At 28.3% G+C, this 72,089-nt stretch overlaps 2 protein-coding genes across 4 annotated transcripts; one reads left to right on the top strand and one right to left on the bottom strand.

Moving 5' to 3' along the window:
- Positions 1 to 5,460: 5,460 nt before the first annotated feature.
- LOC135925306 (retinoblastoma-binding protein 5 homolog) lies at positions 5,461 to 40,984 on the top strand. Of its 3 annotated transcripts, none has more exons than XM_065460557.1 (15): positions 5,461 to 5,535; positions 5,580 to 5,602; positions 5,744 to 5,916; positions 16,219 to 16,359; positions 23,318 to 23,489; positions 24,778 to 24,995; positions 26,820 to 27,215; positions 27,289 to 27,427; positions 27,631 to 27,821; positions 28,510 to 28,590; positions 32,078 to 32,215; positions 33,825 to 33,948; positions 34,619 to 34,751; positions 35,610 to 35,853; positions 40,649 to 40,954. In XM_065460557.1, the coding sequence occupies exons 1-15, from the start codon at positions 5,517 to 5,519 to the stop codon at positions 40,800 to 40,802; spliced, it is 2,346 nt and encodes a 781-aa protein (XP_065316629.1). In that variant the 5' UTR covers positions 5,461 to 5,516; the 3' UTR covers positions 40,803 to 40,954. The 3 variants fall into 3 exon arrangements, with proteins under 3 accessions (XP_065316629.1, XP_065316631.1, XP_065316630.1); XM_065460559.1 differs by having other exon boundaries at positions 35,610 to 35,722; positions 40,649 to 40,803; XM_065460558.1 differs by lacking the exon at positions 35,610 to 35,853 and having other exon boundaries at positions 40,649 to 40,984.
- Positions 40,985 to 54,813: 13,829 nt separating this feature from the next.
- On the bottom strand, positions 54,814 to 55,504 carry LOC135925061 (ubiquitin-like protein 4A). Its single transcript, XM_065460217.1, has 4 exons — positions 55,420 to 55,504; positions 55,272 to 55,377; positions 55,003 to 55,226; positions 54,814 to 54,959 (listed from the first exon to the last, which is right to left on the bottom strand). The coding sequence occupies exons 1-4, from the start codon at positions 55,465 to 55,467 to the stop codon at positions 54,840 to 54,842; spliced, it is 498 nt and encodes a 165-aa protein (XP_065316289.1). The 5' UTR covers positions 55,468 to 55,504; the 3' UTR covers positions 54,814 to 54,839.
- Between the last annotated feature and the right edge of the window lie 16,585 nt (positions 55,505 to 72,089).

Genomic DNA, 72,089 nt, shown 5'->3' on the forward strand with positions numbered 1-72,089 from the left:
TCAGGCCCGGCCCGGATTGGTCCGGGTATATCTAAAAAAATCAAAATGCCCATGCGCGTGTACCCGGCTCTAGTCATGGGGGGCTTAGGGCCGGGCATGCAGGTCTCTGAGTCCATGTTACTATTGGAACGATATGTTTGTCGGTGAAAGTCGTTACATATGAATGTCAAAAAAATCTCTAGAAATTCCTGGTTAGATATTATCCTTTGGTTTTCTAAGTTGAAATATAATAATGTACGAGATTCACATAAGGCCAAATCCATTTTTTTTTGACAAAATATTGCATAAATTTAATATAATTTATTAATACATTCCAATGAAAAAAAATCGGCAGTCATATTGAATCTTATAATGTATAGGCTTCATATGAAATATCTGTTTCAGATAATTCTGATATATTACTCCAAGGGGGAATACAAAATAGGCTTTTCTAGATCCAAAAAATAATGTAACAGCTTAAAGGCTTCATCTTGTCATGCCGGCTTTTTGCGTTCCTTTAATCCTGTAGCACAAAGAAGTCTCAGAAATAATTATTTTCAGAAAATTGTGCCTATTTGGATATCTGAACATTTCATACACTCTAGAAATTTCTATCATAGTTATTTTTTGGTTGATTAAAATTTTCTTATATCCATCAGTGTTTAAGGTTTTAAAAAAGTGTAAAAAAAGAATTAAACTTTAAATTTTCGTGAGTTAAAATATTATAATATATAAGAAGTGAATTCTTAAATTAATTTTAACTTTTTTGCTAATATTTAGAATAGAATATAACTATTTGAAAATTAAAAACTATGAAATTCACAATTCATTAAACTACCTTTTATATTTTTTTAAAAAAATTCTTGCTACGGGGGCGTGAATGGTAATTTTTTCCCCTCTCTTACCCACGTTGATTATGTGCCAGAGCCCTTTAATATTTTCTAAAATTTGCTATGGGGGTTGCATGTATCTCTATAACGCTTCAACCAAGAGTTTCAAAGAAATTAGTGGCCAAAAAGGCGATATAAATGACAAAAAAAATTATAGTAAAAAGGGTTGAAAAGACTGCTGACAAATCAAAAACGTTTAATTAAATACAATCAGAACTAAAACCTATACTGGGCAAAATTTGCGTGGTAGTCAAACAAAGAAACCAATCAAAATGATAAAAATTAGTGACAACAGTAATATAAACTTATATAAAAAGAAGGTAATCAATAATAACTAATTTTTTTAAAGATGCGTAAATAAGGACTCTGCAAGGATAATAATGTCTGCTTATGACTTTTTTTAAATAAGGGAGGAAATTTGGATAAAAAATCTTAGTTAAAATCAAATTCAATAGCTCGGAGAGTTAAATAAAATGTGAATTACAAGTTACCCGTGCACCATTCTATACCAATGAGAATTTTATGATGGAGTATAAATCCGAAGTCTTTGTTCGGCAGATATTGATACCCATGTGGGCATTGAGTGGATATAAGGATCTAAATTATCCCCACATAAAAAGTGTCCTACGATAATAATCAACTAAACCCTGCTGAACTAAACCCAGTGTGACAAAAAATCTGGCTTTGATTTACTGTGGATTGATCTCTAAAAACAGGAATACGCAATATTTTAACCCATAAATATAGATGTGCATATCAGATTATAGTTCCATTGCCTATCCCATAAATACCCAGGACATTCTCATAAAGGATCTTTAAATTTAAATTGGCTGACATCTCACACATACTACCATTGCTATTTTATGGTCTTTTTGAAACTAAATCGAATCATCTCAGGTTGGCACAGATCGACTAAAGATACTAAACTAGAAACAAGTGCTAGTAAGCGGAGATCGTATTTGCGCAGATTCACATATCAATAAACTAAATCTGCTAAAGGATAATTTCAAGGTCTAAAAATTCGTTGATCTTAGAAAAATAATATCATCAGTTACATATAGTATAACATAGAAAGCTCTTTACCATAATTATAATAATTATTCTTCAGGATATTTGTAGATATCCAGAATAGTTTTAGGATTGGTGCTATCTCCTTTAATTTTTTAACATTTCATACATGGTCTCATGAAGGATAAATAATGTAGGATGGTTTATGAATGGCCCGATACATATACTCGTTATATCACTATATCTGATATTTTTTTTATAAATTTTTAAAACTATTTAATACATCTTATATTATTTGAATTCATAGAATTAAATATTCACATAAAGAAATCACTAATATCCTTTTTTTTCGGAATACTTTAAAAATATACAAATGAACAACACTATTGGAATTAATAAATAAAAAGTAACTAAACAATTAGAACATATTAGGAGATCAAAAATTGGTAATCCAAGGATTAAATTTTTATCTTTTGAAGACTCGGTGTGAATATTAGGTTGGTGGGCTTTTAAAAACTCCTAATTTTAATCTTAAAAAAATTATAAAATAGAATTATATTTAAAATGTGGGTGGTTAATAAGCAGTTTATAATATGGAATTGGCGATATTAGTAATGCTGTAAACATTTAAAAAAAATAAATTTGTTTATTTGTCAATCACTAACAAAAATCGAATACTTCAAGTTAACTAATTACAAAAAAAGGAAATCATAAATAATTAAGAATCTTACAACAAATATATCCCACCATCAATTCGCAAGACATCACAGGAGGTTCATTACCCACCGCATAAGAGCTGACAAAAGACTGTTCATTGCTAACTTATCGAATTCTATCCAATTCAATTTTGATAATAATAATATTTATAAGGCCTTCCAATCTCTAAAACTACTAACCACCTTTAAAACCAATCCTTTACCAAGACTACAATTAAACAACAAGATTATAACTGACCCTAAGGAACAATTAGACTTATGGATAGACCACTACATGAACCTCTACAAAACGAGATGGCCTAGACCTAGATGTGACTACCCCTTCCAATCACCCAATCAGAATTTGAACAAGTCTGATATAGTCGGTGCCATCAAATGTCTAAAAATGCATAAAGCAGCTGGAGCGGATGGAATTTTTGCAGAACTCTGGAAGATAGAGGTAGACCTAAGTGCCAGCTTACTACTTCCCCTCTTTAGGGAGATTTGGAATACGGGCAAGTTTCCTGATGAATAGATGACATCAATTATACTAAACTTCCCTAAAAATAAGTCCCCAAACTGCCTTAAAGATTACAGAGGTATTGCACTAATTCCAGTCACACTAAAAATGTTCACATACATCATATCAGTCAGGATTAAACCAATCATTAACAGATTCCTTTCTAATGCTATTACATCATACAGGAAGGGCAGAAATACTACGGAGTTGACCATGGCACTTAAGGTCATTCTGGAAAAGGCCAGAATGCATAAATCCCCCATTTTTGCCCTGATGATTGATTTAAGTCAAGCCTTTGACTCCATAATTCAGAATAAGATATGGCCCTTGCTGGAAAACATTGGAATAGATAAACATCTGATAGCGCTAATTAAGATAATTTACAACAATCATAGAGTAGTTCCTCAGCATTTAAATATGAAGTCGCAACCTTTTAAAGCAAATAGAGGCCTCAAACAAGGATGCATCCTTTCACCGATTATTTTTAATGTAATAATGAATGATATCCTAAATAAATCTTTTAAACAGGAATATGCACTCAACACATATTACAGTGAGCAACAACACCTCAATGATATGCACAACTCTTTAAACTTTCTATGTTATGCTGACGACGTATGCATTCTAGCCAACTCAGAATACAAATTAAGAAATATTTTATCATTATTTGTCAACAACTGTGATGGATATGGTCTAAGAGTAAACTACACAAAAACCAAACTAATCACCTCAAATACTGACGCTCACTTAAACCCCTTTAACTTTGAGGGTAATACGATAGAATTAGTGTCTGATTTTAAATACCTAGGAACCAGGATAACGTCATTAGGCCTCACCTTTTTAGACACGAATTCGAGAACGAAGAATGCGAGACTCCGCTATCATCAACTGTCGAAGTTATGGTCATCCAACCAAATATCAACTAATTTAAAAATAAGACTCTTCAAATCCCTAATTGTACCCATTTTTACCTACGGCCTGGAGACTTGGCAAGACTCAAAAAGTAACATCAGCACAATTCAAACTTTTATAAACAAATGCCTTAGAAGAATCACCAAAACGTATTACCCATACAACACATCAAATACAACGCTCTGGAATAGATGCGACATCCTACCAATCAATCGTCTCATACCCATGAGGAGACTAGAATTACTAGGCCATAGCTTAAGACACTCGCAGGAAAATATGATATTCTCGTCCTTGAAATGGTGCCCTGACGGTAGGAGGAAAACCCCTAAATACTATTGGTTGGCGAAATGTTTGAAAGATATGGACCTGATTAACCTCTCGTTTGCAATTTCATGGCACTTAGCAAAAACAAGAAACACCTAAAGGAACATTTACAATACATGCTAAAATATCGCCTAAATTAATATCGCAACCGTTTTTCACCTTTACGTTCTTACAATAAATGGAACAAGTGTATTTGATAATGATAATAACCTGAACAACAACAACATAACCTAACTTCCTCTAATAACCCACGACCTTCCTTTCTGGACACACGATATCGGCGACGATAACGATAACAATTAGCTGTATAACAGGCAATGGGAAGATAAACTGGCTATAATAATAACGCAATAAATCGGACGAACCCAAATACCATTGGCACAGAACATATAAGATCTACGGGACATACAATATTTTGGCACACCGAACAACAAACAAGGAAGAGACTCTACATGCAAACTTAACATAAACTCTCAATACTTAACAAGATATAAGGGTTATTTTTTTGTTGCCTCACTAAATACCACTTAAGGACGCAGGTACATTTTTTTTTTTATATGACATTATTTTTTATTTTTTCCTTAACACTATTCTGCCGGAAACGGAACTAATACATCACCATTATTGTACTTCTTCCTTCTTCACTTTGCTAACGGGCTACATAGTGGTACCGTCCACTATAATAAAACGGGTAGACATCATGTATGGGATCTATATACTAGTGAAAATACATGATGCACGCTTCAACTCCTGGTGGGTGATGAAATTGCACTTCGTGCAATTTCTGGCGTGGTAATGAATGAATGAATATTCCTAAATGGGTCCTTCAACATTATATTTAAAAAAAATACAATTAATGATTAATATAAATTATGCCTAATTTAAAAATGTCAGTTAGCAGTTGGATTTAAATATTGTATAGAATATAGATGAAAATAAATAAAAACATAATGAATATTATATTTTGGAAAAATTATATTGACTGATAATTGTTTTGTAACATTTTTGCCTGATAAGAAAGAGAATTTTGACTTAAATCTTAATCAAGCCGCTTTAAAAATTTACCTAAATAGCGCTTTATAACAAAAAAGCGCACAGTACCTATTTTTGATTTTTATAATCTCATCATGTAATTTGCAGTTATCCTATTTTCCGCATTTCAAAATCTTTATTTTTCTTTTTTCCCCCATGAATACAACTTTATCAAGTTAATAATATAAAATGTACGAATAAATTATATTTCTATTATAGCCTCTGTTGAAAAATATCCTGAAGTATTAAATTTGACAGACTAATAAATATATTTATGATAAAATTAAGAATTAATTAAATTAATTTGTGTAACAATAATCCTATTAATATTATATACAAAATAATTATTAAAAAAAATTTCATATAAATATCATTCCAAAAAGGCTTATGATGGTTGCTTAGATTGTGTTAGTTATGCAATTACCTGTACTTTTAATAGAAGAGGTACACTTTTAGCAGTTGGATGTAATGATGGTCGAATAATTATTTGGGATTTTATTACAAGGTGCATTGCCAAAATCATACAAGCTCATACTCACCCAGTTTGTTCTTTAAGGTATATAGATATTTATTTAAGTAGGATTTTTTTTATTCAATATATTTAAAATTTTTAATATTAATTATTCAAAATATAATTTTATATCTAATGCTTTTAATTGATATATTTTATTCAATACCAAAAGTGATATATCAGTTAAGCGATAAAATATATTTCTATCAGGCCCATATGTTTTATTAGTCATAAAATTTAACTTTAGTTAATTTTAATTTGATTTACTTAATATTTAGTTATAATAATTGCCTGGAATTATCAAACTGGATTCTGAAGAATTTTGAATTTGTTTTAAATTGTCCAACCTGGCTCATAAATATGTTTGGTCAAGTTGTCTGACTTGGCCCATAATAATTTTTTATCAATGAAAAAGGTTACAGGGCAAATGGCAATAATCAAAAAGCTAAAACATCCTAAATTTATAATTTTACTCATATATTAAAAATTATATAAATAAATAAAAAATATATATATTATATTACTTATTTATATATAATGTTTTTAGAGTTAGGGTGTATTATCAGTATCTGAAAGAATACTTGTATATATAAATCATTTTATTATATAATATTGGTTTTATTTTAGTTAGTAATCAAAACACTTTATTATTCAATTCATAAAAGCTGTGCATTTAAGATATTTATGTACCTAAGTTACAATCTGGGTATTAAATGAATGATAGTCTACATATAATATACAATAATTTTATAAATTATTAAAATGTAAATAATTTTATAAATATATAAATAATTTTATAAATTATTAAAATGTAAATAATTTTATAAATAATAAATAATTTTATTATTATATAATTATAATATTACAACTATTTTTTTATCTTGATATTATTATAGTATTTTATAAATTATATAATTTGTTTTAAATTATAAATGTACACATAAATATAATTTATATATTTGGGTTATTATATTACAACTTTATTTAAAACATTTCTAAATTATATTAAGGGAGTGGTGGAGGGTACCATTTAATGATCATAATTAAGGAGAATACTAATAAGAAGCAGTAGCTCCATGCCGGGTGGGGGGGGCAGCGTCTGCATGTCAGAATTTTCATTGGGTGCATATCCCCTCAAAGAAACTATGTCTAACCCTCGCCCCCAATTTTTGCCACCATTATTAATTACACCTTTTTAATTATAATAAACTTTCTATCAAAATATTGTGGATATAAAAGTGTTATTTTTCAATCATGAATTCAATTAAAAACCTCCACAATTCTTTTTGGCATGAGTATGAGTTTGCTGATAATGTCTAAACTTTTTAAATGTAGCAGAAAGTTTTATTTGGATGATAACATTTGATTGTTTGCAATGTACAGATTTGGTCGATCATCAGTAATATATATTAAAATAGGTCTATAATAAAAGGATAAATTTTTACAGCAATATATTTTTTCCTATTTTATCTAAAAATTAATAAATAATTTCCAAATAAATTTATCCTACCCCCAGGCGCCTACCCCTTACCCTCCTCAAAATATTGGATATGAACTGTTACTACCCCTCCCCATTCACGTAGATGCTTGGGGGGGGGGTAAATGTTTTAATATAGCCTTTAAGGATAGTAAGTAAAAAATAATTTAGGGTTGAGGTAGGAGGGAATTTTTTTCTCTTATGGACATAAAAGGAGCAAATCCTAATTTATTAGAAAAATTAAAACTAATTAAACTACAATTTTTCCTATCAAAATATCAAAAATAAATCGAATATTATAAGTTATGTATTAAATATTTTCATAGCCTGTTATACAATCTCCTCTCAAGATTCCCCTAATTTTTAGCTATGGCTACTCTATATAAATGGCGGTGCTAGCTACTAGTGCACTACTTTGAACAGCATAGCTTATGGTAAATAGCTATAAAAGTGACGAAACTTGTGAAACAATTTTAAAACATTTATCTCTTACTTGATTAATTAAAATTAAATCAGAATCTTCAGGAACATGTTCTTCCTTGCAAGTTGTGTAAATATCAGCTAACGAAACCCAATAGCGTGTATCAATAGTGATAAATTAAATGAATGTTGATAAATAATTACCAACATTTTTAAATAATATTAATAAAGTATGAAAATATTAACAAAGTAAAATAATTTATATATATATAAATTATTTTACTTTGTATATTAATATTATAACATTTTAAAATTTATAAATTATAATATATAAATCTTTTTAGTATTATAAAACTATTATTTTTCAATAATATTACACATATAATTTTTATATATTAATATTATAGTGTTTTATAAATTATTAGCATTCAATATTTATCTATTTCACCTATAATTTTTATATATTAATATTAGTTATCATAAAATTATAAAATATATATTTATATTTAAATTATCTCTATATTCTATGATTATTATATAATTATAAATATATATTTATTTATATTGAAATTTCAGAGTTTAATTCTTTTGAAAATTATAAAAATATAAATCTTGAAAAGGTCATATGATTATTATAATTTGTATATATATCATAAATTATTTTAATTGGTAAATATTTTAATTTATTTTAAATAATATTATAATTTATTTAAATTTGTGTTATATTATATTTTTGTAATTTATTATAATAATTATTTAAATTTATTATAATTATTATTAAAATTTATTATAATTATTATTTAAATTAATACTATAAATATTATTTTAGCTAATATTAAAATATTATTTTTTAAAATCTATAACATTCCTCTCTCTGAGAAATCCATTATTTTTGTTGTTCGCGATCGTCGAATATCTTATCGTGCAAATTCCTTCAAATATCCTGTAGGGATATGGAGTAAAACATATTTTTAAGGTGGGAGATAGGGAATATTTTTTTTCTCTCACTAAGACGCGGATAAGAAGCAAATTATAGTTTATTAAAAACTTAAAACTAAGTAAACTAAAATGTTTCCCTCTCAAAAATATATATAAATTATATTTAAAATTAAATATAAAAATAAATAGAATATCATGAGTTATGTATAAAATCACTTATTTTTTTAATTTAATTCTTATGTATAATAAATTAAGAGTAGAATTTTTACTTAATTTTAAAATACATATATACACCACTTTAACGTGTATTATTTTTAGGTTAATAATATAAACAACTACTTTATTACTGAAATATATAATATGCGCGAAAATTATATTTTTAAATTTATACTTTATATTAACATAATATAAAACAAAAGATTATGTAAATAAAATATATAATATATGTCAAAAGATTTATAAAAATATAAGAAAGCGCGATTTAAGATAGCAATATAATTAAATTAGATATTTTATCTAAAAAAACATATACATCCATATTTCGATCATAAAGGGAAGTAAGATTTGGTATTAAAATATTTAATTGAATATATTTGCGATTTTTTCGATTAACATTCAACCCGCTATTAATCTGAATTAATTTAATCTCAGAAGCGTGTTGATGTCTTTTTAAAATGTTAATTAAAGAATAAATGTTAGGATGGGCACAGTAACGTTTTGTGCTTTCGATGCTATGATGATAGCCCTCTAAATGGTTGATTTGTCCTAGGACCATTGACTTGATATCTAAATTATAAATTTATTTTGTATATATACATTAATAATTTTAAATACCTTGTCCATATGCTATGGGGAAATAAAGCATTAATGGAAAGCCATGTCAGATCCATATATTGCATAAAATTGTAATAGCAGAGGATTTTCAAGCTGACATGGCAAGACACGATGATCGTAACTTCTGGAGATATCTTCCTCCCGGCAAAAGGATAAGGTAGTCATACGTCTGACTACTTTGTGAACAGTAGAATTGCCCCTATATTCTACTGTTAAGCCTAATGCCTGACATTTTCGCCTATGGCTTGCGAAAAATGGAAGAAACAGCCTATAAAAACTTATAATCAATTTACGTAATAAATTAACCTTTAATCACCATAGTAGGAAAAACAAATCCTAGAGCTGCTATTGCAGCCGCCTCAAAATCAGTCTGCCCGTATCTAGGATTAAATATGATATTATTCTCGGCGCAGCACCTTAGAATAATTTGAAATAAATCTATATAGGTGGCTCTTGTTTTGTCGGGAAGGAGGGCATATACAATAGGTATCATTGTCTCCTGAGACAAGACGTGAATTGTATACAACTGGTAATATAGTCGTGGTACAACTTAAAATGTACCATCCATATATATTGTATCATTATCACACGTTTCTATGAGCTTTAACATGCTACATGTCCCAAATACCAATAGTTTATTATTATTATCATCATCATTATTAATTAAAAATATATCACCCCTATTTTGTGGTGATATATTCGGGGAATAAAACTATGCTATCTACGGATTGTGGCAAAGGTGGCCGAATTTTTTGTAATAATCGATCGATGGTACTTTTTAACGAAATAAATGAGGGCATCGCCTCCAGATAGAAATTTATATTTGGGGTTTCCAAAAATCTTTTATTTATGGCTTTCTCATAAATATTGTGCCTTGTTTCTAAAGGATTTTCGGCAACTATATCCTCTAGAACCTCATGAGTTCTTAACTTTTCAAAAATACCAAAAATAATATTTATAGGTGATAATGATCTCCCTTTAGAAGTAGCTCAAGTGTTAATAGATTTACATCAAAATATAAGTGGTAAAAATATGTTTATAAAAAGCTATTTATTTATTAAAATTAAATACAGAATGTCACATAATATAATAACATTAGATATTTAATACAGCTTAGTAATTTTTTAATAATTTTTTTACATAGCCCTGGAATGATTAAAAAATATTAACACATCTTCTTTAAAGATAAATAAGAAATGAATAATTATCTATTTGCTCCATTTATTTTTTTTAAGTATCTGGTTATGTCTGATCTTTTCATAAATATTAGAGTTCCTTATTGATATATGATTTTTATATTTATTAAGATCCCCGGTTTGTAAAATCTCAAAAAGGAAAACCGCTTCTTTTTTTTCAAGATTATTTGTATCGACAGGATTATCAAAAAGATAATAAAATACATTATCGTTGCAGGAAAGTTGGCTGCAAGGCTTCATGCAAATTCGATGTAATATACATTACTGCATGAACATCAAAATGAAATTGGTATTTTTGAAAAGTTAAGAACTCATGAGGTTCTAGAAAATATAGTTGCCGAAAATCCTTTAGAAACAAGGCACAATATTTATGAGAAAGCCATAAATAAAAGATTTTTGGAAACCCCAAATATAAAAAAGTACCATCGATCGATTATTACAAAAAAATCGGCCACCTTTTCCACAATCCGTAGATAGCATAGTTTTATTGTCGGAATATATCACCACAAATAGGGGTGATATATTTTTAATTAATAATGATGATGATAATAATAATAAACTATTGTTATTTGGGACATGTAGCATGTTAAATCTCATAGAAACGTGTGATAATGATACAATATATATGGATGGTACATTTTACGTTGTACCACGACTATATTACCAGTTGTATACAATTCACGTCTTGTCTCAGGAGACAATGATACCTATTGTATATGCCCTCCTTCCCGACAAAACAAGAGCCACCTATATAGATTTATTTCAAATTATTCTAAGGTGCTGCGCCGAGAATAATATCATATTTAATCCTAGATACGGGTAGACTGATTTTGAGGCGGCTGCAATATCAGCTCTAGGATTTGTTTTTCCTACTATGGTGATTAAAGGTTAATTTATTACGTAAATTGATTATAAGTTTTTATAAGCTGTTTCTTCCATTTTTCGCAAGCCATATGGCGAAAATGTCAGGCATTAGGCTTAACAGTAGAGTATAGGGACAATTCTACTGTTCACAAAGTAGTCAGACGTATGACTACCTTACCCTTTTGCCGAGAGTATCTCCCGAGTACGATCATCGTGTCTTGCCATGCCAGTTGAAAATCCTCTGCTATTAAATTTTATGCAATATATGGATCTGACATGGCTTTCCATTAATGCTTTATTTCCCCATAGCATATGGACTAGGTATTTAAAAAATTAATGTATATATACAAAATAAATTTATAATTTAGATATCAAGTCAATGGTCCTAGGACAAATAACCATTTAGAGAGCTATCATCATGGCATCAAAATAAAAACGTTATGTGCCCATCCTAACATTTATTCTTTAATTAACATTTTAAAAAGACATCAACACGCTTCTGAGATTAAATTAATTCAGAATAATAGCGGGTTGAATGTTAATCGAAAAAATCGCAAATATATTCAATTAAATATTTTAATACAAAATCTTACTTCCCTTTATCATCTAAATATGGATGTATATGTTTTTTTAGATAATATATCTAATTTAATTAAATTGCAATCTTTCTTTTGTTTTATATTATGTTAATATAAAGTATAAATTTACAAATATAATTTTCGCGCATATTATATACTTCAGTAATAAAGTAGTTGTTTATATTATTAACCTAAAAATAATACACGTTAAAGTGGTGTATATATGTTTTTAAAATTAAGTAAAAATTCTACTCTTAATTTATTATACATAAGAATTAAATTAAAAAAATAAGTGATTTTATACATAGCTAATGATATTCTATTTATTTTTATATTTAATTTTAAATATAATTTATATATATTTTTGAGAGGGAAACATTTTAGTTTACTTAGTTTTCAGTTTTTAATAAACTATAATTTGCTTCTTATCCGCGTCTTAATGAGAGAAAAAAAATACTCCCTATCTCCCACCTTAAAAATATGTTTTACTCCATATCCCTACAGGATAGTTGAAGGAATTTGCAATAAGATATTCGATGATCGCGAACAACAAAAATAATGGATTTCTTAGAGAGAAGAATGTTATAGATGTTAAAAAATAATATTTTAATATTAGCTAAAATAATATTTATAGCAAATTTAAATAAAAATTATAATAAATTTAAATAATTATTATAATAAATTACAAAATTAAAATATTTACCAATTAAAATAATTTATGATATATATATAAATTATAATAATCGTATGACCTTTTCGAGATTTATATTTTTATAATTTTCAAAAGAATTAAACTCTGAAGTTTAAATATAAATTTTATATATTATATAATTTTATTATAACTAATATTAATATATAAAAATTATATGTGTAATATTATTGAAAAATAATAGTTTTATACTAAAAAGATTTATATATTATAATTTATAATTTATAAAATATTATAATATTAATATATATATAAATTATTTTACTTTGTTAATATTTTAAATAATATTATTTAAAATGGGTAAAAAGATGTAATTATTTATCAACATTCATTTAATTTATCGCTATTGATACGCGCTATTGGGTTTCGTTAGCTGATATTTACACAACTTGCAAAGAAGAACATGTTCCTGAAGATTCTGATTTAATTTTAATTAATCAAGTAAGAGATAAATGTTTTAAAATTGTTTCACGAGTTTCGTCACTTTTATAGCTATTTACCATAAGCTATGCTGTTTAAAGTATCGCACTAGTAGCTAGCGCCGCCATTTATATAGAGTAGCCATAGCTAAAAATTAGGGAAATCTTGAGAGGAGATTGTATAACAGGCTATGAAAATATTTAATACATAACTTATAATATTCGATTTATTTTTGATATGAAAAAAATTGTAGTTTAATTAGTTTTAATTTTTCTAATAAATTAGGATTTGCTCCTTTTATGTCCATAAGAGAAAAAAATTCCCTCCTACCTCAACCCTAAATTATTTTTTACTTACTATCCTTAAAGGCTATATTAAAACATTTACCCCCCCCCCCCCAGCGTCTACGTGAATGGGGAGGGGTGGTAACAGTTCACATCCAATATTTTGAGGAGGGTAAGGGGTAGGCCCCTGGGTAGGATAAATTTATTTGGAAATTATTTATTAATTTTTAGATAAAATAGGAAAAAATATATTACTGATGATCGACCAAATCTGTACATTGCAAACAAACAAATGTTATCTTCCAAATAACTTTCTGCTACATTTAAAAGGTTTAGACATTCTCGGCAAACTCATACACATGCCAAAAAGAATTGTGGAGGCTTTTAATTGAATTCATGATTGAAAAATAACACTTTTATATCCACAATATTTTGATAGAAAGTTTATTATAATTAAAAAGATGTGATTAATAATGGTGGCAAAAATGGGGGGGGGGCGGGGGTTAGACATAGTTTCTTTGAGGGGATATGCATCCAATGAAAATTCTGACATGCAGACGCTGCCCCCCCCCACCCGGCATGTAGCTACTGCTTCTTATTAGTATTCTCCTTAATTATGATCATTAAATGGTACCCTCCACCACTCCCTTAATATAATTTAGAAATGTTTTAAATAAAGTTGTAATATAATAACCCAAATATATAAATTATATTTATGTGTACATTTATAATTTAAAACAAATTATATAATTTATAAAATACTATAATAATATCAAGATAAAAAAATAGTTGTAATATTATAATTATATAATAATAAAATTATTTATATATTTATAAAATTATTTACATTTTAATAATTTATAAAATTATTTGTATATTATATGTTAGCCTTTTTTAGACTATCATTCATTTAATACCTCGCTATTTAGAGGTGGAACCATATCAAAAATATATCGGCCATTTTTGTGAACATTATTGTGAATATTCACATTTTTCGCTATATTGATGCTCGCTATTTAGGTCTCTTACCTTCCAATTCAAGGAAAATGTCTATAAAACAGCTGATTTATTTAAATTTATATTAAGATATTTACCACCACTTGACTTGTCATATTTTACAGGTTACCAATAAAACTGATTAAATTTTATTAAAAACCATTTAATATATCATAGCCTCCTTTACCCTATCTCAAACCTTTAATTAATTAACCCTAACACTTATATCTAACAGGGTCATTCCATGTCAAATGAGCAAGAAAATCAAGATTTTTGTCTTGACCCCTTTCAATTTCGATAAAAAGTTGTAGACTGGTTATATATGTTCACATTAGATCATAAACAAAATTTTAGGGCATTGGCAACCATATTAGCGAAGATAATCGGGGTTAAAGGTCCAAAAAATCTCTTTTTCTGCTTTTTACTGATGTTAAATAATTAATTTTTAAGTTAAAACTAAATATGATCAAATATTGAATCTAATATCAATAGTCAAGTCAATAATTGATCATTATGGCGAAAAGATCAATATTAATTTTTTTTAAAATATGGGTCATCTTATGGTCAGTTGAAAATTTGGAATTAATATTTCGAAATGAATATGATCTTCAATTTTAAATTTATTCGTTTACTATTTTTTTTTATTAATATCTTCAACAATTAGCATGGCTGGATATTTATTTTAAAAATTATTACGATTTTATACTTTTAAAATAATAGATGGTGCTCTATATAAAAGATTTAATATGATAAAATTCATTTTTTTTTTGCTTAAAAATATTCTCGAGTATAATATATCATAAAATTCGGTTATATAACTTTGTAAACCTCATTCCCCCCTGAGATATTCGCAGGATAAATAATTTTAAAATTTTTTTGAATTATTTAAATGTAAATTAAAAATAATTAAAATATCTGACTAGCACACGAATAAAAAAGCAGGATCAAAGGAGTGCAATAAAATTATTAAGGGAAGAATCACACGAATTACCAGGCCTAAGATTCTTTTATGGAATTGTCATCATGGCCTGAATAGGTGTTCAGTTTTCTGAATAATTTTTTTTCAAAAAAAAATCAGTTCCTCAGTGTAGTTTTTAACGGCTCGTCTTGAGCTCATTTTCAAAAATACGGCTAACTCAGTATTTTATCCAGGAAGAAAATATTTAGCAAGCGCAAAAAAAATCAGTTCCTCAGTGTAGTTTAAACGGCTCGTCTTGAGCTCATGTTCAAAAATACAGCTAACTTAGTATTTTATCCAGGAAGAAAATATTTAGCAAGCGCGAAGATTTTGTTCATAAATGACCCCCTAAAAAGTTTGTTGAACATCTATTGGCGAAATCTCGAGGCTTAGGCACTTATTTTAAAAATCGGCACCAGAGTTGTTAAAGGATCTAGATACAAGTATCTAGATATAAAAATGTGGTATCTCTATCTAGATATTATTTTAGACGATGTATCTGTATCTAGATCCATTTAAGAAGTATCTTTTAACAACTCTGATCGGCACAAATCGAAGCCGTAAATACAACACTAACATCTATATTATTTATTAGAACTTTTACTCTCATCAGAATACGTTTATTAAACAGTATACATAGATTTTTTTTTAAAAAAATTGCAATAATTTTAGCTGGAGTCGGAATGGCTACAAACTTTTATCAGCTGGAACCGACAACTTGGTTTGTATTTGGGACATTCTAAGCGGGGAATGCCTCAACAGATTCAGATTTCCTGCCCTTATAGCTAAAGTTCAATTCAACCCTAGGAACGAGTTTAAATCATTATTTTTTTTTATATTTTTTTAAAATTATTATATTTATTTGATTAATATTGTTGATAAAGTTTATTTGTCTGAGGTTCCTTAAAATTTTTAAAGAAAGAAAACCTATTCAAATCCGGTCTAGTTTCTTTGCTACTAGCCCACATTGGCCAACCTCCAATGCTATGGTGAGGGATGTCTCCTGGCAAAATAGGAGTTCTTACCCTACGCCTAAAACGCCATTTGTTGTGGTATACATTACATGGTCAACACGTACCTCCTCTCTAATATCGGACCTAGTAACTTTCATCATTAAATCATCTCGCCTTTAGAGTCTGACGGCTTCCTTCTCTTGCCGCGTTTACTCGATTCCTCTATTGAGTTGAAGCCTATCTATCTCCCTAATTTCTATCTCTTTTGTTTTTGCCGCCCAATCGGAAATAAAACGCCATCAAAAGATACAATTTAAGAAATATAATCACACTATCTCTTCCTATCCTCTCCTTTACCTCTATCATTTTATCACCCTAAAAGGCGATTACAGAAAAAATGAAATTTATTCCCCAAGGAGTAATGATGGAGAACGTGATGGTGGCAGTAATTGTATTTCTAGATGGCTTTATAAATCCTGAGGGTAAACAAAATTGTAAAGATAGAAATTAGGGAGATTGAAGGGCCCAACTAAATCGAGGAATTGATTAAAAAGCTCAGGGGGAAGTAGTGGTCAGACTACTGCGAAATGACTAACGATGTGAGGAACGAGGTCCGATAGTAAGACAAGTTGGAACAGAGATGCACAAACCGTATACACGGCAAATGGCGATTTAATGATGGGCGTGGTGTTGGAATTTACACGCTACAATTTTCGCTCAGAGACTTCTAAGAAGGAAGGTTGAGATGGACCACAATGGCTAATATAAATTTTAGTAAATATATTCTAATATTTCATATAATTTTAATATAAATTAACAATATTGTATTAGTATAAATTTTAGTAAATATATAATTCTAATTTTTTACATAAAATTAATGTGATATAAAGAAAAATATATGTATGGTATTAATATAAATTTTAGTAATGTATAATTGTAATATTTAATATAATTTATTATATATATTTAATATAATTTATATTACATGATATTAAAACAATTTATTTTATATATGATATAATCTATCTATTCCAATGATAAAAATATAGATTAATTTTTTTTCTTCTAATATTTATAATAAAAAAAAATAGCCAAGGATGGTTAGGACTAGGAGCCATTTTCTTTCATCGTTTTCGGAATATTATTTCATTAGACTTATAGCTGGGTAGGGAAATAAAAATAAATTTAAGGGTAAAGGGGTAGATCAAATTATTTGTGGATATTTATGCTTATTTATTATAAGATAATTTTTATTGTTAGAGGTTTCTAGTCATTTATTTTACTAGGAACTCCTTTAATAAAAATTTTTATCATGGATATTTATAACTTTATTATTTCCTATAAATATCGGATTTACTTATATATATTTTAAATTTTTAGTTATTGAGATTTCTAATGATTAAAATGGACTATGTTAATATCTTTTCTTACTAGGAACTACTTTAATAAAAAAAAATTCAGCTTAATGGATTTATACAATATAAATATAGATACATTATGAAAATTTATGTTTATTTTCAAGTGCATTTTTTGACAACAACATAACATTCAACTTTTTATTTACTCTGTAGGCAATATTATAATAAATGTATTTTATAAGGATTAAATTATATCAGGTTAAATAAAAAAAATAATGTTATAATAGTACGCGCAACAACAATATTTACGATTATGATAGGTTTTAGGGTAATTTACAATATGAAAGATAACAACAATAAATATAAGTTATATAAATTGATTTAAAAAAAAGTATATAAAGGAAGGGTTTTAGTGTACCATTCAAGCATTCGAATGTCAAAATAAACATATGATTAGTAATATTATGAACTTTTAAGTTATGATATAGCATGGGTTGAGGAACACAACATTTATTTTGGCATATACAACTTTGGCCAAACGCAACTACAATAAAATAACCTGGATCAATAGTAATGATATTTTTTCTTACTGATACCATACAAAATATATAAAACAAATTAAGTTAGATGATGGACATAAAAGATCACTGATACAGTAATATATATAAAAAAAATAGGCTAAATGTCAATAAATTTTTATGGAATATAGATATCTGGATACTTTTTCCCGAATATTCGATAGGAACTATATGCATTTCCACTAATAGAGGATTATTATCTCTCTTATTTTTAATCATCTATGATATATATTTGTTTTTCTCTTTCTGGAAACTTTTCGTTTCATCATCTAACTGCATCAATATAAGATCCATATCCTGCTCTATATTTATTTATGATATCAAATAAATGAATAAATGTTGGGGGTGTGGATAAAGAACATATTCCTACAAAGGCAAGATGAAAGCCTTCGAAGCGGTTATTTGTCCCCACCCCTCTAACATCGAATGTGTTCCACATTTCATAATTGAACTTGGCTTTACTGTCAATCCATGCATAGAAAAGATTGAGCTTGGGCGACTTAACTCAATCGTTATAGATGGCACATCCCTTTCTAATAAAAAATGGGATGGCCATTATAATTCGAAATTTTTTTGTAAATATTAGGATTTTGCTTGCGCAGTTGGGTCAGGCGATATTCCTGAACGCGTCTTACGATGCGTTGACAGAAATGGAAATAGCAACCCTTTACAATAATTCTCGGAAAAATTTTCCATGAGGGCTAAAAAATACGCCAAATTTTAAAATCTATTGTTGCACATCATGGCCAAAAAAAAAATTAAGCCTAATGATAAACAATCATTTTTTTAAAATAAACAAAGCATTTTGAATATATGTATTTTTATATTTATTTGGGAAAAGAAATATAAGCACAGACAATATTATTTATAATAATATTTATGGTTGTAAAATTGTTTAAATAGTTTAGGGGAGGCATTAAACGTATGTCATCTTGTATGCCCCAAAAGGCTAGATAAAAGAATTACGAAGTGGAAAATACTAAATAATTTATTTACTATCATTTTACAAATTTAAAAAAAATTATTATCATTCATGGTATCTTTTATGTTCATCGAGGAATGACTATATCAACATCTGTGCGAGGTAAAGATGGCCGCGTTGATTGAATAACCCATGCCATAACTGAAGTAATAAGGTTTTCAGGATGTCGCATCGCAAAGGGAATAATTTCCTTTCGCGCATAACCTTTTTATATATTTTATGTAAACTTAAATATTTATTTAATTTTGTTTGATTTTTTTTTAAAATTCATTTAACTGTAAAGTAAAAGTTCATAATACTCTTCATCATTTATCATGACTATGTTGCTTAGTCATAGTAAAATGAGTACCTACCTAATATACACTTCTCTTACAGCTTTGTAAAGGACATTTATAATAAAATTCTCTATTGCGAAGATATAAATATTTATTGGAATAGATTAAATTGTTATTAAATTTAGATGTAATAAATGTATAGGGGGACTTTTTTTTTAAAAAAATAAAATTTTAATTTCTTGATAATTAGCTATGTTTAAAAAAAAATAATGAATTACAAATTATAAATAATATATTATGGTTGCCTAGAATTGCTGTATCAGTATTAGTAATGCCAGGGTCTTGATTAATAACTGCTTAAAAATTTTTTTTTAATCATTACTACGTAGAATTATATTATAATTAAAGGAGTTTCATTTTCATTACTATGTAAAACATGGTTTTCATTTTGATCAAATTTGTTTTTAAGATAATTATATTATACATATATAGATTATATAATATAATTGTACTTGAATTTGTTGCAAGATTATTAGGTAAATAATCATGGTCTTTATTAATAGATATAATTAATAATTTATGAAATTAATCTTTATTTAAATTTCATTACTATATAATATATTATTTTGGTTTCCATCACTACCCTTGTTTTAGGATATGATTGAAAAATAACCAGCAAAAAATTTCATATCAAAATATCAAGACAAAGTTAATGACAAATAGAAATATAAAAAAATTCGTTTTCCTGAAAATATCGAGTTACTGTGACAGATGGAAGAATCTATGTTACAAATTAATGTCAAAGAAAACCTTTTTCATTATCCTAAAACAAGACTAGCCATAGAGACCAAAACAAATATGTTATATTATTAGTAATGAAATTTTAAATAAAACATTTAATTTATAAAATACAAATTACAGCTATTAATCAAGACCATGACTATTAACCTAATAGTCTCGCAGCAAATCAGATTACCATAGTATATTATTTATATATTTCAAATTATCTTTAAAGCAAAGTTGATCAAAATGAGAACTATGTCTTGCATGGTAATGAAAATGAAACTCCTTTAACTATAATATAATTATACGCAGTAATAATTATAAAAAAAAATTTTTTTTAAACAGTTATTAATCAAGACCCTAACATTACTAATACAGATACAACATTTCTAGACAACCTTTACATAATTATTTATTACTTATAATTTATATTCATTATTTTTTTAAACAAAACTAATTATCAAGAAATTCAAATGTTATTTTTAAAAAAAGTCCACCTATACATTTATTACATCTAAATTTATTAACAATTTAATCTTTTCCAATAAATATTTATATCTTCGCAATATAGAATTTTATTATAAATATCCTTTTACAAAGCTGTAAAGGGAATGGGTATTATTAGGCACTCGTTTTACAATCAATAAGCAACATAGTCATGATAAATGATGAAGAGTATTATGAACTTTTACTTTACAGTTAAATGAACTTAAAAAAAAATCAAACAAAATTAAGTAAATATTTAGGTTTACATAAAATATATATTTTAAAAAAAAAGTTGTGCGGAAAAAGAAATTAGATTCCTTTGGCGATGCGACAACCTAAAACGCTACCGACATTCTTTGTAGGTAAAAACAATTACGTCACGCGTTATTCGGTCAACGCGGCTATCTTTACCTCGCCCAGATGGCGATATAAGCATTGCTTCACGAACATTGTAGTCACCATGAATAATTCTTTTACCTCGCCTTTTGTTGGGGCAGATAAAATATATCTAGATGGGCACACGTTTAATGCCTCCCCTAAACTATTTAAACAATTTTATACCATAAATATCATTATTAACTATTCTTCAATGATTGTTCATCATCGCCACCATGTACAACAATAGATTTGAAATTTGGCGTATTTTTAAAGCCCCCTTAGGAAAATATTTCCGAGAATTATTGTAAAGGGTTGCTTTGTTCCCATTCATGTCGATGCATCCTAAGACGCGTTCAGAGATATCGGCTGACCCAACTGCACAGGCGAAATCCTAATATTTATACAAATTTTTTTCAAATTATAATGACCATCCCATTTTTTTTATTAGAAAGGGATGTGATCCATAACGATTGAGTTAAGTCTCCCAAGCTCAATCTTTTCAATACATGGATTAACGGTAATGCCAAGTTCAAATACGAAATGCGGAACACATTCGATGTCAGAGGGGTGAGGACGAATAACCAAGTCGAAGGCTTTCATCCTGCTTTTACAGGAATACGTTCCTTATCCTCACTCCCAATATTAATTTATTTGATATTCATAAAAAAAAGAGCAGGATATGGATCTTACATTGATGCAAGTCAGATGATGGAACGAAAAGTTTTCGGAAAAGAGAAAAACAAATATATATCATGTTAGATGATTTAAAATAAGAGAGATAATAATCCCCTATTAAGTAGAAAATGTATATAGTTCCTATCGAATGTTTGGGAATACGGATATTTATATTCCATAAAAATTGATTGACATTTTAGCCTATTTTCTTTTATATATTACTATCTTGGTGACCTTTTATGTCCATCATCTAACTAAATTTGTTTTATATTTTGTATGGTATCAAAAATATCATTACTGTTGATCTAAGTGCTTTTGGCCGAAGCGATATATGCCAATCTTAAAAATCTGTCCTCGACCAATGCTATATCATCATTTGTGGAGAGCTTTATCTGGTATAAATGTTCATAATAATACTACTAATCATGTGTTTTTTTGACATTCGAATGCTTGAATGGTACACTAAAACCCTTCCTTTGTATATTTTTTTTATCAGTTTATATTTATTGTCTATATTATTTTGTTTATATATTATTTCAATTCAAAATTATCATCTTTCATATTGTGATACCCTAAATCATATTTATTATTAAATCATATTAAATATTATAAATTATATATTTAATGAAATTTATAATAATGCAAATTAATAAATTTTTCTTTATAATTAATTCAATATTAAATACATAAATTATTTTTAAATAATAAAATCTATCTAATCTGTAAAAGTTAGTTTAAAAAAAACATTTTAAAATATCTCGCGTCAAAACTTTATAGAGGCCATTTTAGCTTATATTTGCTTTTTTAAAATAATATTTCAATTATAGTTAATTTTATATAACCATTTTTGAATAAAATATACCTTAATATATTTAATCATAAATTAAATCTACTTTTTTTTAAAACTGTAATTTAGCTTGTTTGAAGATTAGCAACTGCGATATAATATTTATAAGAGCTTTAAAATCTGAGTAACATATTTGAACATACATAGTTTAAGCTTAGGGCGAAATTTAGCGAAAAAGTTAACCGAAAAAATAACCTAGCTATAACTTACAAATAGTAATGGCGGTACTATACGTAAATATATTAATTTGAATGCTTAATTTAGTAACCGCTACATTTTAAAGAAGCGAAAGCTATTGGCTCACCCTCGAAGGGGTAATACGCTTAAAAAGTGCTCGATCCTCCTAAACCCGCGTTCACGGTTAGCGCGAATTCGCGGCGGAATACATGAAATACGACATTTTCTAACTGCGAATGCGGTGTAAAAGCATATACTTTTATTATTCGCCATTTTAAGCTCCCAAGTTTTGGTGTGCCTCATTAAGCATCCCCCGGTTCTGCTGAATTTGAAAAGCAAGAGACACATAACCGTGCCGCTAGACGAAGAGACTCATCAGCAAGATCTCAATATAGTGGCTTCCTTTGACCGTCGCGGAACTCATATCTACACTGGAAACGCTCGCGGAAAAGTTTAAATTATTATTTTTTTCTGGGGGATTTATTGGAATAACATGTTTATCCCCGTTTCTTAATTAGAAATATAGTTAAATTATTGTGTTTTTTTTGTATTTTTTTAAAATAGCCAAAGTTTGTGTCAGTTTTTGATTTTTTAAAATATATCCCGACCCCTTAAGTAGATAGGAATTTGGATGGAGTGAGCTGTAGAAAGATTTATATGAGTACGACTGACTCCACCACCAGCTTAGGATCCCAAAGTGCTGTAATATTGCTTGGACCTATTTTCAAAGCTTTCTCTTACTGTTTCATAATCTTCTTTATTATAAATTGTTTTGTTTTTCAATATATCGAAATATTTTTTAAACACATGTTGTCACGCAATTTCTATTAAATATATCCTTGGTTCAGTGATAAAAGTAATTAAAAATGAGAATGACATCTCTATCTAAATTTATTTTATAATAAGATACATTTTTTTTCCTTAAAATTATATATCGAAATATTTTTTAAACACATGTTGTCATGCAATTTCTATTAAATATATCCTTGGTTCAGTGATTAAAGTAATTAAAAATGAGAATGACATCTATCTAAATTTATTGTATAAGATACATTTTTTTTCCCTTAAATGTATTGGCGATGCATAGATTTCCGTTCCATTTTTTAATAATTTTAAAAATATTTACAAAAATGAGAATATCATATTTGCCATAATATTAACGAATCAATCACTACACTTTAAGTTCGAAATATGATATACTTTATGATATGAAATGAAATGTTAAACAATTTTAGTAGCGGTATAAAAAAATAAGTCAATTAGACTTGAAGAATCTTTGTAAAATCTGATATCAAAATATGAATTGTATATTAGTGAAAATTGAAAACGATTACAAATAGATTTTTTACTCTCGAATGCCAATATAATTTTTAACGATATTTTTTTTTCTGCAGTTTTTATTCCTAACTTTTTCCGTGGTTTTATTCCTTCCCTCAGTTTTTTATCCTTAACTGTGTTCGGCTAAAATTGCCTGAAATTCATGAAATAGGTACTCTAACAGTCTATACTATTGCTGGTAAATTTTTATTATTATTTCGTTTTACTTTAATTGAATTGGGTCTGTGTCCAGAATTTATTCCAAAACTTTAATTTTGTTTTAAAACAACAATATATGTTTTGGATTTGTGTTTTTTTTTGGTAAAGTTTTGAAGGAATTTAAAATTTCCACGAATTAAGATTTGTTAACATTATATATATATACGCATGCGCCCAAATTTTAATAAATATTTTGCTTTTAGGTTCTGATATTCGACTCAAAGGCCGTCAAAGACTCGAATCCTAAGAACGGGAAGAATAGCGCGAACGCTGACCCGATTAGCAAGAGGGATCCTTGCCCAGATGACGACGATTCGGAAGAGAAAACTCTCCGATTGGTCGCGTGTTTCAAAACAAGTTCCGGGGGAATTACCACTTCCGGAAACGCCATTAAGGCCATCGAATTTGCCAAAAGGGGAGAGTGAGGCTTTTTAAAATATTTATTCGATTCGGAGAAATGAGTTTGGACATAGATTTGATGTCACCGATAACGTGACACCCTTATCACGCATGGAATCCTATATTTATATAAAATTTGTTTATCAGATAAACTACAATAAACTTTTCTCTACTTTTACCCATCTAGTTTCTCGGGGTATTTCCTTTTCACCTGCTCAACGAAGGGTTAAAAGATCATTTATTTCTTTATTTAGGTAACTATAACTAATAATAATGTCCTAATCTTATGTAATTATTATCAATTAAAATGAGTTTCTTATCATTTCAAATTTTTTTTTTTTTAAATTATAGGTCTTTACAAAAACAGCAAGCATTTTTTTGATGGCATATTTCCTATGCAATGAAAGGATTGATGATAAAATTTAAGATGCCAATTTTTAATATATAAATATATATACGTTAACGTTTATGTGTTAAATTTTTTTTTAAACTTTAAATCGTATTTTAAGCAGGGTTTTTTTAAAAAAAATTTAAAAATCTATTCCAGCATGTTTAGAATACGTATCTTATGAATTGTAGATAATTTTACCGAATGGAGAAATTAAATATAAATTTTATTAAATTTCTTTTAAGAGTTCGTGGAAAAATTGTCTGATATTCACAAGGGTAAGATATTCCAAACATGACGGCTTTACATTTCAGGTAAAATCGGATTTTTACAATTTTTTTGTAGACGCGCTCAAAAAAAAATGATTTTAAGTTGAATAAATAACACATTTCCGGAAAAAAACACATTCACGAGAACTAACATATATATATCAGAGTTGTTAGAAGATACTTTTTAAATGGATCTATATGCAGATACATCTTCTAAAATAATATTCTAGGTACAGATATTTTAATAAAAAATCTATCTAGATACAGATACGACATTTTTATATCTAGATACTTGTATCTAGATCCTTTAACAACTCTGATATATATATCTAATGGGTTTCATTTTGCAATGATTCTACTTCGAAAATTTCTTTTTTATCCCTTTTAAAAAGGATATTTCCCAAGGCTTTTCGATATATTTTCTTGATTTGGGCATCGCTATTTTTTTTTTGAACAATTTTGAAAAATTTGTTTTTTTTAAAATATATTATTATCGAAGTTTTCAATATGGAATCGGCGGGAAGCGGGGATGCAAAGATCATCTCCATTCGAGCCGGGTTTTAAAAATGGCAGACTCGGTTATTTTTTAGCCGGGAAAAATATCGTCCGAGCATCGAGATTATTCGGCCAATCGAATGTCCAAACCTTTGTGGCATCGTGTTTATGAGCAAGATCTTCGGGGCTTGCGTAATATTTTTTCTGGATAAAATAACTGAGTTTAGCCCTTCTTAAAAAATCGGCTCAAATGATGAGACAATACTGATTGATTATCATCCGATATTTTTTTAATTGGCCGATCCCTATCAATAACATAATAATACCTAGGAATGGCGATGCATGCATTAGTTTTGGTTACCCATATCATTACTAAAAATCTTAACCGAGAGGTAAATTTATTTACTATGTCTGAAGCAAACTTTATTGAAGAATTGCCCGATCATCGAGATAATAAGGAAGCAAGTTATCAATTTAATAGTAGTATTTTAACATAAAAATAATTACTATATGGGTTACCAAAATGGCGGTTCCAGCTGATTTGCATTATTATGAATACATCGTCAGCCGTATTATTATATGCCATTAGATCCCACATATATATACTTACTAAAATGGCGGAAGATCATGCCAATTAGGATTTGAAATAATGTATGATTTAAGAAAATAATATATATATATTATATAATACAAGAAACTTTTTGGTGTGTACCGCCGACCGCGTTATACGCATATACAACGCTGATATAGCTTTGGATTGCGGAACGGCGCGGCAAAAGGGCACGGCTGCTCCTCACCACAATAATCATAAAAACGACAAAACCCAGAACGAACACGAGAATAGGGATAATAAGGATAATAATAACAACAGCAAGGAAGCTAAGGAGAATTCGGGATTCCTGACCAACGCGAATAGCACTGTCGAGCTGGAACCTATCCAGAAGCTCTGCGATTTAGTCAACAGGACCCAGTGGAAGAGCTGCTGTTTTTCGGGCGGGCGGAGTTCGCTGCCAGAGTTGGGCGAAAATTCTTCCGCCGCGCACAATAATGGCGGAAATAATCATAATAATGGTGCCAGCGATAGCAAAAAGTGAGTAGATTTAATTTTTTTCAAAATTAAAATCTTATTCCCCTACCACATAAACAATTTTTTAAAAATAAAGTATGCACAATTCATCCAGCAGCAGGTACGTTTGTGCGGGTTCGGCCAAGCAACATTCCATATACATTTGGGAACTGTCTACTTCTAACCTCGTCAAAATACTGCACGGTACCAAAGGGGAAATCTTGTTGGATTTAGCCGTAATTTTTTTTAATCATATTTTGGATCCCAGAAGAAAAAGAAAAATCACATTGGAACGGGGGTATTTCCGGTTTTGAATAAATTTTTTTGAAAAAATGGCTCCCACTCTGATTCTCGAAATAGATTCTATAACTCGTTTGCAATGACTCGATATATGTATGTATACACGATGACAAATTTTTTTTTCTTCTATAATTAATAGTGGCATCCAAATAGGGGCGTCATCGCGAGCGTGAGCGGCGGTGGGGCGGGTAGCGTTGCCCTCTGGTCGCACCCGAGAATCGAAAACTGGTCCGCGTTTGCGCCCGATTTTAGGGAATTGGACGATAACGTGGAATACCTAGAAAGGGAAAGCGAATTCGACCTCTCCGATCAGGATTCGGTTGATACCAAGTTGGTTAAATATATTTATTTTTATTTTTTTCGTGGAACGAGAATGAAATTATATTAAACGGTATTGAAGGGGTTTAGAATCAGCAAACTCAGGCCTTCAGGATTCTTGAATTTAAGATTTACTCTGAATCAAAAGGAATTTTGGTTTGAGCTTTTACTGGTGGACATCTTAGAAAAAAAAGTAATTAGTAAATGGAAGCTGATATTATTAAGGGTTGGGGGGGGGGTGATTAGATGTAACATGGATTTTTTAAAACCTCGAATTTATATGATCAAATCAAGAGATTTAAAAAGAAACCTAAACCGAACCTCTAAAAAGGTAGGTGAATTGGGTTGAACCTTGCGATATCTGAACTTCTTTTTAAAGATTATTAATAATCGATTATGATCGACAGGTATCCGTAACTTATATATATATCTTTATTCGACTATACGAGCTATCCAATTTAATTATTCTCTGCCAAAATACTCGTTCTTTCTTACAAATTGGTATAATTTGGTTTTAATGGTTCACAGCTCCATTTAAACATAATTCTGATAAACCTATGCGAATAGGTTCAAACCCGATTATATTGTTATTTAAAAACCGAAGCTTAATCTGAACCGTTATTTTTACCCGAACCGAACCGGTATTCGTTACCGTTGGGATTCTCGATTAAATCAAATTATTGTTTTTATCCACTCGAAGGGCGGATAAAGAGCGTTTCAAAAGGAAAAGACAAAAGGTCGAAATTTTCAAAGCTAAATCTATCGTTGGTGGAACAAATGGGTATGTATATGTATATATATATAATTTTTTTTAATGATCAATGGAGATTAACCAAGGGAATAAATTGTGAGTTTGTACTAAAATATCAAGAATTGACACCTTGCCCGTTAAATTGGGGTTCAGTTAACTTTGATCCATATGAAATGGCTAAGGGGTTATATTTAGTGTTTGTTTAAATGGCTAGATTTTACCGATTTTCAAAAACGGCTAACATCAATATTTTATCCAGAATGGTATTAAAAAGTCTGAATATTTTGGTTCATAGATGGCACAGATGTTTAGACATTTGTTTAGCTAAATCTAGAGAACTTGGGCAATATTTTTCTGGCTAAAATTATTTTAGTTAACCGTTTAAACAACACTAGTTATATTCATATTTATTTTAAGGAAACATGATTGACTATTAACATTTAACGCGACTGGGTAAAATGTTATATCTAAGATGGTTACTGACTTACTACTATCAAAAAACAGCTGATTTTCCTCTAAATCTTTATAAAATACTATCATATTTTAAGGTTACGATTACCAAATCGTTTATATTATAATCCTAGGTCTATACTATTGCTTTTATAGGCTAAATGCCTGGTTTAGGTCAAAATCAAGCACAAAATATCAGGGCCTCTACCCTTATTAAAATGTAGATATAATTTAGCCATTTTATCCTTCTCAAATTATTACGATTAACATGGAATATTATTTTTTAATCCTTTCTTGACCATTCATTATATTAACACGCTAACAGATCGCCCGTCAAGAATGATTGGGTGAATTATATAATTTCTCTTTTTTGTTTGATTGATGGGTGCATCAGAAATTTGTCCCTTTTTTTATTTATTTTACTTTATTTTGATAAAATACGATTGATCTAAAAAAATAATAATTTTGATATAAGGTGAGGGGGGTCTGCATCCTTTTTTTGATTTATTATTAAAATGTCCAAAAAACTTCTTAGCCCCCTCCCACCTCCTCACCTTCTTCTCTCCCCTCTATATCTGATATGTCGCCTAGCGACATTTATCACGTGACAGTTTATCACACGGCAGTTGAACACGCCACACTTTCATGGACACATATTTAAAATTTTATTTAGTTAAATTTTGATTAATAACTCATTTGACTTTTCATTTCAAATTTCGATATTTAAAAAAATTTAAATTAACTTTTTTTTTTGTATTTTTGACCCGGGTACACGGCCCTGGTTTTTAATTTTATACAAATAATTCAAATCGCCATTATTAGCTACCAGAGTTGTTAAAGGATCTAGATATAAAAATGTGGTATCTGTATCTAGATAGATTTTTGTTTAAAATATCTGTATCTAGATATTATTTTAGACGATGTATCTGTATCTAGATCCATTTTAAAAGTATCTTTTAACAACTCTGTTAGCTACAAAGAATCAATAATAAATATAATATATTTAAATAATTCCGGGCCGGACCTGAAAATATAAACCCGGACCGGGCCGATAAAAAATCCGGGCTGAGCCGCGTAAATGGTACCTTCTACAGGTTTCTGATTTTTATTGAAAAAATACTAATAATTTAATTTTCATTAAATATAATTTTTTTTAAAAAAAAAACTTAATTATCGTGTTATCTAGGAAAACAGGAATGAGCAATAAGAATTTCAATTTATACTTTTTATTAGTAAATAACTGTAAGTCAATATATCCACGAGGAAAATTATATAAAATATTACATGAAATATGGGCCATAATAGCTTTTAAAAAATGTTAAAGAATCTGTTAGTCCATAATTCGAAACACATATCTGAAATCGTTTTTTTAATATCTTCATTATTTCTTTGAGAGGGTACTGTGTTGTCCCAATCATGATTTGAAGATATAGGACAGGGCCTTATGTTTTCGCATAATCTTTTTGAATCCCATTCTAAAAAATATTCCAAAGGTTGGGTGAGAACGTTGGTATAGGGATGAGCTCATCAATTCTCTAAATATTTCTGCCAAGGTATCTAATGAATTTCCAGCATCATCCCCCTGGGAAATATGCATGAGCCCATAAACCCCTGTTATACAATCGAAAATCATTAGTCGTACCTTTCTTTTAAACCCCAAATCGTTTTATTTTTCTAATAACGCTCCGTTTTATATGAAAATAACATTCAATGGTATCCGCCAGTGGATAACCCAGCCTAAACGCATTTATCAGTGCCTGCTCGAAATCCACCAGTATTTTCCTCGGATGTGCCACCCTTAGTAATAATTGTTTAGGAGCTCCTAATCATCTGAGCTCATTTCCTACTTTGAGAAGAACTATACGAGCACGTAGAAATCACAGATTTTTGCGGCTCCTTTCTATAATGTAAGATTATGGAACGTAGAAATCACAGATTTTTGCGGCTCCTTTCTATAATGTAAGATTATGGAACGTAGAAATCACAGATTTTTGCGGCTCCTTTCTATAATGTAAGATTATGGAAACAAACACAATTGGAGGTTAGAAGGTGTAGCCCCAATAACAAGTTGTGTTGCGAAGGGTGTGGCATTATGGGATTCAACTCAACGCTTTGAATTTTTTTTTAGATGGCATTCAAAAAAAGATATACACAAAAACATAAGGCCCTATATCTTCAAGTCGTAATGGGGACTATCGAAAAGTTATTTAATTAATGGTAAGTAAAAAATTTAAACTTAAACCCTTTAAGCTAAATATTCAAATCAGTCAAGCCTTATACTAAATATTCTTATTAATTTTTAACAAATTCAAAATCATTTTATCAAATCTTTATTTCAATTTGATCGTAAAAAAATTAATGATCGTATAATCATCATTTTACGAAAAAAAATGATAAATATCAAAATGTCAATCATTAATAATAATTAATAAGTTACAAACTAGGACAGGGACAACACCGTATCTTCTCGAAGAAATAATGAAGATATAAAAAAAACGATTTCTGTATCGCATTCTATAACATTTTTTAAAAAGCTATCATTGCCCGTATTTTGTGCAATTAAATATTTTATAAAATAATTTATATAATTTTAATCGTGGATATTTTGATTCAGTTACTTACTACAAAAAATCGGATATTATAAAAATTTAATTTTTAAAATATGTGAAATATATCATGATAAAGTGTCGTTATAAAGTATCATGTGATAAAATGTAGCTAGGTGGATGCATTCGTTAAAATGCGCTGAAAAAAAATGTACATACATTTAAAGTTTGCCAATTGAAACGCATTTAAGACGAAAAGCTTTTTTAAACGAAATATTTTTTTACATGATCGATGGTATCCAACCAAATGACATTGACTGCGGCTGATTTCAAGGCACCAGCACATTGGGTAGAATATAAATCTAAATGAATTGACACTCGACGGATCGGAGATGTGACATTCCAAATTTCTATTTAATATAGCGGCCTCCTACCCTTGATAACAAAAATAATTATATTCAAATGCCCCACCCCACTCCATCCCCATTTGTAATCGTTATTTACTTCTCTAAAAATAATAGGGACTTAGTGAAGGCGGTAAATTCCGATCAAGTCGAAAATGGATTTGCGGAAGAGGAAAGTGAAGATGACGATCTTGAGAACGAGGAAAGATTCGTAGATGTCACGACAGTGGAACCCCTTCCCATATACCTGAGCAGGTTTTTTTGATATAAATTTTGGATATAAGTAGGGTAGCTATTTGAGCCAATATAATTTTTTTTTTACTTCCTTTTTTATTCTATCCTCTGCAGGATTTTACATTTTTCGGAAGCCAACCTCTTCGGTTAGGGTTAGCATATGATTTAGAGATCGGCCCAAAAACTAGCCACTATATCAACTTTTGAAAAGTTTGTGGTCTTAATTGGTGGATACCCTTTTTAGTAATACTGACATTTATGATCGACGTTTTACAATATATTCTAACATACTGGCATAAATAACATTTTGCAATACTGGCATTTATGACCGACCTGCAATCTTAAAAGTATCCATTATTTAGTAATACTGACATTTTTGACTGACGTGTAATGTTCAAAATTTCTATTTAGTATTATTGTCATTTATGACTGAGAGGTAAAGTTATTAATTTTAATTATTTAGTAATATCGACACTCACGACTATGTGATATTAAAAGCTTCTAATATTTAGTAATATTGACAGTTATAACTGACAGCTAATTATAATGTCTATTATTTTGTAATATTAAACATTTAAGTTTTATTTTCGTCACTCAAATTTTTTTATATCTAAAATGCTTTAACGTCTAAAACGTTAAAGCTTAATATAAAAAAAAACAAGTTTGATCAAAATCTTCGTGCACTAAGTAGATGGCGCATCTTACCTTCAATTTCATCATGGCGGGGGAGTGGCAACGTCTTTTGGCGGGTAATGGAGGTCTAAAAGATTCCCCGTGGTATGGACGGGGTGTAAAAACTACCTAAACGGGGTAGATGTCAGGAAAGGCATCCGTTTGTAAAAACCTTGCTACAAAATTTCCTGATGATTAGGAAAACTGGCCAACTTGAGTGAACCTGGGTATCGCCATTAAACGGAGAAGAAGAATAAGATTCATATTTCAACATAAAATTACACATATCATTTCATCAAAAAGATGCTTAACAAATGCAATAAATACAATATAAATTTACAACAAAAAAGATCAGTTAACGATTGTACATTCAAAAAAGATTGCTATAAATATTAGAATAAATATATATACATATAAATCACTTGCATATAATTCTAACAAAAGGATTATTTTTTTTTATTACATAGATATATACATTTCCTATATATTGGGTATAAATTAATATATTGGTCTTCAACAATCTGGCATACACATTATTTATGCATCTTTTGCCCGCACACGCACACCATTTCCGTTAACATCTCCATTAACTAGGTAAATGCTCTAACAAAATTATCCTACATACCTTCCGATTTCTCCTTCATAACAACGCATTGATCCCTCAGATAATTATACTGGCTATATGATATGCCCTTACTTTATACATATATAAATATGTTAAAAACAATAGATACTAACTTAACAAAAAATGAGCTCCCATCACCAACAATATGATTATTATATTCATTATAAAAAAAAAGTACCGCAGGTGGGCGGGAGGGGAGTTATACTATACAGGGGCGGTATGGACCACCCCAAAAATAGGATTTAAAAAGTTATTATAACGCCTTATGGATATTTCTCTCTATCTACTAACTGAATTTTTTTTTTGTTTATATATTGACAAAAAAAAAATTAGCGACGAGGAAGAATTGGACGTGTTGAAAACGAACCAAGAGGCCTTGCTATACCTTCCCACGGCTCCAGAAATTGAGGATCCTGAGGAATCTGTCCATATGGCCTCCAACACTTCAGCAGATCACGTAATAATGACTAAAGAGTTTTTCTTTTTTTTCGCTTCTACAAGAAAATGGCGGGAATCTAGTATTGTTGAACCGCCCGATTTTTTCCCGATTTCAAATTTTAACATTTTTTAACTAAAGATAATATTACGCCAACCTCGAGATTCTGTTGTCAAAACCTAATTTTTTATATAAAAAAGTGAGTTCCAGTTCCCAAAACTAGTGTTTGAGAAGAATCTTCGAAGATCACAAAATTGAAGTTTTTTTTTGTAAGAATATCAATCTTTTATTCAAAAAAGTTTGCGCCTTGCCTTCATCACGAACACCTAAAAATCACAAAATATTTACTTATTTTCCGAATTTTAGATAAAAATTTGACCAAAAAAATCCTTCAGAGATCAATCTTTAAAGAGCGTATGAAACTCTGCTCAAAAAAAATAATATATTTTTTGTTTATTATTCTAGTTATTTATAAATCAGCAATTCTATTAAATACTCGTAATAGAATTGCCAATTAATAATAATTAATACGCGTTTTTTCCCCGTCATTTCTGTCCAACGTCTCAACGGACACGTAGAAAAGAGGGTTGGCGGATTAGAAAATTTTTAATCTATTTTTTTTCTTCTAACGGAATGGGAAGAAAAAAGGTATAAATATGGTGATTTAATTTAAAAAACAATAATTGTCAAGATGGATTTGTCGAACAACTCAACTGCACGCGATATCAAACAAAGCGAAATTCGCTCCGTCGACTCTAAAGGTGACAGTGCTGGAGATGACTCGAGGAAAAGCTCGATTACCACTTCTATTCCGCCTATTCTAGGTTTACAATAAAAACAGATTCGGGACTCTTTTCCGAATCTGGACGGACCCGAAAATATCTAGGTTTAAAACAGCTGGAGCCCGGCACGGGTGTGGCGCTTAAACTGAACCTGATAAATAAAGAAAAATTCGAACCTGAACCCCTTATTGAAGCCGGCAAGAAATGTCAAGGCCAGAACTAATAATATTTGTTATTCGATTTCGTATACATTTGGGATCCAAGCATTCACTCAGTTCTGGAGATTTTTTTATATCCTCGATGCCCAGTGAGAAGGCTTATAATTGTAGATCTAAGCAGAATATTTGGCGAATACTAGAAAAGCATGAAGGGCAGGAAATGACGTAGCCAAAACAAATCTTGCTATCATACAAGGCATGATTTGTAAGAGCTCCTCTCGCTATGATTGGCTAATGGCGAGAAAAATCGACTAATTTGGCCTCATTATGCGCAAGAGGGAAAAATTCCTCTAAGCATTGAGGCGCAAGTCAATTTATTTCCGCCTTCTTTAAAGTTGTGCTATATTTATAGTACCAAGCTATACGCTTCACCGAGTGTAGCGTAAATGTCAGTCTCTTCTATTCACCCCTTTTTTCATTCATTCATATAATAATCATCTGTTTAATTTTAACGCAAATTGAGTTATAATTCCTAATAAACCCCAAATCATATGTCCTATAATCTAAAGATAGATTGATAATGATATCTAGATATGTAATTAAGCGAAAACATGGCAACAGATTATTTTATTGATGTTTTTTCAACTGGTAGTTAACATTAACATTAAAGAAAATGTCAATTATGACAAGGCTGCCCCAAAAAGATTTTTTATGTTATGTTTAATTTTTATTATTATTATAGATATTCACCCCATAGTTCAAACTCTCAAGAAAAAAGTTCAGGAAAGTAATAAAGCTGCCGAAAATATAGCTAAAACCGAATCGCCGCCATCTTTTCATGCTGATATCAAAGAAGTTCTAAAAGTTACTAACGCGCCCATTTTAGTTCCTACCCCTCCCACTATAAATACTAACCTAGACGATACTAACCCCTCTACTACTTCAAATCAAACAACTATATTAACCTCGTCGACGTCATATAACGAGTTAACTAGCTTTATCACTAAAATAAACAACTTTCCTTATTTTTTTTCTTCTCTTTTTGCTTTGCTTTCACAAAAAAATCCATCACTCGAATTTAAGAATTTTTTTGGGCACGTGATTAATTGAGGAGGGAGGTGCGGCGAAAAATATTTTTGCTCGAGCTGACCCACCCAAACTTTTTTTAATATGACCCACGGGCCAAGGCCTAGCGGATCTCCGGTTTTAATAGAAAAACGCGTCATTTTTGCGGAGTTGTTAAAGACGGGGCTCTTACATTCTGCGCCACGCCAAAACCATCTGGAGCGCCACTATATTCGAAAATCGGGATCGGGTGGTAGCTCTCTAGTGTCGTTAAAAAGCCCTATTCGGGTCGGGGCCCGTATAAGATTTTAGCCAATTTGTTATTAAATATAAACCTCAAGTAGCTAATAGATGTCCAACCAAACCTTTCTGCCCGTGATGATATATGACATAATACAATAAAGTATCGTTTAATTAACCTATTTATAGATGCTACATCTCGGAGCGATATTTTTTCTTCATACGCTTCACTTTCTAGGAGTTCGATTGATGAATTTGAGAATTCAAATCTTTTAAATATCTTTGTAGCAAGGTCCCCATATTCCCCTAGAAGTCATAAATCTTCTTAAATATAAAAAAAAAAGTTTATCATTCCCGCAAATATGGTGGCTCAATACTAAAAAAAACCCGGTCCAAGGGTGATAAAGAAATTCTTCGACATTTCGTAAGAAAGTGTTCATTCAAATTTGCATTTGTGCTACAAAACATAAGGACACCAGATATTAAACTTGGAGATTGTGACCATGGGTTGATGAGCAATCATATCACTATTTAAGTAATTATAAATCATATAAATTAGATAAAAAGTAACTTTTCCAATCTTTACCTAAACAAAGAATGCTTTTGTTTTGAGAATTGAGCTCAAAATTCAGGAATCACTTTAGAAAAAAAAGGGAAAAAATGTGGCACTTACAGATATTCGGAATGTCCAAACCAATATTAATAAAAAAACCAAGTCTAATGATTTAGCGAGCACCATTGAGCTGTTAAAAAGGGAAATAAAGGAGCCATGTTCGAGGTTATTAAGGAAAATGATATATTCCTATGGGTTTTCTTTATTGTCTCTATCTATACTACTCATTATATTTCTAAATTGCCTTTCAAAGGCCTGAGAACCAACCACCGTTGATGAAATTTGAAAAAAAAGGATGGATTTCAATGGTGAAATTATAAATTAGCAACTCTTTTTTTTACTATTTTTTGATTTAATGATTCTAAGTCGATTAATTGTTAGATTGAGAAGATGAGGTGATTCATTTCCCCAATTTTATATTAAAATGTAATGAAATCTAGTGGCAAATCTAATTCAATGAGGGAAATGATGTATCGCTAAGGGATTATAAATGCCTTCCATTATAGTTTCTCAGCTGTGAGCATCCATATCCGTATTTTTCGTGCTCTGATAATATTTAAAAGACAAAATTATAGTTAAATTAAAGAAATATTAAAATCATTTGAGGCTTAAATATTGGATATAATGGGATAAAAAATGGTGTTATAAGAAGACAGAATATATTTATTAATGATCTTTATTCAAAACTTATTGAATTAGATTTGCCGCTAGTTTTCATTATATTTTAATATAAATTGGCCTCCAAAATATGGAAAGAATTGGTCGCATACTGTAGAAATGATTCAACCCCATCTTCTCAAATCTAACAAATAATCGACCTGGAATCTTTTAATTCTAAAAATAATAAATATATATATTTCACCATTGAAAACGATCTTTTTTTTCAGATTTTATCAACGGTCGTAGGTTCTTGAAAAGGCAATTTAGTAATGTGATGGGTATAGAAGAGAAACAACGAAGAAAGGCAACCTCAGCATTGACTCCTTTATATTTCCTTTTAAACAGCTCAAAAATGTTCGCTAAATCATTAGACTTGCTTTTTTTATTAATATTTGTTTGGACATTACGAATATCTTGGAGTGTCATATTTTTCCACTTTTTTTCTCAAAAGTGATTCCCTGAATTTTGAGCTTTGTTCCCCCTTAATTTTAAAGAATTTTCGATTGATTTCCTTTCACATCCAAAAATTAAAGCATTCTTTGTTTAGGTAAAGATTGGAAAAGTTACCTTTTATCTAATTTATATGATTTATAATGAATTTGTTATAAATGCATAATTATTACTTGAATCATGATTCGAGTGCTCATCAACCCATGGTCACAATCTTCCAAGTTAATGTCTGGTATCCTTATGTTTTATAGCACGATTGCAAATTTAAATGAACACTCTCTTACGAAATGTTGAAGAATTTCTTTTTCTACCCTTGAACCGGTTTTTTTCTGTATTGAGCCGCCATATTTGCGGGAATAATAAATTTTTTTCGATATTTAAGAAGATTTATGACTTCTAGGAGATATGGGGGGACCTTGCTACATAGATATTTACAAGATTTGAATTCTCAAATTCTTCGATTGTCTGCTAGAAAGTGAAGCGTGTGAAGAAAATGTAGCATCTATGCATATTTGAATACTTAAATTAACCCACACTTTATATGAGAACTAGGCAGTGGTATACCCCCTAAGAAAATAAGACTAGAATTTAAATAATATTTTCAGGACTCTTAAAAATTTTAAAAAAACATCTTTATAACCACATAATTGGTGTGTCAAACAGACTTTATACAATAATGTTACAAAGGTTTAACAATATTGTTCTTTTGCATAAACTTAATATAGAATTAATGTTTCTTAAAAATTGGTTTCTTGTCTTATCTAACTCTAAATAGATTTTCATGTTAACCCAAATATTTATTTCTATTCATTTATTATGTTCCAAGGCAAGTATATAAGTGTCATATGAACGCAACTTTAAAAAAAAATATCTAAAGTTTTTGTTTAAATCTTCAAGGATAAAGATATGGAGGTCATGATATAAGATATTTGTGTAATATTATATCACTCGATCTATTAACTAAACCAGAAATTAGCTTATAAGATTGTTAACATTTTAAAAATATATTTAGAATAGTATATAATATTTGCATGTTATATTCAATTATTTAGATTTAAAAAAAATTGTTTAACCTTTATACTTTCTGATTTTTGTGTACCTTCCATAGCAGAAAATTTATGGCGGCAGAGAAAGTGGAATTCAAAAAATATTTTGCTCTGACCAGTGAATACCTATTATTTAAATTTAATAATTTTATAAAAATATAAATCTGCACACTCAAAGTAACATTTAAATGCTAAAACAGAAGAATAATGCTGAGTGCTGGATTAATTTATGAGACATTCCCCAGAGAAGAATATCTATTATTTAAAATGTAATATATAACAAAATATAAGCGTGTTACTTTAAGTATCTGTAATATGATAAATAAAAACAATGTTGCTGCTTGGTTAGTTGTTGACAAATGGTAATTAACTTATAATACAAGATAACGTTTGGACCAAGTTCAAATTAAAATTATATTATTTAGAATAGCATATATAATATCTACATGTCATATTTAATTATTAGATGATTTTATTTTTAAAAAAAATTGTAAATTAGAGCAGAGATATGGAATCGAAAAAATATTTTGTTCTAACCAGTGATAACATTATAATTATTCGAATTTAATATATATATATAATTATTATAGCATTTATTTTTAAGAATCTGTTTATGATAAATGATTTATTAAACAAAAATGTATTATTTAATAAACCGTAAAAATAAGAATAAAATGGATGATTTTAAATATCGTGGGCCAAAAATATTTTAAAAAATATGGGTGTTATATTTAGTTTTTTTTTTCAATGAATATAACGGGCACTAGTAGCAGTCACAACCTTTAAAACTTTCATGTCTCCTGCGCTAAAAAGTCGGGAGACGTTTTTCACATTTTTTTTAACTCTATATCATTAATCATCCTTCAAAATATAATTTAACAATATTTTCTCGTAAATTCTTATAATCGCCATCATTTTTCGGCTTGCTTATATTTCCCCCGTTTTTTTTTTTTTTTTACATTTAATAAAATGATTTTTATTTTATGTTTTACATCGATCTTTCTTTCCTACCTTCTTTTTTTTCCTTCCTTCTTTCTTTCTTTTTATTACCAAAAAATGATTAAAGATCTGATACCGTTTTCAAAAAAAACAATAATTATTAAAGTTCTACTAAACGGCAACTCAATATTTTAGCCAGAAAATTATTGCCTAAGCCTCAAGATTTTCTTAATAGATGTCCAAACCTTTGTTCCTTCTACCAACAAGATCTTCAGGCTTGCATAATATTATTCTGGATAAAATATTGAGTCAGCTGTTTTTAAAAATCGGCTCAAAATGAGCCGTTTCATAAAACTAGCTTATACTCTGGATTGGTGCTCATTCATAAATTGCGCTGTTTCATCCAGATTTGAGCTTGGCTCTAAAGGAGCTCATACTACTTTTTAGTTTAATCAACTAATACCTCCTGGAAACCTAACCCTAAGGGTTAAAATTCTGATTCTATCGAGATTTGATTTAATTTTTTTCATTTTTGTAGAAATTTGTGGGAGTACACCGATATCGCTTTCGAGACCGATTCGACTTTTTGAATATCGGAGTTTGATAGGGGTCTTAAAGATAGGTATTTGGTATCGGATAATAACCGATTCGATTTTCTCGAAAATACGATTGAATCGGGCCAATTCGATATTTAAAAAAAATCTATAAATCACTAAGTTAAATTTAAATTTTTTTTTATTTAAAAAAAACTTTTAATCGATCCTCTAGGAAAACGATCGCCAGTAATATTAACATCTTACCGCCCACCCTCAAATTCAGCAGAACTTCGTCCAATAATTTGCCGCAATTACCCAACACCGTTTTGCAGTCAACGTCGACGCCATCCGTCGAATCTAAACCTTCCAACACTCCGCCACAATGAACGCAAACCTTTATACACACAGAATGATTATTTGTTTTACTATTTATTTTGAAAAAATGTTTGTAAATAAAGTATTGTTTTTTTTTTAAATTATATATTTCTTTATTTTGCATAATATAAAAAGTTAATTTATTATTAGTATAAAATATAAAAACATTTATTTAAAAAATCTATTATTTTTTATATGACTTAATAAAACACAACTAATTTACGCGTAGTTCATAACGATGAGCATATTCGCTTCGGACACCTATTTTTATAGGATTATATTTATTCCCGCAACCCGATACCGTTTTTGAATTGTATAAGGGGGGAGGGTCACCAGAACGTATAGCTGGGTAATCGACTAAATCGCTTCAACTCTACAGTTGAGACCTGTAATGAGCCAGTTTTTAACCCTAACTTACCCTTCTTATATATAGTTTCTTTTAAAAAAAATTTTACTCGCCCGCCTACCTTTATAACTCTTGAACTACTGGAAAGAAAAAAAAATTAATATTAAAGCTATTAATTAGGGCAAAAATATCCTAAGGAAATTTGAGTCATAACGTTGGAATGACTGGGTTAATTCCAATGACATATAATAAAACCTAGACTGACGTGCATTCATAATAACACATTTGAAAGCGCCGTTGAATGCAAATCAGCTGTGCCCGCCATTTATGGTAACCCATATAGTAATTATTGTCATGTTTAAAAAAAAACTACTATTTAAATTGATTTAACCCTTTTTGCTTGGTCTCGTTCCCTTGTTTGGATATCAAGTTGAATTCCTTCTTGATTAGCTCAATCTTTTATTCTAATGTTTTATATCTTCCTAATTTTGTATTCTCTATTATCATTGATTCGGTTTTCAACCTGTTCCTCCATTGCTAGTGGTTGATCGGTGGGTTTCGCACTATCCTATTCTATTTTTTTTTTGCTACGTTATAAGAGAATTCAGCTTGGTACTATATTTCCTTCATACCATCCCTATTAATTGGGTTTTTAATCCAAACTAAATCGTTCCTTTGTCTAACTAGTAGATTTCACTAAAGAGGTTTCTAATTTTTCAGTAATAGAAGACTTGACCCATTCCAATATTGTATTATCTTATAATAATTACATTTTAATTCTATAAATATTCAAGTTGATTGACCTTAGGGAATACGACCAGAGTTGTGCATTTGACCGGTCAATTAACCGATATTTGATAGGTCCAATATGGTCAAGAACGGTCAAATATGACAAAATGCAAATAATTATTAATTTTTGTTTGTTTTTTTAAGTCAGTACTAATTTACTGAATGTAAGAGTAAAATGAATCAATATTAATAATTTTTTTTAATTTCATTGTCATTATTAACTGATAGCTCTCCGTAGCAGAGTCTTGTTCTGATTCATATTCAATATCATCATTTTCTTTAATATTTCTTTTAAATCTATTTACCTGATGTCGAGATCTTCAATCGATCTCTTTTTTCATAAGAATATTAATCCTAATTGACTTATTTCTTTCTAAAGAAAAAGTCGAATTAGGAACTGTTAGTCTCTTAACCATGGTTGGCAAGTTATTCCACTAACCTTAGGTCAGAAATCATTTTTTTTTATGGAAATTACTGCTTCCACATAATCCACTATTAAACATGCCTTTATACTAGTGCTGTAAACATTTTTAAAAAAATCGAACGCGTTCAAATTCAAAAAAAGGAACGCGTTCATGATAAATTTTTTTAAAAATTTGATTTAATATAAATAAATGCCTTATATTTTTTAACACAATATATTAGCCATGATAAAAAATAATAGTTTTATTTTGATAATATAATTATAAATACAATATAATATAATAGAGCGATAAAAAAATAAATTTATAAAAAAATTTTTCTTATTAATTTTTAATAATAATTGCTTTTCAAAATTTTCATCTGATAGGCATGAACGCTTGTCAGTTAATACAGCGTTAGCTATACTAAAAACTCGCTCAACAGAGGCAGATGAAGGGATTGCGGTGTTATACTTGATAAACAATTCTTTCAAAAGGGGGAATTTATTAAAAACATTTAATGTTTTATACATTGTTTCAAAAAATTGAGCTATGTTATCATCCTCCAATCTGCCCTCTTCTTCCTCGTCAAAAAAAAAGGATATCTCGGAATTGATTTTAAAACAGTGAAATATTTTTGATATTTGGTCCATGGTAATTCTAATTCATCTAATATTGAATTTTGATTTTCAGAATCTGATGATGAAATATTTATATCCATGCAAATGCTAATCTATTAAATTAAAATATAAAATATTCAAATTAATAAACTTTAATCTTATCTTCTCTAGCAGTAGCACGTTAATTGCAATATGAAAAAGGAAAAAGTAAAAACAGCTGATTAAAAAATATAAGACTTTTTTGTTAAAAAATTGGATTAAATATTAATTTTTCAAATAAATAAAAATATAAGACTTTTTTGTTAAAAAATGCGGATTAATATTAATTTTTCAAATAAATAAAAATAAAAAGTGTTTTTAAAATTGAACGAACGTAAAATTGAACGCGTTCATCAAAGAAAAGGAACGCGTTCACGTTCAAAGTTCGTCAAAAAAAAGGAACGCCGTTCATCACCTTTTTTCAAAAAAACGAACTTCGTTCACGAACGCGTTCATTTTGAACGCGTTCGTTTACAACACTACTTTATACTTCTGAAATTAATTATATCACTTGAATATTTGGTCATCACTATCTTGTAAAATAGCTATTTCTTGTATTATATCACATACTCATTAAATTTATACTCCTAGTATGATGCTTCTCTTAATATTCAGCAGCGTGATCATATGCATTTATATCGTTTTCCCTTTTTTTAAACATTTCCTCTTCACTGACTGAATCCGAGCCAATTGATCGACTTGCCAACTCTGGATATTATGTTATAATATTACATGACATATGTTATTTTAAATTCTAATGTTGAATATATAATTTTTGAAATATATATAATTTTTTACATGTTAACACCTGTGACGATTACGATTGATATGTTTTTTACCATGTTACTGATACTTTGAAGGTTAGAGGTATAAAGTAATATTTAAATCAATTTGCTTGTTTCTATACGGCAGTAGTCTAAGTATATGTAGCTGATTAACTCTTATATAACCCAAAGAATACAACCTTGAGTGGATAGAACCCCTCACTCTCATTATACAATTATAATGTAGTCGTATTCTTAATCTAGTAATCTAATATATCGATTTTAACCGTAGACACATATGTTTCTCTTCATAACAGTTCGGTTGAAGTTGGGAAATAATATGACTAGCTAGATGTCTATCTGAATGCTCTACTGAAGAATCTTTATGTAATTATTTTAATGGGTAGTTACACATTCTCATTTATACTTATGAACAATACAACCCCCCATGGCTTAGGGGAACGATGTTACCTGATATAATAGCCCCCCCCCTTAATAGCGGGATGTAAAGAATAACATTCTAAATTTGTTTAGCACATAATAAAAGTAAGTATCTTTATCATTAGTCTACAAAATAAAATTTAAAAAACCCCGGAACTTTCTACCTTTTGTACTGTAGGCCGTTATTTAGAGTTAAGTAAAAATTAGTACTTTTTTTTACTATTAACCGACGAATCCAGTAAGATGGCAAGGACCCTTGGAGGTAAGATTTGCAAATTATAAAAATTCATTACATTTTAAAAATATTTTATTGTTTTTAATATGAACACAAATTATTTACAAATGATTTTCCTACGGTATTGATTAGTTTGTATTTAAGAGTGTTGAATGGATGGCAAAATTGCAATGATTTGTTCAATAAAACGATAAAATAAATATTGTTCAAATTTTAGTCCAATTTACCCCTGAAGCTCTGGGCCATTTTACCCCTGGTTATGGGGTAGAATAACGCAAAATGGCGCACTTCACATAAATTAATTATAGCTGCCAAAGTGTTATGAATAGAGATATATTTTATTTTATTTTGTTGACGAGAATTTGGCTACACATATAAATTTGTCATTTGTTCTCTCTAATTTTTGGTATCAAAATTTTAGGGAAAAAATATAAAAATGCCAATCGTTTTACCCCGGTCTCCCCTACACAGATATCTTTTTTTTTGTTTCAACATTTAAGTATTTAATATATCCCCCTATTTTCTAAAATTGTTCTTTACAAATTTCCTTTCTTCGACAAACGAAATTTAGCTTTTCAAAATGTACATTATCCGTCCAATTATTTGCGATTCCCTCCCTTTAAAAAAAATATTGATTCAGTCAGGTACCCGGACGTAGCGTTTACCGAAAAATGGAGCATGGGTTTCTTCGAAATAACTTCGGAAATAGATCCCGAAAATTCTACCAATTTATTCCACATTGACGTGGTAGACCGACTCACCCTGCCACACCTGGGTGACTACGACGAATCCATTCCCAAAAACCGGAAAATTTACAACTCCCACCTAAAGTACATGATAAACATTTGTTGCTATCGGATATCAAGGAAGCTTAAACACGAGACAAGGTAAGAGGATTCGATGGTAGTGACATCAATAGAACTCGTGATTCTCAGAATAAAGAAGATGGAAGACAGACAGAGAGTCAACTAAATTCTGTAATGGCAGACGTGTTAGAGTTTGAGTGGCTTGTCGCTAACGTAAAAAATAATATTTTTAGATAGGTAAGGTACTTCATCAGATGTATTAAGTATACCACCACTCTTTAAAGTAAACGTAACCGAAACAAACGTTTTGTAGTTGAATGCGGTATATAATTTAAGATTAATAAATACATTCTATCATTTGGGGAAAAAAATTTTTACATATATTTTTTTTTTAAATGGGGGAACATTAATAATAGGATTTACAAATAAATCGGAAATTTTTAACTGGTTCTTCTTTATAGGCATGGAAGAAGCATCAGTTCATGGAGAATGTAGGATTAATTCCCGAATTCCAATATAACTGAGGATCAACTCTACTTCCTTGCTTATGCCCAAGTTTATATACTATATTATAACTTAGCTATAAATAAATCTATTTTTTTTTAAAAAAAAAAATATTTAAATAAGAACTGGTGGAATATCCAAGACTCTACCTTATCTCTGCCTCGATAAATACAGGTTATTAATTATTTAGTGTTGTATATATATATATATATATACACGTTAGAGATTCTGAAAAATCCGGGCCGGTCCATCTGAGAGCCCACAAAAACCCGATACCGTATTTTTTAGCGGGACAATTTTTTTATAAAAATAATTTGACCGGATAGAGTCGAGCTATTCTTATATAAAATAAATAAATGGCGGCCCGGACCGGGTCGGACACATATGCTTAAAGAAAATGGGCCAAGCCTAGTAAATTTACTTTTTCGTAAAAATTTTAATATTTCGATTTTGATTAATAATATTTGAAAGAGCTGTGTATAACTAAAAGTAATATATTCGTATAAATAAAATAAGCCAAAAAAAAAAAAAAAAAATTCACAAAAAAAGTAAAATAAATAAAGTAATTTATAATATGATTCTAATTAGTCCAATTACAAATACACAGATAACATGATACCAAAATAAAATTGATTTTTTTTTTAAAATGATTGCTATAGAAATATATGGCTACAGAGTAAAGATATGAGTTAGATATAGAATAATAGACATTAAAAATGGGCTGATCGATAATATTGTTTTAAAAAATTTATACGGTCCGGGCTGGGCATGACATTTCGTATAATTTTAACGGCGGGAAATTAGAAAAAAAAAATTGTCAGGTCTGGACAGCGCACAAACTTTTAAATAACTGGCTGGGGCGAGCCGAGATACTTATGCGCCAGGCTTTGCATATATATTTATAAATCATTAACTATAAATAAAGCGAGAATAGTATAACTAACTGGGAAAACAAATGTTTAGGGTGTTTGTCCCGGTTCTACGTCATGCCATTTTTTTTATACTTATTTCTGATTGGCCTAGGCTGGCTAAAACAGCTTTTTAAACTTAGGACACCTTATTTTGATTGGCTTAAGTGTTTGATGGGCAATTGTTATTTTTCCGTATTTTACTTTCTCTCTCTCTCACTTACTTTTTTCAGGGTGTTTAGTCGAATCTATTTATCCGGCTAAACAGCTGATTGTTTAGTAACTAATAGAACTCGGGACGAACTCTTACTTTTTATTATTATTATTTTTAAACTTTACTTCTTTTATTTTTAAAATTCTTTTCTTTTTTATTTATTTATTCCCGAGCCTGATTTGCCAGCCCAGGCAAATTGTGATTGGTGAAATATTTGAAAGGAAGGAGAGAATGAAATGATGAATAGTCAAATGAAATATGTATAAAACAAATTTATTTGCCATTTTGAAAACCATTTTTTTTCCCTATATTTTTGAAATTAAGAGATAATTATTTTTGGGGTCTCAGATAGATTTAAGTTTTCTAAAATTAGCCACCAACCCAGATTTATCAGCATTTTTGTGTCGTAGCCACATGATGGAAACCGGAAATGATAACGTATCGGACATATTTCGATATTATTTTACACATTTAGAATGCCTATTTATGTGTGATTGATGAGCGAAGACTCAAAAAACGGAAATGTCAGCATGTTATCCAATAATCCTCATGTATGACACTTATTTAGATCTTTAAAAAAGAAAACGCCACATTTTTTTTTCTTTCATCTTTTCTATAAACTATTATAAGCGAATTAAGCAAGTCGTACGTTATACAGTTTCATAACTGTTAGAAGGCGATTACGCGTCTTATATCAAATTCGTTTCAGTCTAAACGGCTTCCTATTTGAGTCGACTCTTAAAAACGACCTTATCAAGATTTTAGCCTAACTAATATTGTGTAAGCCTCGATATTTGGCGAGCACTAATCTGGGCTATAATTTAATATACCTTGTAGACTCTTCCCTACAAGTCTTATAGAGTATGTGTAGGGATTAGCCTGGGTTCTATTTGAGCAGAATTAAATATTCTTGTTGGGTTAATGATTAGTTTGTAGAACAGAAGAGTGATTTTATTGTAGTAAATTCCAATTTTGCAGTAAAAATAACATTTAGTAACGATAATATTTTGATAAACTATCGCCGGGGTGGCCTAGTGATGTATGATGTATGCTAGTAAACCGAAGGTGGTAAAAAGGCTGCTTGCAATCATTGCAAGAGTATTATAAAATGTAAAGGCAAAACAACATCTCCTCTTATTAATCATGATAATAGGTTTCATTCACACCTTAGTAAAAAAAATAATATAATTGACATTTTTTTAAAGTCTACACCAAATTCTTCAAAAAAAAATTAATTTTAAGAATAATTTATTAAAATTATTTATAAATAATAATATACCTTTTAAAATTATTAATTCAAATGATTTTAAAAATTTTATAAGTGGTCTTGATTGTTCTGTAAAATCAATATGCTCCAATACTCTTAAATTGTACATGTATAATATATTTGCAGAAAAAGAACAGTTGGTAAAGGAAATAATATTTAAAGATAAAAGTCAGATTAATTTTTCATCTGACATTTGGACTAGCCCAACACAGGTTCCTTTTTTAGGGCTAACAGCCCATTTTAGTGATGATAATTTTAAAATAAATAACATAATTTTGGATGTCAGTCCAATAAATGAAACACATTCAGGTGAAAATATATTTAAAGCCTTTGTTAAAATAATTAAAATTTATAATTTAGAGAATAAAAATTTTATATAACTTTATATAATGCAACTAATAATAACATTTATTGATACATTTTCTTTAAAATATCCATTAATAAAAATAGGGCACATCCGATGCTTTTACCATGTAATTAATTTAATATCCAAAGAAATTTTAAAATTTTTAGATCCTTCAATTCTAAAAAGAAACATTATTAGAATGATTCGTAATTCCCCTAAAAAATTAAATTTACTAAAAAATATATGTAGTTCCCTACACCCTCCCCTAAATTTTTTAAAGCCAAAATTGGATTGTGAAATAAGATGGAATAGCACCTACCAAATGATTGAAAGGGGCTTATTGTTAAAGCCTGCTATAACAAAATTAGTTTATGAAGTAATAACTAATATAAAAATTCTTCAAGAAAAACAAATATCAGAGGTAAACTAAAATTTATAATTAGGTATTTGATAACATATAGGAAGAATGGGAGGATCTTATAAAAATTAAAGCTATTATTGCCTCTATATGAAACTACAAATATGGTATGTGGGGAGAATTATCCTACTTATAATTTGGTTATACCTTATTATATTTTAATTCTTAAACATCTGAAAAATGAAAAATGGGGTTTCCATAAATCCTTTAACAATAGTTTTAAAGTAGCATGTGATAAATTGTTGTGCTATTATAATTTAACTGCCGATGATGCAATAATAACCACAATATTAGATCCCAGGCTTAAAGTAGAATATTTTAAATCAATATCTGTTGATTATGATATTGATATATCCAAGTTAATGGACAAATTTAAAGAGATTTACAATAGATATACAGGTATTTAATTTACCCCCATTTAAATATTTATTTTATAAGCTCATAGTTATAACTGTCAAACAAATAAGGATAAAATTCAACAAAACAGGCTAGACATTGTTTTTAAACAAATTACTATTCAACTGTGTGATTTTTATCTGATTGAACCAAGAGCAAAGAGTGATACTGACCCGTTAATGTGGTAGAAAGCAAATGCATATCGGATCCCCATACTCTCGAGTCTCGAAAATGGCAAGGGATTATCTATCTACACAAGGAACATCAACTGCTTGTGGGCTTTTCTCAGTTGGAACTAACTTATTGTCAAAAAACCGCATGTCATATAAGGAAGAAAATATAAGAAAAACTCTTTGCAAATTGGCTTAAATTATAAATTAAATTAATAATATACATTTTAATTTTGTTTATAACTTGATTATATATTATTTATTATCAGATTATTGATTACATATTATTATTTTATTATAATTTTTTCTGTTTAAAATCAAATTTGTAATAAAAAAAATTGTCAATATTTGAGTATGATTTATTTTATTAAAAAAATGCACTATTCGATTCGAATTCGTTTTTGAATAGGCCTACTATATATAAATATTTTAATTCCAAGTTTGTTTGATAATTATATTATGTATAATAGGCACATATGTGGGAAATATTTGGGTGGCATTATTATAGATACATCATACATGTATAGAATATTTTATTAGTATATGTGGAATTATAGCCATTCTTTCATGGTAATATTTAATATATACGGAATAAGTAGTTCACTAAGTTTATTAAGAAAAGTACTATTATTATTGTCATTTTAAACACTATAAACATTAATTTTTTGATTTATATTATTATAGATGGATATTAATTTGGTGATAAACATAGTTTTTGTGGGGACGTTTATGATGTTATCATAGTTGTATAAAATATACATAGAAACTAATCGTGTGACCAATTTTTGGTAATCTTTTTTTTACTGGAATCAATTTTCTCTTTTGTTAGAAAGAGAGATCGCGATATTTAACATGATAACTAGCTTCCTAATTTATTCGTATTATGTAATGTTTATGGGTATCATTTAACTACTATTTTTTAAAATGTGTTTTACTAGAAAAAAAAAATTAAGTGTATAGAGAGTTGAATATCAATAATGTATAAGGTTTGAAAAGAGACATAAAGTACAAGCTGGCTTATGTTCTTTGGCTGCATGCATATTATGTATAATTGTACGCATTGAGCATAATAGGCTCTCAGTAATTTAACTAGTGAAATTAAAACGGTTAAGAGCAACACAATATAATTAATTATATGTATCTCTTATACCTTTAAATAAAAAGATTTGTTTTTTGAAAAATATCAATTATAGAAAGGTAGATAAAGTGGCCTTTATTATGTTTTCCTGTTGCTTTATGGATATTGGACGTGCATAGTCCATGGTATAGACTATAAAGATAATGTTCAGATATTTTACCCCATTATTAATAACCATTTATATTTTGAAGACATTTCTAATTTAAAGGTATTTCATAAATATAAGAATTTCTCTTCTGTAAAAAAAATTTTCAATTTTCTATAAAGTATTTTCAGTTGATCAAGTTGATTCACTAGACGTGTAACGAGTTTGTCTTTTAACAGCATTTGGTTAAGTTTGAATAATGTGTGGGATCCTTGCTGCAATAATATTGCTGTCCTTCAGAAGGGAATCTCTGTTAGAATTCTAATTTTTCTTCACCCATTTCCGTTTCTCCTAAGGTAATAATTCGGGGCTGAGGAAAAGTTACAAGTTTAATTTTACGTTACGATTTTCTTCCTCCGCTATTTCAATATTCTAAATCCACATCTTCGATTACCATTTGTTACAAACATTGAGAAACCTAAAAATTATTTTATTTTTATCTTTTAATTCATTATTTAAAGTGATACAACTTTTGAATGTGGTAACTTGATTAAAAAATTTTAAACGGAAAAAAAAATGAGCGCGAAATTTAAACATAAATTATAGCGGATGTTAAAATAAGACAGGAAATAGATTATTTAAAAAAAAAAATAATTGCTCCAATTTAATTTTAAAAAATTAATCTAAAAAAATAATCCTATTTTATTTATATATATTTTATGGAAAAAGTTTAAAAAAATTAAATTTTTAAAATGGACAGAAGCAATGTTTCGTTGGCAAAAAAAATTCGATCTTAATTTTAGAAAACATCGTTAGATCTGCGAAATTTTGCTAAAGATTCGAATCTCCCAGATAATTCAAAAATTAAACATATGTTAATTTTATGAACCCCATATTGTAATAAAATGTATACAAAGTAAGCAAAGAAATGTTTAAAACTTTAAATTCATTATATTAACTATATTGTATTTGAGGCAGTATTTTGGCTATGTTGAATTTGCTGTAATGCTTTCATTTGCCAAAAAAAAAGCTATAATGTTTTTGCGGTATTACATTTACTATAATGCATTGGCGATGTTTTTGATTAAAAAAAAGAGACATTCGCGATAATGTTTTCAACGGTAACATACATTCGAGGAAATATATTCGATATAATGTCTTGGTGCTAGTAAATTGACTGCTATGCGTTCCGGTATTGTGTTTGCGGTGATACATTCAAGGTAACGAATTTAGCGGAAATATCTTTTCGCAATTACGCATTCGCGATAATACTCTTCGCGCAAAAAATAAGTTTTGGGGTATTGACGCGATACAATAAGTTAGAGTATTTTGAGATTCTTAAAGCCAAGATGGCACCTGTATTAGACTTTGAAAATTCATAACTCCTGATCAACTTTAGGTAAATTTTACAACATAATATAACCAATACCCCTGAGATAATTCGAATCGTATACCGATTTGATATGAATCACCCATAATAAGCTAGTAGTAGTGTTGTTAAACGGCTCGTTTTGAGCCTATTTTCGCTAACTCAAGATTTCAACCAGAAAAATATTACGCAATCCTGAACATTTTTTCTCATAGAAGGAACAGAGATCTAGACATACATTATCTAAATCTCGAGACTTAGGCACTATTTTTCTGGATAAAATATTAAGTTATGAACCGTTTAACACTAACTAGAAGGGTTTAATAAGCATAGTATTTATTTCAACGTTTGGAACTTGGGACTAATTAAAAATGATATAGGATCGGTTTATATAAAATATTTTGGTAAGGCGGTAGTTTGGGTTTTGTCGACATGCGCAGTAGGTTTTGCATTTTAAATCGTTGATTGGGCGCGTTTTATTTTAAATTTAAAGATTTGATTTTGCCGGAAATGCATTCCAATACGTGTAGGAAACTCGCCCTATAAATTTCGGACAATTTTATGACCAACTTTTTTGAAGAAACCTTAATTTATATTTATTTTTTAGTAATTTTACCGCTGGGTATATGAACCGGGGCTTAATAATTATTATCTCAAATAAAGCTGGGGCCGAGCCTTATAAAAATTTCGAAACTACCTGAGCCAATCCTAAAATATTTTTTTTTAAATACACCAGCTAGGTCATATTTTAAATAGGGAAATCTAGACACTTTTTTAGATGATGTATCTGTAACTATATCCATTTTTTAAAGTATCTTTTAACAACTATATATAATTGTTTATCATAGAACAATACGTCACATTCATTCAACTTCTCCTATTTTCATTTCAAGAACCATTTTATCGATAGTTGGAAAATACTTAAGTTTATAATATAATTCCTACACCTATTTATTTCATTACTCTTTTTCGGTAATAAATGAAATAAACTTTATCTATCATTTTAACATAAAGATTGTCAAGTCATTAGATATTAAAAATTTGAGCCAGGTCAATTTAACAAATCAAGGGTTGGCCATGCAATCGGTACCTCTGCAGGACACTGAAAATTCAGGTTAGACAAGATAAATAATTGATACTTGCCATATGGGCCTAATAATTTAATTTGGTAACTTTGGATTCTAAGAGAGTTCTAAAATAAATATTATTCCTTTTCCAAAATTCTTTATAGTTCTTTTCCAAATTCTTGATATCCCATAAACAAAAATGTGGGTGGGTGGGGGCGGGTTCCCTATTTTTATAACAAAATTCTAACTTTGTAAATATCATTTTTAGCTAATAAAAAATTTCCCCCTACATCCCTCCCCCATATGTAATATTTCGCCAAAGGTCTACAATGGAAACCTACATAGGTACCATTTGCACAGTCCAGCCCATTACAGAATCATTTCTCAGTGAATGAAAATCTATGACTTTTCAAATTATCAAATCTCCCCATTTATCATAAAAAGAGTCAGTTTGAATTGCCACACTTTCTATTCACCTGAACTGTTGTATATGCAAATTAGAATGTTAATTTTGGAAGTTATTATTCATAAATAAATTGTAGACGAAGATAATATTTTTTGGGTAATTTTGTTATGTAAATGATCTTAAATTTAACATAATATTATTTTATAAATTTTCATATATTCAATTTAATTGTAAAACAATTATGATATATATATCGCGTTAAAAGTGAGATTCGACAGATAAATGATTATTAATTTTTTAAAATATAATTTGGATTCCTGATTGAATAAAATATAGTCGTAAAGTTTTTATTCTTGATTATATTATATATTGGATTATCATAATTTATATATATTTATTTCTTTCTTATTTAGATTCAAATAATAATAATAATTCTAATCGCGAGTGTTAGTTAACATCGATAATAATATAATCAACTTCTATATACAATTTCAATTCAAGCTTGCAGCCAACTGCAACCAATGGTAATTCCCTTATTTCTTGTTCCACTTGTAATTTAATAAAATTATTTTGCACTCTCTCCCTAGTGACATGCAAAATTGCCTGAATTTGGGAACAGAGAAAAGAAGAGCTAAAATGAAACTTATCTAAAATAAATTTTCCTATAAAGTGTAATATATTTTAAATTATTGAGTCTATCTTTGCTGCTTTTAATTTGATTGAATATCACCTAAAATAATGATTAGTTGAGATAATATTTTACAGGAAATATTTTCTAAGAATTAAAAAAAAATGGTATTAGGATAAGTGAATATGATATATTGTTCATTGATACACTATTTTTAAATATATTTATTATAGATAATAATGGTGATTTAAAATAAAAACATTTTTTTAGGTCTAGCCAATGTTTTTTTTAAGAAAAATTTTTAGGCCCAGCCCTGATATTTTTTTTAAAAAAATGGACCAGCTCTCTGGTAAAAAATAAGTGGACCTAAAGACCTCCAATAAAATTTATGGGAAAAAAACCAACCAAATATCTTTCCCACCTTTTGCCAAATCCTGGATATGCTTATGCCTTGATATTAGGGATATATTTTTAAAGTAAATTAAGGGTAAGCAATTATCAAATTATTCAGTTAAATGTGTGAATAAAGCTCATAATAATATGAATGTAACTAATCTTAAAGATATTATATTGCAACTGACAAGATGTATATTTATATAAAAATTCTTAAATTTTTGTTTATTTAAATAATGTATAATAAATTAAAAGTATATATATAATACAGTTTGAGAAAAATGCATGTGAAATTTATTTACAATAATTCATTATTTAAATCGTCGTCAGGTAGAGGTTGCAATTTTGATTCCATTTGTGATTTTGCTATCCTATCAAGGGTATTCAAATTAAAACGATCAAACTCTGTATTAAAATTCTGGAAAAAAAACAAAATTTTTTAATGGAATAATCAATATTACCTTTTTACAAACATCTATCAAAATTTCTGAATCATTTTTATTTATTGTTTGCTCAATGTGTTTATGAAGTATATTCCAAAAATCATAATTAGAGTTGGACGATTTTTTTGATTTGTCAATTGTTGCAGTTGTACTTGATTTATTATTAATTAGGAGAGGTTTTGACAAAATTAAATGCATTCGAGTATTAGGTCCAATGTTATAATCTTTAAGGCAGTTAATATCTAAAAATAACAATATAAATTATATTTGATAATTAGATTCTAAACCAGATAACGTTTTCCCTTTAAATACTAATTTTTGATTATTTACAGGTATTTTTAAAAGATCTGAAAGTAAATTTTTAATAGTTCCAATTGACTCATTAGGAGAAACCTAGTATTATATATATGTCATATTCTGTAAAATGTGATTCACCTCTACATGGCACTCTTCACCATTTAATACTTTTATATATATGATCATTTTTTTTTGAATGAATGAATGTGAAATTTGAGATGATATAAATATTTGCTTTTTAATAAAATTAAATTTATTTAGGAGTATTATTTTAATTTAATAAAAAAAATTATTTTTCATTTTTTAAAACATGATTGTGCCCTTATAGTATAGAAGATTGAGAGGTAAAATATTTTATTTTTTATATTTTTTTCATTTCAATAATGTCTTAATGTTAACACTTCGTTTTTTTGTTTTGCTATCCTGAATACCACTCATATATTCCTCTCAGTTATTCAAGCTCTGCATTTCTAAAATACAATAATAACATAAACAAATCTCAAGAGGAAATTTAACGAGATCCCCGATGCTCGGCCTTCTTTTGCATTGGGATCCACAAAATAATCCAGGAAATTCAATCTATATCTATCCTTACATTAAATTCCTGGTATCTCGAATTGTCGTGGGCAACCTTTCTACAATCCTGTCCACCCCTCCCCACATAGAGAATCTCTCACATATTACAGAAGTACACTAAATCTCCCCAAATATAAGATTTCCTTCCTAAATCCTACATCCATTCCTTAAGACACCACATATCACGTCATCAACAGAGATTAAATGACACATTTCGGATCACCGATTGAAAAGGCCATAATTTTTAAACAAATCCCTTAACAATTTGGCTGAATTAAACATATTATTTAATTACCTACTAGCCCATCAATCCTTTTTTAATCAAAACTACTATAATATACCCAAAATCCTCTATGCCCTGAGATCCTTGTCGATCTTCAAATGCAGGGATTTTCTAGAATCTCAGAATGCCAAATCAAAGGTTTACTTGAATATATAAAGCATAAAATTATCTAATTCATCCTGGCTTGGACACCCTATCCCAGCAAGTCTAGTGGTATTGATATTCGATCCCAGCTACAACTATCTCTTTCAGTCTTCACCTTATCTCTGGCTGCTCAAAATATCATTAATAGATCCTTCTCTATCCCATGCCCTCACCTTTTGTGGCCGCAATTGCTCATCCACTCTCTGCTGTCCTGCCTCCTGCAGTCACTGGGCTCCTTTGATCGCCCGTTCCGTTGAATACCTAATTTCGAACAGGCCCTTTTTGGAAAATCTCAACAACATGGTATTAAATGTAAACTCAGCTATATATGGTTGGAAACCATCCTCGGATCTAATATTAGCCTCCTCACTAGCGAACAGTTACATATATCCATAGCCAGAGTTGTTAAAAGATCGAATCAAAAGATCGACGATCCTGGATTCGATCGCAAATTTGTCAATTTTACGAGATTTATGATTCTGACTTAAATTGAGGATCGAGATCGAGATCATCTTGTTTAAAATTCGATCCCGATCTTTTTAAAAATTAATTTTTTACTTATAAAGCATTAAATAAAATAAAAATTTTGAAAATTAAATTAAAATATTTAAAAAAAATATCTATCTTCATATTTTATCAACTTCCATTCCACCATTTATTTATAGATATATTTATTCATTTCCTAAATTTTACGAGATTTAGAGCTCTTACAAGTTATTTAATATAAATTTATAATAATATATTAATATTTATTTTAATAGGTAAATGTAAATGTCCATTATAGATTTAGAAGATTCTATTGCTTCTACTATTGATGTAACAGCAGATATAAGTGATTGAGAATCTTTTATTTTTGAAATTACGTAAGTATTTTACTTTATGTGAAATGATGAAAGCAACTCTTATAATATGATCAGCACCAAATGCCGTCTCTGTAAGAGGATAATACAAAATATCATCCTCGAACTTAAAGAGACATTTACAAGTAATTCTTTTAAATTTTTTTCATTTGATAATCTTAATGTCAACATGTTTAAATATAATTTATTACATTCCTGAGTTGAGCAGGTCCTACAGAAATAGAATCTAGATACAGATTCTTTATAAAAAAATGAATTATTAGATAAAATATTTGATGAAGAGTTAATCTTGGTTTTGTTATTTATATATAATAATTAGGCATTTATTTTTTAATATTACTATTATATTAGTTTAATTTTCAAAAGAAGAGTATTTATAATAAATATAAGTGTAATAACTAATAATTAAGTCTTTAAATTGTATTTTGATTTTCTTTATTATAATTAAAACATCCATTTCAATGTTATTTGTATTGAACTTAGCAATGTTTCACCAAAAGAAAAATAAATATCTATTCTATTATTTCTTTATTATATTATGTTAAATCTAATCAATTAGTATTATATTTTCGTTTAAGCTTGATTATATAATCCTCTTGACAACATTTTTAGGGCTTTTTTTATTAATATATTTTGAATTGAAAGTATTTTTTGTATCATTTGACTCAATCCATAAGTTCTTAAATGCCAAAAAGGCTCATTATGTTCATAATAGGAAAATACTTTATCAAAATCTTTGGCCCATATCATCTTGGGCAACTTTTAATAATGATAGACAATATTGTAACTTAACTTTTTGAGATAACCTATCCCCTTTTAACTATAATAACATACTTTAATATGTTTAACAAAATTTGTTGAACCCTTTATCATTTTTTTGTTTATATACGTTTTACATTCAGCCTGTACATTGTTTTTTTTTTAACTTTAAATTTCCATATAAAATTTTAAAAATGAAATTTGATTCAGGAGAAGTTATTTTCATCTTTTATAAAGAAAAAGCACAATTAATTTAAAAATGAGATTACCAAACACCTCAACGAATTCTCTACACAAAAAAATATATTACTGCAAAACCAAAGTGGTTCTGGTTGCAAATCCAGACAATCTAAATTAAATTTTAACAATCTAAACATTCCAGCTGTATCGCAAAAAACAGCAGACAAGGTTATCATAGATTTTATTTTTGACACCTTCCAACCACTGTCTCTGGTTGATGATCCTTCATTTGAAAAAATGATTAAACTTTTTCTACTGTGACAAAAATTATTTGTCGCCAAACACTGGGCAACAGGATATCTACTTCCTTCTCTTGTCTGAAGTTTCTTATGTATGCACCACTGCTGATTGTTGGAGTGGTCATCGAAGGTATATTATATTTATATGAATTTTATAATGTTTATTTTATTAGGGCTTTTATTGGACTTACTGCACATTGGCTGGATCCGTTAACCCTCAAGAGAAGGTCAGCCGCTTTGGCACTGAGGAGGATAATTGGGAGGCAAACGTATGATGTTTTGGCCAATGAAATCATGGGTATCCACAAGTTCTATAAAATTCATAATAAGGTGGTGAAGAAGGTGACTGACAATGGAACCAACTTTGTCAAGGCATTTAACTGAAAAGTTTTCAGAAGTAGAACAAGTATGTGATCAAATTGGATTTGCAATGTTTAGGCAAGAGGAATGTTTTTTTGTTAAAGAGTATGCAACAGTAATAGAAAGATATTCTCTAAATAAATTGAAATTTTATAGGTTATGGAACCTTTGGCGATCTCGTTAAAAATCTTGGAAAGGGAGGATAATATGGAGCAGGGATATCTAACTCCCATTCTATCGATATTGATAGATAAATTAACGAAATTTAGCTGCCTGCGGTATTGTCAGCCCCTTGTAAATAGTGTTCTTAGAGGTATTGATAAAAGGTAATATTTTTTTATGCAATTATTTTATATTATCAGATATCTGCAAAATATATTAAAAAATTGCAATGATCTGGCAAATTTAGTAAAATATTTTTAACAGGCCAGTTCTACTAAACCTCTGATATCTAGTAAAATATTAATGGGCCTTTGAAGACATTAAAAATTTATAAGATTATTTGAAATTTAAGCTAATATTCTTTGTAAATATATTACAATGTTAATTTCTTTGTATATTAAGTATTAAGTTTACATTTAATCAATATTTATGATATGACCCAAATATAAATAAATACCATACAGATGATGTGCCAGACATGACTGTAAAATTTAAAAGGGTTAGGTTTTGCAGATACTTGATTTGATTTATATGAATCAAATGAACACTTATTTAATAATAAATTAATTATCATTTCATAATATAGATTTCCTTCACTGTATGAAGACAATAACATTTTGGCAGCCATGATTTACCCTAAATTTAAACTTAATTGGCCTTATATTAATCTGCCACAAAATATGATGGTAAAAGAAAGATAAGTTGCCCATTTGGAAAATATGCAGGAACAACCATATGCGGATACCTCAAATGAATGTATGGATGACATTGATGCATTTTTGTGGAAAAATACTGTACAAAATGCTTGTTCCGTTAAAAATTTTTTTATTCAAATGATGATTCCATGAATATTTTTAATACTTATATTAATTTTAAAAAAATATTTATTGAATATAATACACCTTTGCCATCAAGCGCTCCTGTGGAGCGCTTGTTTTGTAAAGCTAAACATGTTCTAAATGAAAGACGCGGATGTTTAAATGATGATAATTTAGAAAAAATTTTATTATTAAAAGCTAATTTTAATTATAAATAAATATATTATAATTGTTATATTTATTATTCAATTACAATAAATTTCTACCATATTTAATTTATTTTTATATTAGTTAATTTTGCATCGGTTATATTATATTGTTACAATTACAATAAATTTATAACATATATTAGTTAATTTTGCATCGGTCAGAAATCTCCTTCAGAAATTTAAATAGAAAAAAAGATCGCGATCTTTTTTTTAAAAAAAGGTCGATCCTGGATTTCGATCCTCTTTTTTTGAAAAGTGATCGGGATTCGATCGTTTTAAAAAGATCGGTTAACAAGCCTGTCCATAGTCCTTCGTCTTGGCTGAAATGCTCTTGTTCCCTCCATTTTCATTTATTGTGGCCAGCTCATCGAATCGAAGGCTAGCCATCCCCTGCACTGCAAGTTCTTCCGTACGACAATCTCGTCATAAATCTATTAACAATATTCTCTTAGCTGCCCTTAAAAAGTTATTATTTCATCCACCCTAGAACCATTGGGCTTTTCAAATGAAAACGCTATCCAGATGGTATATCCCTTATTCCCTGGAATAATGGTCTCCCGCTTACTTGGAACAATACATATGTCAATTTTGCAGCAAAGCCCAACTTCCTATTTTCGGCCATTGAGAAATCCTTAAAAAATAAATACTCTGGTCTCACCAAAACTGGTTCATACAAATTTACCAATACCTTAGAATATTCGAAAGTGAGGCCCTCAATTTCATTAAAAACCAAATGGAAAAAAATGAGACAGATCTTAGGGGACCTTGAAGGATTTTACCTTCATCAGCAGATTTCTCTCGAAATCGACTGGTTCAATATTTGAAACATTCACTCTCCTCTAGGGTGATATACAGAGGCGTCCTTAGCCTTTACAATCTCAGGGGGCTCAACTAAAAAAAATTTATGGGGGATTCTCCCCTCATGCCCCCTAATTTGCGAGGCTTCGGCCCTTTTTGCCCGGCCTTCGGCCAGATTTTATATTAATATATTATACTTTTTTAAAATTTGCTAACTCTGAACAATTATTCTGAATTTCATATTTTGTCATTTATTATATTAATTATGCATTATAAAATAAACTAGCATCAATACAAGGCATTTCAAAAAATAATATTTTTTAATACAAAATCTATTTATTACAGTGTAAAATAATTTCGATTGAGATATAAAAAAATTTACGTCTAAAGAGTTACAAGTGATAAAAAACGTTAATTAATTCATATATATGCCTCAATGATAATGGTTTTAAAACCACATAATATAATATAAATTTTAAAAACTTACATTGGCAAAAGGTCAAACTAATATCTCAGCAGCAGTCGTATTAATCTTAAATTACATAGCCAAACAAATATTAGATGCTGGTTAATTTGCAGTCATAACCTTGACACTCACAATGTTAACTCATATAAGAATTTATTATGTTAGATAAATTGATAAAACACAAACACTAAAGGCAAATATATTGAAGCCTTGAATTATTTACATGTCAAGGATGCCATATTAGAAATGAAACATTTAGTAAATAGAAAATAAGGACCAGAGTGATATGATGAAAGCAATTAAGATTTTATATATTATTGTCACACCACCTCTAGTTGGTATATTATATCTTAAAATAATAGTAGTTTGTAATAATATCAAAAATATATTCATATTAAAAATTTAACTCTAAACTGTTTTTCAAAGAAGAAAAAAATAGCTTACCTAAAAACACATAAAAAAGAGAAGAAAAGATATCTAGTTTATTATATCTATTGTGGGATGAATAATAAAATGTTTAATTTTAATAATATTTTTAAAAAGTTGGCGTTAAGGAATTGAATGCAAATCGTTACTTATATTTATTATCAAAGCCATTTATTAGCAAAATTTATTAAAATATTAACTGAAATATTTTATATAACTATCAAATACCTCTGTAAAAGTGGCATTTTACCAAAATTTTATAATCAATTATATATAAGAGGATTATAAACTATATATTTTATAAAGAAATCTCTTATACTTATTTGGACCTTGAAAATATTGTTAGGAAGAGGCATAAATTTGTTAATTTTCAAATAATAAATGATTATATTTATTTAATTATGATTATATAATAATTTAAATAATAAAAGTCAATTAAGCTTTAACTGTTAATGCTAAATTAATATTTAGTGAGTAATATTGATATTCTATTTTTAACACAAATTTTGATTGCAAGCTGACATACTGAAAATATAATTTATATGTATTAATCTAATCTAATAATTAAAATAGTATTCATTTGATAAAAATTTAGAGTTTTATTAATTTTATAGAATAAAATTAAATCTATATATTACTTAATAGAATTATAAAAGAAATAGTTCAGAGGGCAATCAAAAAAATTTATTTTTGGTTCAAGGGGATATTAAGCAGCCATTAAAAAAAATTTATTTGCATCAGGGGGTTATTCAAAGTTTTTAGGGGGTTCGAGCCCCTGCGCGCTACTATCCTAGTAACTACACTGGTGATATGTACATTTTTTTAAATATTTTTTCTTAGTTCTTTTATGTTTTTCTTAATCAGATTATATACATATATTTTTTTATTTATATTTAATTTTTAATATATTCTTATTGTTTTTTTTTTAAATATATTTTTAATTCAATAGTTTTAACACTTAATTATAAAAAATTACCAAAAAAATTTTTTTTTTTTATTATCAATTAAAATAAAATTTTTAATTTCTCTCATTTCAATAACACAGAGATCTACCCATCCCTCCAATCCACTATATTGTCATTTTTACCAGCGATAAAATTGGCAATATCAATTCTTTAAACAATTAGCATCTGGCCTCGAAGGTTTCAAACCCTCTTACTTTCAATATTAAATTCAAAAAATCGTTCCCCCTCTCTCATCAATGTTTTAACAACGTTTTGTATTAACATATTTAACAAGGACATAGCTATACAAGCTCACCAAATCCTTTTATGCACCTATAATCGCGTTAACCAAGCCAGATGGTAGTACTCCGTCCAATAGCAATAGGCTCCTTTTTCATAAGATTAATCGTTAAAATTATAATCGAATGCATCAAACAGGATACTGTCAACATTTTAGGGCGGTTGTGAAATTTTGGCTCATACTTCAAGAATATATATAGAAAAATCCTCCCACCTGACCCAGTAATCTGTAAACTTGATTTTAAAAACGCCTTTAATAGGCTACATCGTACATTTTTTGAAGATTCTTAAATGAAACTTACCCTATACTCTAAACTTATTAAATCTTAGTATGGCGTTCAAATGCTAACATATGGAGCTTCTCAGATTCTTTTCCAAGAAGGCATACATCAGGGGGTTCAAAATTATTTTAAAAATTACCTTTGTTTTAAGCTAATATTATCCAAAAATACCTTTTTTTTTTAGCTAACATTATCTAAAATTACATCTTTTTTAGGTTAATGTTAGATATAACCATGGTGTTAACATATTACAATTACTAAACAACGACCATTTTAAAAAAAAATGTATTAAGAACTGTTTATTTTTTAATATTATTAATGGATATATGTGGTCGAGTCCGATCTCCTATATTAATCCTCTAAGTATTGAATCAACAAGTTGGCTTGTGAAAAAAACACGATCTTATGGGATTTGAACCCATAACCTTCGGATTGAGATAAACGCTCTCATCCGTCTAGGGCAGAGGATAAAATATTTTTTTAACGAATGCCAAACTTCCTGAAATTTATTATTATATCATTAGATGATGGCCTAAAACCAGATGGCTTAACTTCTGTGTTCTGTGCCTTAGTCTTTAGGTAAATCTTTAATTTGGGACTTCACATGTCCCTTCATTTCCAAAAGGTTTAAATTATGACCCGGTTAATATAGCGGAGAAAAAAAAATATTCAAAATTAACAAATATTATTTTATTTTTTTTTTACCAATCGTAATCTCTTCCCTTGGACATATTTAAGCGCTACTTTATAATTTTTATAAAATATTGACAGCAAAATAAGAGCCTTTACATCAGAATTTTAAAGATTATTATTTTTTAAAACAAAATATACAAACATTTTAAAATATAATCATTCATGTTTTTGGGAACTTGTAATCCCACCTTATATATATTTTTATAGACATTAAATATTTTAAATATGTTTTCCCTCAATCCTATAAAAATTTGGTCAGTTCAATATTACACCATGTTATATCTAATATTAATTGTTTTTTTAATGGTATAAAAAAAATCAAAATTTTGATGGGAATCTTCAAATTTATCAGGGGGGGCTAGAGTCCCTGCACCCCTCCCACTAGTGGACTCTATTGAACAAGGGGATCCATTAGTGTCCCTTCTATTTTACTTCAGATCAGCTTTCCTAATTCAAACAGAGTTTCAACTTACATCTTAATCTGTGGTCACTCAGCTAACGTACTTGGTAAGTTAAAATAATTGGAAACCAATTAAGCTACTGATCTCACAGTTGATAAAAATAAACCTGAATCATGCTTTCTAAATAACAAGTCACCAAAAATCTGTAAGCTAAAACCTCATTACTTCTGTCAGTTTAACCCGACTAGGTTTCCGGACAGCTAACACCACCAAGTCTAAAAAATTCCTTCACAATATTTTCAAAAGTTCTCACTATATGAAACACATCTTACGCCATTTACCAGCACATCAAAACTTATTTTTTATACATAATTGTCTATATATACCAAAAATCTGTAAGCTAAAAAATCATTACTCCTGTCAGTTTAACCCGATTAGGTTTCCGGACAGCTAACACCACCATGTCTGAAAAATTCCTTCACAATATTTTCAAAAGTTCTCACTATATGAAACACATCTTACGCCATTTACCAGCACATCAAAGCCTATTTTTTTATACATAATTGTCTATACATACCAAAATTTTTGCATATTTTCCGTTCATTATCTTTTTTAAAAAAAACGATAAATTCATATCCAAAATTCAGGACATATTAAAAAATATTTTTAAAATTTTTTTTAAACAATACATTTTAAATGGGGGCCCACTACAGCCAATGACATTACGATCGCTGAATTATTGTATGCGCACTTTTAATAAACGTTAAATTTATTAATAATAATATTGGTTTGGTCACCTATGGATTCCTAGTGGGTGTATTAAAAGATTAGAAGATGTCTATAGACACCTTCATCGAATTTTATAATAATTTTTTATAATGGTCAAACTCTAAAACAAACACTGGAATTTATTTGTTCACCTGACAAAACGTGAGAAAATAAGCAATCATATTTTCTATAATTAATGCATAAGAAATTTTCCAGTAATTTTATACATTGATTTTTTATTTTCCTATTTTACCAGAAAAATATTTAAAATCTTATGTAAATGTAGATTTCGATTAATCCTCTAAATCTGCCGCTTAAACATTATTAAGAAAACCATCTGACATGACAGGGTCGAAACAAAAAAAAAGATTTATCGACTAAATTTAAAAAAAGGAATAATTTGAGTGATATAATATTATTATGACATTAACTGTTAAATATAAATAATTGGAGAATACGGAAAATTAAGAATTAAAAAAATGTTAATAACGAACATGATGTTGACAGATTTTTTAAAACTCCATATTTATCAATAATCATAATTATCCGATTTATATCAACAAAAAATGAACAAATATTTATTATTTTTTTTGTGAAAAGATTTTTTGTAAATTATCTTTTGTCATTTTATCAGTGCTGTTAAGTAACGTCAAAAAGTAACGTCGTTACTAAATACGCTACTTTTTTTTGAAGAAAAGGATAGCCAATCGTTACCTTCTTTTAAAGGCAATGAGTAATGGTAAACGCGTTTGAGTAACTGGAACGCAAAACGTTACTCGTTACTTAAAATTTTTTCTTATTATAATAATTTTAAAAAAAAGAAAAACATATTTTATTGTACTTTAAAATTACTTTTATTTATTTTCTTATATAAATAATTTAAGCCGAGTTTTTAGTTCATATCAACCACCATTCCTTCTTTTTTATTTTAAATTCTCGTTAAATTTTCAGTCGAATGTTGATCTAATTAATATTCAATCAAAATTCAAAGTAAACGTTAATAATAATATTATTATTCTATTTAAAAATTTAATTTAAGAATATTATGTCCATAGTACTTATTTCTTAGATGAAGATGATTTAACCCTTCCTTGACCCCAATTTGAAACATATTTTACACCATTAAAAAAAATTAAGCGTACAAAGTCTACACAAAAAAGCATTTGAAGATAAAAAGATGAATTAATATATTATTAATTTAAACATTACTTTAATAATAAAATATTAAATTATGGGTATTATAAAATAACCATTAAAGAATTATTCTTTAATATTTTGATAAACTTAATCATGAAATTAAAATATAAGCAATTAAATTATTACTATAGTATAGTGGTGGGAACCAACATTAAAACCCAAAGATTAATAAAATATCGGTATTGGTTCAAAATATTTTATTGGGCTTAAACCATATCTTCTCTCTCTTGTTTTAGTATTGCTATTAGTTTAACTTCAAATTGTTAATAAATTTAAAGAATAAAATAATGATTTTAAAAAAAAACTATATTTAAATAAATTTGTATTTTTTTAATAAATATATATGGAATAAAACTATGAAGCAATATTGTTTTAGAGAATTGAACCTAGATATTTTTCTTGATTTCTTTTTAAATGATAATTCTGAATTCTGAAAAAGATAAGAAATTGAAAAATTATCTTTGGCAATCAAATTTCAAATTTTAATGTTTTCCTTGACAAATAAGCTTAGATGCAATAAAATTTTTAAAAGTTTTATCTTCAATTTTTGATTGTAAATTCCTCAAAAATGAAAGAGATTAATAAAAATTTGAATAGTAATTTAATAAAATGAAGCCAATCAACTCCTGCTCATTGAGATGCAGAATTCATCTACATCAAAGATAAAAAATAGCACAATCAGCTGGTGATGAATTAGCTTTTTATTTTATAATTGAAGAATTACAACCATTCTTAATTGTAGAAAGTACTGCATTTATTAATATTTTCAAAAAATTGCAGCCAACTATAAATGTGATGTCTAGACCAACCCTCGTATTAAAAATTAACAAAGCATATGACTATGGAAAAGAAATTAGTAGAGTTATTGTGTATCCCAAAAATTGTTTCTACAACTGTGGATTCATGGTCAGCTTATCATCGTAAAATATATATTTTATAGATTGGTAATATTATCTTTTAAAAAGTTCTTAATTAGAGATGACGGTACACTTGCTGCAGCCAGATACACTTGAGAGGGTTTTAGCCTGCTTAGCTTGAAAAGACACATTCGATTATCTAGCAAAAATTAATCTTCGAAATTTTTAGCACATATTAGATATAAAAATAAAGTGACCAATGGATTACCGACAATGTTGGAAATTATATAAAAGCTTTCAAGTAAAAAAAATTGTTTATTATTAAAAATTTAGTAGATAAATAAGGAGAGAAATCCGGTGTGAAATAGTTTCTCTGCCATTATTTGATCTATTTGAAAATCAAAATACTAATGATATTATTAAGCATCATTCCTGTTCAGCACAAACTTTAAATCACACTGTAAGTGTTAACATTAAATAGACTGGTAACGATGTCCATTTTAAAACCATTTCAAATATTACATTTTCTAAATGTAAGCTATTGTGGAATAAACATGGGCTATCTTCCAACTGTGCAGCCATTTTTAAGGAAAACATAGGAAGATATCTAATTAAACCGATTATAACAAGATACAACTCTCTCTATAACTCCGTGGAATTAATAGTCTTACTAAGGAGAATTGCCAAAGATTTGACGAATCTTGTAAAAAATTCAACGAAATTAATATGTCATTGGATAAATCTGAATTACAGAGATTTTCAGATAACGACAAGTTGTTCATAGATGAATATTGTATGGTTAGTGATAATTAAGATATGATATGTATATATATATGATTTTATAGGTTATGAATCCGATTGCAAAGATTCTTTTAATTTTAGAGAGCGAAGAAAATTCATTTGGGATATCTCATTCCCACGATAACTATTATAATATTAAAACTTAAAAAAATAATTTCAAGTTTTGTAAGCCTCTTATTAACACATCTATAATGAATATATACTATCCTCAATAATTCACCAGCTATTTAAATTGGATTGGCCCTGGATATAAGAGAGGTCAACAAAGGAAGAATGCTAGAACTTATTTCCATATGAGAAAAGATCTTGATAAAGAAAGAGCAGACTTAATTCCTTTATCCAACACACATAACAAAATATTTTCTGATATAGATGAAAATTTTGAGAAGGTAATCTATTAAGCTTTTTTCAAAATAAAAATAATTCTTTAAATATTTTTAATAAATTCCTCGGATTAAAATTTTTATTTATTAAATATAATACAACTCTCCCATCCTCTACGCCAATTGAACGCGTGTTTATTACGGCGAAAGCTATGATGAGCACTACACGTTTTTGTTTGTCTGATTGAAAATTTGAAAATCAATTGTTGCTAAAAATACATAAAAAATTGTTACAAAATCTTATATATATAATATATTATTTTTGTATAATTTTATTTATATTATAATTATATATATGAAATTTTTTTTTATAAAAAGATCTTATATCTTATTATGTTAATCTTTTTATATAGTTTTATTTTATATATTGTAGGAAAAAAAAATAAATATTTTTTTTTGTATAAAGTAACGAGTAATTCGTTACTTTTTTAAATAGTTAATAACACGCGTTCCTTTTTTCAGATGGTAACGTGTTTCTTTTTTGTATTAAGTTTACAGCATTAGATTTTATGCATAAAAAAGATTTCATAATGAAATTACACTTTTAAAAAAGTATCTTGATCTTATTTCAAAAAAAAATCTTTAATTTTGTTATCTTCAAACTGTTTAAAAATGAGATGTTTTATTACTAATAGAAATGTAGTTGATTGATAGATATGTAAAGATTCAAAATCTCAAAAAAAAACATATGAGATACTTTCTTCGATAAATATAAATATAAAATATATACTTTCTTTTTATCAAATAGAAAATTTATCATTAATAGTTGAATAAAAAAAACCTTATATGAAACAAAAAAAACATGATAAAAGATTTCATTCATTCAATTATTACCACGCCGGAAATTGCACTTCGTGCAATTTTATCACCCACCAAAAGATGTTGCGTGCACCATGTATATTCACTAGTATATAGATCTTATACATGATATATCCCAGTTTTATCATAGTGGACTAGACGGTACCACTAAGTAGTTGTTTAAGGGCTCGTTTTGAGCCGATTTTAAAAAACGGCTAACTCAATATATTATCCAGAAAAATATTCCGCAAGACTGAAGATTTTGGTCATAGAAGGAACGAAGGTTTAGACATACATTATCAAAATCTCGAGGCTTTGGCAATATTTTTCTGGCTAAAATATTGAGTCAGCTGTTTTTGAAAAATCGGCTCAAAACGAGCCATTTAACAACACTACCACTAAGTAGTTAACTAGCATAGTAAAGAAGAAAGGAGTAAGAAAGAGGTGATCTTTTAGTTCCGTTTCAGGCAGGATAGTGATAAAATAGATTGTACAACAATATTAATAATGTACCTAACGCCTGGTTAGATTATCTTTGTTGATTGATTTAAATTTGAATATTATTTATTTTATATGTTGATTGATTTAAATTTGAATATTATTTATTTTATATTTAAGTTGTTCAATTAACTTTTAAATAATATATATATAATGTTTTTAGATGAAAAATATATAATAATAAAATTTGATTTAAAAAAGAATTAATTTAAATAGTTTCTTAAATAAAAATACTTTCTTTTATGGTGCCCCGGTTACGGTGGTACGTTTTTCGTTTTAAATTAAATTTAAATGATAAAAGTTTTAAAAAAAATTTTAAAAAAAAATATCCTTACCTTGAATTCTTTTGTTAAAAATAAAAAGTAAACGAATTACTTATCAAATTCGTCGTTCGATATTGGAGATGATTAAAGGACAAATAAAATTTTTTTGACTTTTCTTTTCGATAGTCAAAATTTTATCCAAATTTACAAAATTATAAAAGGTAAAAAAATTTTATTTAGAATAAATATAACTTGTTAACTTCTTGTTTCTTTTATGGCGCCCTGTTACGTTTTTGTAAAAAAAAAAAAAAGAATAAAATATAGAAAATTTGCCTAAAATTAAAATAAAAAAGTATAAATTAAATTAAATTTGAAATTGATGACACCCTTATTTATTGATTTGACTACCTATTGTGACGATTGCTTAATCCATTGAGATGACTCTATTTATATGACTACCTATTGTGATGACTATCTAACCTATGGAGATTGCTTAACCTATGGAGATGACTACCTATTATGACTACTTTATCTATTATGACTACCTAATCTACTGAGATGACTATCTAACCTATGGAGACTGCTTAACCTATGGAGATGACTACCTATTATGACTACCTTATCTATTGTGACTACCTAATCTACTGAGATGACTATCTAACCTATGGAGACTGCGTAACCTATGGAATGACTAAGAAGTTAAAACATATGAATTAAAAGGGATTGATTTAAATAACCCTTATAAGTAATACTTAATATGATAAAAATGTTTTTGAAATAAAGCTTTTGAAGACAAAAGGTTATGTAAAAATTAAACATCATTATTTTAGAAAAATATTGTGTGAAATTTAAATTTTTTTTAAGAGAGGGAAATGTGCATAATATTTGCATATTTTAACCTCGGAGATTGAAAATAAATAAAAATAATTAAGTATTAAAACGCTACTAATTAAATATGGAAACGCTAAAAAATGTAAAACGCAAAAAATATAAAACGCTAAAAATATAAAACGCATAAAACGCTAAAAGTATAAAACGCTATGATTAACTTAACACCTAAAAAATAATATAATAATAATTATGATTTATCATTCCTTATTCTGGATTTTATTCCTTATTTCATAAATTATCATTCCTTATTACATATTTTATTGTTCCGAAATTCAAAATTTTATTCGTGCATATTATTCATATATTTGATTTGATCACCTATTCCAAATTACATATTCCGACTTATTCCAAATTCCAATATTCGACTGGATTAATTATGAAACATGATAATAACAATTTTGAGAAATGTGAACAACATACGATAAGGATATCAAACCAACGATAACGTTCAACGATTTTATCAAACCTACGCGATTGATTCAAGCCTACAAAAAACGTACAAACTCACGCAACTCTAATAAACGATTTATCAAACCTACGTGATAGAATCAAGCCTACGAGAACATTTGAGACTTATGTGCTAACCAAGATGAAACCGAGTAAACGGGAAAAAACTTCTGGGACAACAAGCTCTCGATGACTGCTGAGAAGAAGATTAGTTCTTTGTAGAAGAGGGGGAATGTTGATTGATTTAAATTTGAATATTATTTATTTTATATGTTGATTGATTTAAATTTGAATATTATTTATTTTATATTTAAGTTGTTCAATTAACTTTTAAATAATATATATATAATGTTTTTAGATGAAAAATATATAATAATAAAATTTGATTTAAAAAAGAATTAATTTAAATAGTTTCTTAAATATAAATACTTTCTTTTAATCTTAGAGAAGAAAATAAGTCTTATGGTAGGTAAATATATCCTTGGAAATAAGGCCTTGTCTATATAGTAAGACCTATTTCAGAGGCATCCTAGTTCCCTGTCTGAAAACCATTATCCTAAAGGAGCTTTAATATAGCTTTGTTTTTTCCCCGTTTTCCCTTTTTCTTTTATTTTTTCTTTCATTATTTTTTGTCTTTCATTAGAGTCAATATCCTGTGACCCCATAAATCCTTGTCTGTACTAGACAAGCGCTGCTAGAGATCTTCATTATATTTAACATTATCATTATTATTATTCACGCATCCATAATTGTCATTGTCGTTATCAATATCGTTCGTCCAAAGAAAAGAAATCAAAGAAAGGAAAGGAAATGAAAAAAAAGAAAAGAAAAGAGAGAAGAAAATAATTATAATCAAAACATAAAGCCAGACAGAAACATATAAAAATAATAATAATTGCCTGAAAATCATTTTTAATTAAAAAGAAAAATAAAATAAAATAAATAA

Source organism: Gordionus sp. m RMFG-2023, chromosome 2 (assembly GCF_954871325.1).
Source record: "Gordionus sp. m RMFG-2023 chromosome 2, tfGorSpeb1-WG-v2, whole genome shotgun sequence".
NCBI lineage: Eukaryota > Metazoa > Nematomorpha > Gordioida > Chordodea > Parachordodidae > Gordionus > Gordionus sp. m RMFG-2023.

Excerpts from the sequence above, each read along its gene's own strand:
- LOC135925306 (XM_065460557.1), top strand. Across the intron at positions 16,360-23,317 it reads CAATTCAACCCTAGGAACGA|CTCCCAAGTTTTGGTGTGCC; the intron begins GTTTAAATCATT and ends CGCCATTTTAAG. Across the intron at positions 23,490-24,777 it reads CTGGAAACGCTCGCGGAAAA|GTTCTGATATTCGACTCAAA; the intron begins GTTTAAATTATT and ends TTTTGCTTTTAG.
- LOC135925061 (XM_065460217.1), bottom strand. The coding sequence starts at position 55,467 with ATGATCATATATATAAAAGTATTAAATGGTGAAGAGTGCCATGTAGAG. Across the intron at positions 55,378-55,419 it reads GTGAAGAGTGCCATGTAGAG|GTTTCTCCTAATGAGTCAAT; the intron begins GTGAATCACATT and ends ATATAATACTAG. Across the intron at positions 55,227-55,271 it reads TAAAGGGAAAACGTTATCTG|ATATTAACTGCCTTAAAGAT; the intron begins GTTTAGAATCTA and ends TGTTATTTTTAG.